We start from the raw sequence: 72,089 nt of genomic DNA, 5'->3' as shown, positions 1-72,089 counted from the left end.
GCGCACGTAACTTTCCACATCTCCTTCCTAAGATGATTTATGAGAAACCCTCCTTATTTCATCACTGGCACAGTTGGAAGAAAATAATTTATAGTGATCCTAGTTAGACTCACAGCACTATGTCTACATAATATATTTCCCCAAGGAGTTCAAATAATCCAGAAATCATGGCAGATGACTGGCCTTGAGCAGTAACCACAGTGGCTGGCCTCCTCTACTGAGGAGAATATCATGGGGCGTGTCCTGGGGCCCAGCTCCTCTTCCTTGGTACCTTCATAGAAATTCTCCCACAGTCCAGCCGAATCAGAAACTGGCTGGTGTGAGGGAACTCTCTTAAGCCAGGGAGAACACAATTTCTCTCTGCCTGGAGTGTGTAAAACATGAACAACATAGCATACAGCAGCTCTTAAATCACTTATATTTCCCCTTTTTATGATGCCACTGCAAATTAGCTATTCCTTGCATCTGTAATTGGAGACTAGAACAGATGGGGAGGCCGCAGTTCAGGGAGAAAAATCTGCAGGCGCGCAATGGCTGTGCAGGACCTCCTCCCTGCAATTCACCCAGCGCTGCCTCCAGCGAATCCCTTGCAGCCTCACCCCTCCCAGTCGGGGAGAGTCCTGCCTGCCAATGAGAGCACCTTCCCAGCTGCCCAGGGGGAGCCTCCAAAGCAGAAGCTGCATTTCTCACAAAGCCCTTCCCCTCTCAACCTGATTTGGAGCAAGTCCGAAGAACTCTATCCATCACACATCAACCCAAAACTAAGCATTTTCGAACAAGAGCTGATCATAAGTCAAGAAGCACTGGGGAAGGAATAACTGCTCATGTCTCCCAACGTCTGGTTTTGCCTGGAAAACGAATTCCAAGGAAATAATGCAAACAGCTCCCGAGTGTCTTGTGTGGCTTGGTGTCTGCCACACAGGGGTGTCCTTAATAAATACTCGTGAAAGGATGCTTGGCTGGGGAGATAAAATATATAGGAGCTGAAAGGTCCTTTTGTTGTGCAAGGCTCTTCCTGGAGAATCCAATCAGCCCAGGGATTCCTCCCCCATCTTGGGCTGAGACCTGGGCCCCGTGACCTACCCCAGAGCTGGGAGCCAGGCAGGGGCACACTATCCCGGGAAGGCTCCCACTCCCACTGTCCCCAGCTGGACTGGCCACCCCTTTTCTTTCCCAGGCTATCTCCTCTGCCCGGAGAGCTCGTCCAGCTGCGACCAAGAAATTGGAAAGCCTCAGAAAATGAAAGGTAAACTTTCCAAAAGCCTCAGCCCCTTTTTCAACCCCGCAGGAAGCGGTTTACGTCTGGGATATTGGATAGCAGTTTGGGCCCAGTTAACACATCTCTCCCACCACAAATCACCCGGCCGCATTCTCAGATGACACTGGCCAAATAAACTCTGGGATCATAAGGCACTGCTGCCTTTTGTTGAAATGTAAAACGAGGGAGGGGAAACTGGATATAGGACATTGGCTTGAGAATCAGGAACTGATCCGAAATCCACTTGGAATCCCTTTCCTGTTCTCTCTGCCGTGAAAATGCAATTTTGGTTACACAGCATATGGGTGATACCACTCAGCCCTCCATTACAATCGGTCCTGTCCAACTTAAACCAGCCTGCGAAGAGTTGCTGACAGCCAACAGCTGAAGCAAGACGTTTTAACTGGTAGCGGTGAGCAAATGTTTGCATGCTGAAGTCTTGGATGGGTTATGGCATTTTAGGCTTGCTTTGCAAACTAAAACCCTCCATGTGTTACCATTTGGAGAGAGGGAGTTCTAAGGAAGAATAAACTATGCTCAGGAATTGGTTTAAACTTTTTTTTTCTTTTAGTTTTTAAATTGAAATATAGTTGACGTGTAGCTTAAACTTTTTTTTTTTTTTTTTTTTTTTTGGCCGCCCTCGCGCCTTGTGGAATCTCAGTTCCCTGACCAGGGATCGAAACCTAAGCCCTCAGCAGTGAAAGCATGGACCCTAACCACTGGACTTCCAGGGAATTCCCTGACTTAAAGTTCTCAAGAGCACTCTCCACAATACCCAGAGTAGCAAGAAGAAAACTTAAGATTTGCCACTGTGGTTTGATATTTCTTTGAGGGTGATTCAGCATCTTTAGGATCATCTTTTGGCATCTTTCAGGCTCAAGGTGGCAAATTTCTCCCCTGCATTGCCTCCCACCCCATTTCTCCCCAAGATGGCATCTGGGTGGTCACAGGTCTGCAGAGCCACTGGACCCTCTGAGGGGACCACTGTTGGGGAGTTGCTGGCATCTAGCTTTATGTTAAGGAGGGAGGGAATATTAGCACCATGGTCCTAGCTATTTGACTCTGGTCACAAATTCCACATGTTCTCTGGTTTCTCTGTTCTAACCTGTCTTCCATCAGTCCACTGACCTCTTCAGCCCCTTGCTGGGGCATGCAGTTAAGTTCCAGATTCCTGTCAAACACTTATGAAGACTGGGAGAGCCAGGATCACCACATGCCATGGCCACTGGCCCAGACACCTCCCTCTGCCAAAGCTGGATGATGGCTCCCTGGTGTCCTGTATGACAGACTCCTTCATGCTATACCCAGGAAAATTGGCCACTGAGTCCTGATGTTCTCAGGTTTTCCAAAATCCACAGGATGTTCCTTGCCTTTCCAAACCCTGATACTCAAGAACAAGGAGAAAATAAGAAGCTTGACACTGACCTCCCCATCTTACTTCTCTGACTCCCCACATTCAACCAATGGAGGGAACAGGCTTTTCTCTTATTGTCATACCTGCCTGCTTCCTTACTCCAGCCTCATGACGGCTGAGTGTATCAGTTAGCTATTGCTGTGTAACAAACAACTGTGTATCTTAGGGGCATCTAACTTGTGAGCATTTATTTACCTCACATGTTTGTGGGCATGCTGGGTGTCGGCTGATCTATGTGTCTCTCACTCTCCTTCTCAAAGCAGGGGGCCTGCCTGAGCCATGTTCTCATGGAAATGGTCGAATCACAAGAGAGCAAGTGAAAACACACAAGTCTTCTTAAGACCTAGGTACAGAACTTGCACCCTTTTACTTGCACCTTATTCTTTTGCCCAAGGCAAGTCATGTGGCTAAACACAAGGTCATAGGTTTGGGAAATACACTCTGCCCCTGTGGTGGGAGAAACTGCAAAGCCACAAGGCAAAAGGAGTGAATAGAGAGAGGAGAAAAGGTCTGGGGTCAATGATAGACTCTACCACGGTTCAGTAAGGGGGAGAAACTGGCTTGCTAACAATGGAATGTAATTTGGGAATTCTTTCAAAAATATTAGATCCATTACATTCATCTGTACACTGGTACCAAAAATACATGGCTACTTGACCTACTAGGTAGATTAATTTATCCTTGGGAAACATTTTTGCTTCTTCCCATCTTGCTGGCAGGTTACAAGTGGGAATCTTCACCAGCCTGCCAAGGCATACAATTGTTTATGAAAAGTGGTCCACTCCCCCAGCATTGTCCATTACAAAGAGAAGACCGCTTCTCCACAGTGGTGTCCTCCTGGCCTCTGCCTCTTGTTGCCCACCCTTAGAGGATTTCCAGCCTCCAGACTGTGAAGGAGGCTGCTCATAAAGCTAGATTGGGGCTTCCCTGGTGGCGCAGTGGTTGAGAATCTGCCTGCCAATGCAGGGGACACGGGTTCGAGCCCTGGTCTGGGAGGATCCCACATGCCGCGGAGTAACTAGGCCCGTGAGCCACAACTACTGAGCCTGCGCGTCTGGAGCTTGTGCTCCGCAACAAGAGAGGCCGCAACAGTGAGAGGCCCGCGCACCGCGATGAAGAGTGGTCCCCACTTGCCACAACTAGAGAAAGCCCTCGCACAGAAGCGAAGACCCAACACAGCAAAAATAAAATAAATTAATTTTTAGAAAAAGCTAGATTGTGCACCATTAACTTGTCCATTTAACGGACATGCAGTAATAAGTGCCCACTCCTTCCTCACACAGAGATCATGTATTCTAACCTCACCTCTATATAATAGATTACTTACAGGAGAAATACAGATCTTTTTCTGCCTAACCTGAGGATCCACAACATCTATGTCTTTATCAGAGACTCTGGTACGGATAGAAAACTGCAAATGATAATACTTAGAATAGACATCATGATCTTCTGGAATTACATATTATACCAGGATGGGCGTTATCTCTGTCTCCAGAATTGCCTTATTATTTAAGATTAAACATACCAACATACAACAAATATTAAAGCCAAAATGAGCATACGATTTAATAGGGAATATATAGGGTGCCAGGAATCATTTAACATGGTGATAATATTAACATTTTGAATACTTACATTCCAGATACTATTGTAGGCATTTGTATACATTCCTCATTTAATCATCACTATAATTCTTTGAAGGTACTATTATTATCTCCCCTGTAGAAATGAAACCTGAGGCTGGAAATTTAGGTAACCTGCCCAATTCCAGGGTCACTTGGATAGTCAATGGTGGGGCTATGATTCCAATCTGTATATATAGAAATATGAGGTCAAAGGTCACTCACTGGGCTTCCCTGGTGGCGCAGTGGTTGAGAGTCCGCCTGCCGATTCAGGGGACACAGGTTCGTGCCCCGGTCCGGGAAGATCCCACATGCCGTGGAGCGGCTGGGCCCGTGAGCCATGGCCGCTGAGCCTGCGCGTCTGGAGCCTGTGCTCCGCAACGGGAGAGGCCGCAACAGTGAGAGGCCCGCGTACCGCAAAAAAAAAAAAAGTCACTCACTTTCCCCTCTAGGTCTTAGCTCAGCCTTGAGATATCCTACTCTGATTTTTTATAAATTCTTTAACTGTTGCAATTTAAGTTTACTATTTTTAGTGTCTGGAAGACACAATGTCTGGAATTCATAGTCTTTCCAGGAGGTTAGAACAACATACAAAAAATATTCACAGTGGTTCTCTTTTAGGTGGTGGGATTTCCAGGGATTTTTGTTTTTTTCTTTTCTCTGTGCTTTTCTGTATTAAGTTTTCTATATCAAATAATATTACATTTACACTGAGTAGAAAATTGAAATTTTCTTCTCACGAATTTTTTAATATAAATATAACTGGCATGGAACTTTATATTAGTTTTAGGTGTACAACACAATGACTTGAGATATCTATATATCTATATCTATATATATCAAAATGCTCACCACAATAAGTTTAGTTAACATCCATCACCTCACATAGTTACAAATTTTTTATTATTATTTAAAATTATTTCTAATTTTTAAGTTACTTTGGAAACTAGTTATTTTTGGTAAAAGTGTGTTATTATACACATGAATGGGTTTATTACTGTTATTTTTAATAAACCAATAAATAATTGAATTTCTCATTTGTAATTTCTAGTACAGTAAATGGTGATTAATATAACCTACAGAAACAATTACTCTTTAAAATCTTCAGTAATTAGAGTGTAAAGGGGTTCTGAAGCCAAAACATTTGAGGAATGGTGATGGATACAGTACAAGAAGATTTGAAGATGAAGGTTCTAAATTCAAATTCCAGTTCCATCACTGAACTGACTTTGATTTTCAATAAGTTATTTAAGGGTAGGCTCCAAAATCAGACTGTCTGGGGTCATAATTTTGGCTCTACTGCCTGCTGGTAGTGTGACTGTGAGTGAGTCATTTTACCTTTGTAAATAGGAATGACTATACTACTCCTTCATCTGGTTGCTGCGAGGATTAAATGGCATTATCCTTCTTAAATGCTAACAACTGTTCTTACCACAGAGTAAGAGCAATTATTATGAGTCTCAAACATTTTCAAATAGAAAATATTTCCTTCTTTTTTCTTCATCTTGTGGCTCAAAATTGTCCATCATAACTACGTGTGATTCTCAAGGGCTGGAAGCTATAAAAAGAGTGACCTTCTCCATCTTCACCTCCGTCGGGCAGGTACGGAAGCCAAAACGGGTCGTTGTTATTTTCCAGAAGGAGGACATAAGCAAGGCAAGTTGTGACTCTAAAGCAACAGAAAAATGATGGAGGTTGCAGGTTGACACAGGGGCTTGGAAGGACCCTGGGGAGACCCAGACAGCCAGGCCCCCAGGATGTCTGAGACCTCCTGTACCTGGGAGACATCCTGGTCCCCTAATTCGGCCCAAAGCTGGTTCTTTCCCTGTTCCCCCGCCACACCATATGGTCCACAAAAACACCATATCCCAATGTCTCTGGAGTTCCCCAGTCCTACAAACAGCGTCCTTCCCACCCCCCCTCCCTTCCCTTCTCCCTGAGCCCCCTCCACACCCTCCCACCTGGGAGCTGGCAGCCCTCTTCTCTGTCAAATCCATTAACAGACAGATGAAGGCCTTCCCAGAACAGTTCCAGAGCCTCTGGAGTTAGAAGCCTCCCAGCACCAGGGCTGGCAGCCCGCCTTCTCTTTGCACAGAGGTGAACTATTCTGAGGCTCTCAGCGCCCCCTAGCGGGCCCTTCCTTTTACCAAATCCCACAGACACAGCAACCTCTTTATCCACAGGGGAGGATGCCTTTCGTTAGGAGCAAGAAGGTTACAAAATAATGATTCTATTCTAATAATACAACAAAACCCTAGAAACCTTCTCTGCTCCCTCACTCTCCAAATTATTCTTCTAAGAAAGGAGACAGAGGAGAAAGAAAGTTGTTAAGCCAAGAGACACCTCATTCTACAACAATGTTCAATTTGTCTAGAGGTCCTAGTAAGATTCCCTAACACAAAAACAGAGTAAAACAGACTATGGAGTAAACAGGGATGCAGAGATGGGACCGAAAAAAACAAAGACAGGAGAGATGTGGATTCAGCAACAGCTGAGGCTTGACCCAGCTCTGATACTTTGAGCTGCTGGTTTATATTTGAATGTAAGTTCAAGTGTCTGTAAGTTCAAGACCAATGAATGGAAGTTCAAGAGCATTAAGAATGCCCTTTGGGGCTTCCCTGGTGGCGCAGTGGTTGAGAGTCCGCCTGCCGATGCAGGGGACACGGGTTCGTGCCCCGATCTGGGAGGATCCCACATGCCGCAGAGAGGCTGGGCCCGTGAGCCATGGCCGCTGAGCCTGCGCGTCCGGAGCCTGTGCTCCGCAACGGGAGAGGCCACAACAGTGAGAGGCCCGCATACCGCAAAAAAAAAAAAAAAAAAAGAATGCCCTTTGGGGAGACTCACAAGCAGGACAGTCAGTGTCTGCTTTTCTGCAGTTGCCCTACCCAGGCAGTAAAGCTATGAACCCCAGATTAGGAGAGAAAATTTCTCTGAGTATAACACCCTGTCTCTGAAAAGCCACACTTTTCCAGGCTACAGCTGCCTCAGGAGGCCCCGAAGGAGTCCCAGCCAGAGAGTCTGACCCCTTCCACTGTCAGAGGCCCCACCCTCTTTTTTTTTTTTTTTTTTTTGCGATACGCGGGCCTCTCACTGTTGTGGCCTCTCCCGTTGCGGAGCACAGGCTCCGGATGCACAGGCTCAGCGGCCATGGCTCACGGGCCCAGCCGCTCCGCGGCATGTGGGATCTTCCCGGACCGGGGCACGAACCCGTGTCCCCTGCATCGGCAGGCGGACTCTCAACCACTGCGCCACCAGGGAAGCCCCCCACCCTCTTTAAATGGCAGATTGTTCCAATGGAAAACCTCTTCTGTACATTCAGCTCAGGATGAGAGCAGATTGCCTTCACTTGTAACTTCAGGTTGTTGTTACCTAGGGTCAGGTTGTTATAACCTAGAACTCTGGGAAGCAGCGTCATGAAATCATAAGAGCTGTGTTTAGCCAAAGTGGTATGTTCTTATATCAATCATTCACGCAACCCTGTACAAATGCAATTTTAACAGATGTTAGTACGTACATGAGCTGGGAGAGTATCTCCATTAATAACTGTCTGCTTGTTCTGGGAGACTGGGGAGACCTCTTCTCAGCTACAGGCTCAAGTTCGGGGTAGGCTGGGAATAGTATCTCCATTTAGACATTTTTAAAGTAACATTAGTAGAGGCTTGAAAGTCCCTGACAAACGGCAGGGCATAAATATGTGACCAGTGTGACTGTTTTTTAACCCGTTCACGCAGGGAGTAATTTACTCCTTGGTCTTATTTGATGCATGCTAATTGCTACCTTTTTCAAATTGATTTGATTTGAGGTCCCTGGTCTCTTAGTGACAATAGGGAAATTAAGAGGAAAGGTGACATTTCCTGAGAAAGAACAGCAATTCCCACATGAAGAGGCTGCCATTGGGGCCGGGTGGTGGCAGCTGTGCCCCCAGCACAGGGAGAAACCAAGGGCAGGTGGGCAGGGGCTGAATATCCTGGAGCCAACCTTTTCCTTGGCAATTGCCCATCTCACTAATAGAAGAAAGCTCATGGAGGGGGAAAGACTATTTTCTGGTCAGGCTGGGTATAAACACTCTTCTGACTCTTCCTAAAGTGAAGGCCCAGGAAGACCTGTTAAGTAGCCGATGCCAGCACTTATCTTTTTGATGCAAAGTTCTTGTCATAATGTTATAGGAACCACTGTAAAATGCCGGCATGGACATATGTTTAAAGCCAGAGCCAGGGAGGCTGTGTCAGAAAAATATAGAAGGGACAGAGATTGGGTGATTCAAGAGCTAAACTACTTCTATCTGCAGTATCGAGTTTACTGCAGTTCAAGAAATAATTTGTGGGACTTCCCTGGTGGCAGAGCAGTTAAGAATCCGCCTGCCAACGCAAGGGACACGGGTTTGAGCTCTGGTCCAGGAAGATCCCACGTGCTGCAGAGCAACTAAGCCCGTGTGCCACAACTACTGAGGCTGCACTCTAGAGCCCGTGAGCCACAACTTCTGAGCTCGTGTGCCACAACTACTGAAGCCCACACGCCTAGAGCCCGTGCTCTGCAACAGGAGAACACACCGTGATGAGAAACCTGTGCTCAGTAATGAACAGTAGCCCCTGCTCGCTGCAACTAGAGAAAGCCTGCGCGCAGCAACAAAGACTGAACGCAGCCATAAATAAATAAATAAATAAACAAATAAATAAATTGCAAGAAAAAAATATATTATTAAACTTTAAAAAAAAAGAAAGAGGGACTTCCCTGGTGGCGCAGTGGTTAAGACTCTGCGCTCCCAATGCAGGGGGCCTGGGTTCAATCCCTGGTCCGGGAACTAGACCCCACACGCATGCGGCAACTAAGAGTTCGCATGCCATAACTAAGGAGCTGGCGAGCTGCAACTAAGGAGCCCATGTGCCGCAACTAAGGAGCTGGCAAGCCACAACTAAGACCTGAAGCAACCAAATAAATAAATAAATAAATATTTTTTTAGGGGCTTCCCTGGTGGTGCAGTGGTTGGGAGTCCGCCTGCCGATGCAGGGGACACGGGTTCGTGCCCCGGTCCGGGAAGATCCCACATGCCGCAGAGCGGCTGGGCCCGTGAGCCATGGCCACTGAGCCTGCGCGTCTGGAGCTTGTGCTCCGCAACGGGAGAGGCCACAACGGTGAGAGGCCCGCATACTGCAAAAAAAAAAAACAAAAAAAATATTTTTTTAAAAAAAAGAAAGAAAGAATTTGCCCGACAAGATCTGGTTGTTTGTCACCTGTCAGAATGGCTATCATCAAAAAGAACAGAAATAACAAGTGTTGGTGAGGAGGTGGAGAAAAGGGAACCCTCACACACTGTTAGTGGGAATGTAAATTGGTGCAACTACTGTGGAAAACAGTATGGAGGTTTCTCAAAAACCTAAGACTAGAACTACGATATGACTCAGCAATTACACTTCTGAAAAAAACAAAAACACGATTTCAAAAAGATACATGCACCCCAGTGTTGTAGCAGCATTATTTACAGTAGCCAAGGTATGGAAGCAACCTAAGTGTACGCCAACAGAACACATGAATGGATAAAAAAAGATGTGAGATAGATAGATAGATAGATACACACAATAGAATACTACTCAGTCATAAAAAAATGAAATGTTGCCATTTGCAGCAACATGGGTGGACTTAGAGGGCATTATGCTAAGTGGAGTAAGTCGGACAGAGAAAGACAAATACTGTATGGTATCACTTATATGTGGAATCTAAAAAATACAACAAAGTAGTGAATCTAACAAAACAGAAGCAGACTCACAGATATAAAGAACAAACTAGTGGTTACCAGTGGGGAGGGGGGAGGGGCAGTAGAGGGGGAGGGGATGAGGAGGCACAAACTATCAGGTATAAAATAAGCGACACGGATATATTGTACAACACGGGGAATATAGCCAATATTTTATAATAACTATAAATGGAATATAACCTTTAAAAATTGCAAATCACTACATAGTACACCTGTAACTGACAAAATATTGTACAGCAACCATACTTCAATTAAAAAAAAAAGATTTTGTTCTTTATCGCTGAGGTGCCCTTGGTCATGGTTGGGGAATTAGCTGTGGGATGTGCCCACATTTAGGCATCTCTCCAGAATACTGGCTACTAACCAGTCAATTTGTTGACATCATTGTCTAACTGTAAACAGTTAAGTGATTACTGACACCATTAACTTAGGCCAAGGAGTTGTGCCCCCCACCCAAACCACAAACCACTTTAAAAGAAAGGTAATCCTTTATGTTCCATTCATTAACTACTACTTTGCATTGGCGAAACCTGGACATACTCCAGTACAAGAAGGGAAAGTGAGTTCACTGCTCTCATGGCAGGATTCGATCACAAGCACTTGTTCTCACTCTAGACTCAGAGCAATGGTCTCAAACTTCAGTGGCATCAGAATCACCTGTGTTCTGGCGATTACTGGGCCTCACTCTCAAAGTTCCTCATTCAGTAGTTTTTGGGTAAAACCTGAGCATCTGCATTTGCAACAGGCTCCAGGTTGTACTGATTCTGCTGGTCTGGGGCCACCCTTTGGAAACCACTGACCTAGAACTGGAAGAAATCTCCCACTTAGGCTAGGCTGACTCTCTCCCAACATATGGAAACACAGCAGATGCTACTCACTCTGAAAAGTTAACTACCATTTTGACTTACAAATGAAGGAGACAGGCAGTTTTGAGAATTTCTAAATTAAAGCCTTTTCATTAATAACCCATGGGGATTTCAATTTTAATATTCTTCATGCCCTGGAAAGATTGTCATTAGAAACAAGGAAAACACTACATTCAGAAATGGGTCACAGCTACCACCACACTGAGGGCATTTGAGCCAAATAAAGGCACACAACTATTTTTTCCCCTATTCTTTACACCAAATATATTCTAAGTCAGCAGAATCTCTAAGATGTCTAGGACTAAGAATGAAGAGTAGAGTAAGGTCTAAATACAACAATTCAAAAGCAAGGAAAGAGATTCAGAAGCACCCAATAGCTTTATCATTTTTTAAACTGCCCATTTTAGCACAGGATTTTTAAATTGGAAAAGAGATAGCAAATTCTACCTATAACTGCATCACAATGACTCTTCATTCACTCCTTGGCCCTCAGCTTTGCAGATTTGTAGACTGATAACACAAATGGGCTATTGTTTAATTATATGCATAACTAATGAGTAACTGTATGCTCAGGGTGCAGCTTTAGCCGAGTCCTTTGTGTCAGGAAGATGCCCTCAACCATGAACTCTGCAGTCAGGGTTCTGAAGGTTTGACAATCTCAGCAAAGAGCTTAGCCCCAATCCATGTTCATTCATTGATAATTTCCATTGGCATAGTTAATGATGGTGACAATATACCAAAGACCACCTCTATAACTGCCTAGATGGGACTTGGTGATTGGATTGCTTAAAAAAAAATGACAGAATGAACACATCCAAATTCAGCTGGAGGCGTAAGTTCCAGTGTCTGTTAAAAACTCTGTCAAACTATTCAATACTTCACAGTGAAACGTTATATTGTTCCACATATTTAATTACATCGTTGCTATATTCACATGGTGAGACTGGGTTTTCAGGGAGGAATGGCCATGTTTTCCTTGAGTTTCAAGACTGTGTATATCATGGGCTAGTGAGATTATGAAGTCTGGGGTCCTGCTCTTCGGAACTGAGAGGAGGAAGAGGAAAGAAGAAATCGTAAGATTGCAGGAAGAGCATGGCGCTCCGAGCTGGGCGTTTTCACGGGTGTAGGCAGGAACTGGGAGCAGAAGATGGAAGGGCATGGAAATCCACAGATGAAACAACTCTGGGTGTTCCTTCCCCACGTAAGGTGGTTATTTGGAAAGGCCAGACTTACACCTCTTCCCAGCAGGAATTTTCTCAGTATTGAAGGGAACGAGGCTTCCTGTCTGAACCCAAAGAACATGAGCCCATCTCTAGGCACCCCCAGCAGTTTATACAGCACTCAATAAAAAGCAGTTGTTATAATGAAACTTTTGACAGGAACTGATGTTCCAGTGCTTTGCAACATAGCTAAATATAGCTGGATATTCATCCAAGTGCAGGTGAAACAATAGATGGGGTAGATGTTGTTTTCCAGGACTCAGAATGATGGCTCTGGGGCTTCCCTGGTGGCACAGTGGTTAAGAATCCACCTGCCAATGCAGGGGACACGGGTTCGAGCCCTGGTCCGGGAAGATCCCACATGCCACGGAGCAACTAAGCCTGTGAGCCAGCCACAACTACTGAGCCTGTGCTCTAGAGCTTGTGAGCCACAACTACTGAGCCCATGTGCCACAACTACTGAGCCCGTACTCTAGAACCCATGCTCCACAACAAGAGAAGCCACCACAATGAGAAGCCCACGCACCGCAACGAAAAGTAGCCCCCACTCACCACAATTAGAGAAAGGCCGCGCACAGCAACGAAGACCCAATGCAGCCAAAAATAAATAAATTAATCAAATAAATTTTTTAAAAAAAGAAAAGAACGACGGCTCTGCCTCCAGAAACCTAAAGCCGTCAAATGCCACAAATTTGCTTTCTGTTGGTGGTGATATATTTATATCCAACCTTGTTCCACAAATAATCTGAAGAGGCTTATAATATGCATGCCACCTTAAAATACGAAAGTGTGAATAAAAAAGGTGAGGAATAATATAGATAGAATGGAAAGACATGATCAGAAGGCCTCATGCAATCTCCAAAATTGAAGACTAGGCCAGAAATTGGGCTCTGAACTTTTCAGCAGCCAAAATAATTATAATTATAATAATAATAGAAATGAAAAATTCATATTGTCTATCAAAAGGAAACATAACAATTCATCCGAAGAAAGGCTTTTTCCCAATTCTTGGGTTGAAAGTACATTCCTATGGGAGATGGCCTGGCCATGGTGCATTAACCTCACCCTTCCAGTCAAGCCCATCAGGGAAAGGACACTGGAATTGATGTCAGAAAACCTGCGTCTGAGTGGCTGTTCCAGTTGATCTTGGGTTAGTCACTTGCCTCTTATAAAGCAGCAAAACATACTCCACAGCTGGCATGAGAATTAAGATCTTGAGATAAACGAAAATCACGAAGTGCTATTCAAGGAGAAAACATTTTGAAATCATGTTTTCTTTATTACTCTTTTAGTTTCCCTTGCCATACAGTCAAGCATGCCCCACACACATCCTCTTGGGTCTCTGAGGTCCACAGGTGGATTCAAAACCAGCCTACATCCTGGAGAGCTGATTTACTTCGGGGGCTTGCTCTCCATAATCAGTAACTGTGAACAGTCCCTGATTTATTACAGCCCTTCTCAAATTCAATCTCTTGACCAGCAAGTCAGAGATTAATCTGAAAAAACCATTCTGTGTTCATTTGTCACAATTTCTACTTTTTGTCCAGCTCACTCCTTCATCCTTTCTCACCATCCTTTCTCACCATCCTTTCTTCACGGTGAAGAACTAACACACATCCCAGGAAGCCTCTGCACTTACATAAAATCTAAGGCAGAACACTGGCAATGACTACCATTTTATTTTGTACATTCATTTCCTTAACAGTCATTACCCTTTGTTCCTAAAGTCACATAAGAGATGACATCGATTGCTTAATTTGAAAGGTTCCATATAATGAAAGATTGTTTTGAATCCCAAATTCTCAAATACCAAAGATAAAATACAAACTATAGAAAAAGTGTTACAAAGCCAAGATGAAAATTTTACCAAATGACCATTAAAACAGAGGCTCAGACTTGTAACTAGTATGCTAACATTATGGGAATTTGTCTATTTTTACTTTGGTATTGGTGGTGGTGACTGGACCTCTTAAGATGATAAAATCTCTTTACTCAAAGCAAAGGAACTTATACAAAAGGAGAATGGTTATCCATTTCTTGTTATGTAATTTTTTAACAGTTCTGCTTCCTCTTTCTCATGACATATGGGGACAGGTCCTCCAGGTGAGAGAGATTCAATGGCTCAAGTTTGTAAGATGCATGAGTGCATTTTATCTGTGAGGTCACCATGTGGAAAACTGCTGTTTCAAGGCACTAATCACAGGCGAATGAATGAAAGTGGTACTTTCTTCATACTTAAAGAGATAAGATGTCTTCTAATTAAGGAATTTATTTCATTTATGACAATATCCATCCCAGAGTCCAGTAATTTCCCTGCATTTTATTTTTTAAGACAAGGGATGAAATAAGAAGTATATTAATACTTTATCCGAAAAAAATGTTGGTAACTCATAAATTAATTTTCTAGATAGAGTAACCTTGCTTCTTTAAAATCCCAAACTTAGAAAATAATCCGCCACCTTGGATGGCTATCTTTCTAAAATGAATTATATATGTAAATGATTTACCAAGGAATTTCAATTCTTTGAGAATGTAAAGGCAGCATTTTCCCCTCAGTCATGACTTTCAGTGGTGCTATGTCAAATGAGTTTTTCCATTCTCCTAATGATGTCTTAGGCAGAATCTATAATTTCTGGTTACTTTCAGTTATTAGAACCTAGCTAAATTAAAAGCTCCCTCTGTACCTGACACAGGCTAGGTTTGGGGGCCAAGAGCCAGGAGTGGGGTCTGGGCCATGGTTTGCTTATTCATTCTTTCCCCCACCCTGGCATGTTGATTTGGTAGATGATGACGGGGGATGCTGGCCCCACTGCTGGGTCCAGCTGCTCTCCGGTGGGAAGGCAGAGGAAGGATAAGAGGAGTACCATTGAAACACTGTGCTCACAGCACTTAATAAGCAGCCGTGGTTATGATAATAAAATGTTTTTCAGGAACTGATGTTTGAAAGTATATAGCTGGATATTTATCCAAGTGCAAGTGAACAGATGGGTTTGACATGCTGTTTTATAGAACTCAGAATGGCGGCCCTCTGGCTTGCCTTTGGTTTGGTCTAATAGTTGGTGACTTAGACTGATGGGGTAGACTCCTCATAGGTGGCTTCTCCCCTTTAGTTGGGTGGTGTTCAGCTCCATCTCAGCCCCCTCTGTCACTGAAGACCACTCAGAGCAATAGTCTAAGCTCCCTCTCTGCCTCTCTAGTAGTCCTCATGTCCAACCCTTTCTCAGGATGGACCACCCCATCATTTGACTTGGGGGTCTCCTGGGAAGCCCCACAGCTCTTACCCTTTCTCTGGGTTCCATACTTCTTCATGTGGAGCCATGGGTATGACTAGTATACTTTTTCCTTTCCTCAGGGGGCAGAGAGAGTTTGGTTGGGGTGGAGCTGTACCCTACTTCTTCCAGGCCACTACCACGGTTCAAGACTTGCTGGTACAGAGTACTCCACTGGGCACTCCTGACCAGAAACTGACGACAGCTCCCTTGTGCTTGTATGCCCCCAATTCCAGAGAATTCACATCAAGTACTCTTAAGAATTCTCTCACCACCCTCTGCTCTAACTTGTTAAGCCTCCAGCCAGGGGATCAGAAGCAAGTCTCTTGCAAGTACTGCAATTTCTATAAGTAATTATCCTGGGGAAAAGGAGAGAATTGAGTTACAGAAAAGATAAAGGAGTCAGAGTTTGCTTAAGTCCTCTTCTGGAATATATCTGACTGGATCAAGAAGTGGAATAGAACCACAGTCCTCAGGGAAAGAACTAGAATGTTGTTTCACTTCTCTGAGAAAGAGTAACTCCTAAAAAGTTCACTATACAGAAGAAAAAGAGACACTTGTGATCTTCAGACTTCCACTATTTATCATAAGGTACATGCTGTGGTTTTCTCTTTCATTGTCTCTTAGCCCTAGAGAAATAAGTTCTTTATGCATCATGACACATCATGACACAGGAAAATATTGCCTCATGGCCCAAAGAGAACCTTCAACTGCCTTGACTTGTCAGGCATTAGTATGTCAGGATTGATGGAGTGTTCCTCAGGGGGAAATTAATGAATATGCATTTGTGACTAAAGCTTTTCATTAGTGCGCTCTCTCTCTCTCTCTCTCTCTCTCTCTCTGTGTGTGTGTATGTGTGTGTGTCTGTGTATGGTGGTGGTTTAAAAACTCTGACTTATACAGTTTGGTCAATGACTCAAGTCTAGTTAGAAAGCTAAATAACAGAACTTTCCATTGGAGAGATGGCCTAACAAACCAAAGTTAATGCAAGCATTTTATATCAACTACTAAATATATATACCTCTCTCAGTATAGGATGGCACCCCAAAAATGTTGCTGACATTATTAGTCCACATGGATACTCTTATCTTATACTTTCTTAAAGAAAAAGGCTTTTTACTCTTGTATGTATGTACTAGGAAAATTTTACTTCCATGAGTAAATATCCACAATTTTGGTGGATTAAAGTATTAACCAATGTATTGCCTTTTGGAGATTAATTAAATACTTGTTAGTATGTTGATATTATTTGCTGGCAATCTCATTAACCTCAGATATCCCATCTGAAAGCTTAATGTTCTTTGTTTATATGTAATGTGACACATCTGCAGAATACAGGTAGAAATTCAGATGTGATCACATCTCAGGTTTTATTCTTTATCATAACAGAGTAAATCAGGGAAGTAGAATTCTGCTGAAGCCAAACTTTGGCTGCAAAGGACTTCTGACCACCTAATCAGAAGATATGATTTCCAACACATATTAACCTAGATGTAAATTTGTACAATAAACTAGAAATTTAATGCCAGCAAAAGGATTTTTCGTGCAGCGGGTCCAACCAATGGTTTTTCTTTTTTATCGAAGTACAGGTGATTTACAATATTATAATAGTTTCAGGTATACAACATAGTAATTCAATATTTTTACAACCAGTGGGGTTTGATGAGGGTTTTCCTTCATGCCTGTAATGCTCATTCCTCCTTCAACTTGACTCCTTCAAGACCTGTTTCAAGTCTCACCTCTTCTACGAAATGGAAATTAGAAATTCAAACTTGGAAGCTGTAATAATCATGGTTATGATAAAACTTTATCCACAACTAAATAGTAATCTTAAAATAATGCAGGGCAGAGGGCAGAGCTAAGGCTGGAAACTAGAATGAGGCTGAATTTAAGGCACTTCCCATTGAGTGGAAACTGAAATATACTATTAAATGGGTGTAAATCTTCGCAACCTTCTGGTTTGCAAGGCAGGTGAAAGCATACAGGGTTAGTGTTATTTGCAAAACCCTAAATCAGAATCAGTCCCATAGTCTCACACAGTTAATAAGAATAGATACTTGACTGCTATTATATCCAATCCCCCTTGTGGAAGCAGTATGAGAGCACAATGGTTAAGAAGAGCACAGGAAGTAGAGCCAGGCATTCGGACCATCAAATTCCCACACCCCTCCCCCACCACCACTGGCTGTGGAGCCTGCAGCACATCACTTCTGTGAACTTCAATTTCTTCCTCTATGAAAGAGGGGCAGGAATGATATCCATCTCCTACAGAAGTCAGTTAACGACTAATGCCTCATCCTTGGGGAAGTTAAACGAGATAGCATGTACAGGGATGGGTAGAGTGCTTGGCTCTGTGTCTGTTTGCTGTGCTACTCTTGCTTTGAATGTTCTCCTTCCAGCTTCCAAATTCTCTCTCCATACCTACTTCAATCTCACTGCTATAAAACTATCCCTGACTTTCCCAGCTTCTCCACAAGGATGTTTCCATTCATGTGGGTGTGCTTCTTGACTGCCCAATTTGGTTAGAGGCATCATGAAGACAGAACTACTATCAAGTCCTTTATTTTATGACTTTTCACAAGCACTTACTAAAGACTTGTTGACTTAAGTCCTTAAACGAGGTAGCAGTTATACTGTTGAGCGTCTACACATGATGCCTCTTAGATCATAACGTGAACACATAAAGTTCTAGAAAATTATAAATACTAAGGAATCAAGAAGCAAATGATTTTTATTCAAGGGAAGATTATTTATTTACAAAGGCATAAAAACAGATGACTCCCTGTGTGGATGATTATGAGATTGGTGTGAACTTGGCTTTCAGAGAAATGGCGAGTGATGTTCTGCTTTTTAATTTGCAATTCAGTTATCCGAAAGCCCAGACAGATCTGGGTAAGCAGAGAGAAGCAAGGTAAAATGTAGTGAAAATAGCCTGCAATGGCCTGCTTATTCAGCTGTGAAGATATGCAGTAAAATGGATACTTTAAATAAAATGTATGCATTCATTATAACAAAAATGAGTATGTTCAATTAAAACATGGGCCTTTAAAGCACTACACCAAGAATTAAGAAGGTTAAAAAGCATCAAGATAGTCAAGACAAAATAGATATGATCATCTGAGTCATTTCTATTTCATCATGGCTGTCTACAGAGTTCTCCAGTGAATAGAACTTATTGAAAGTCAGATCTACTTCTGATAAGACAAGGGAACCAGAATAGGTGAATCTTTCATTTGCATAGTGAAACATAAAGAGTCTGCACTATAAGTCAGAAAATACAAGCTGTCAATCTGCTTTTGATCCCAGAGAAGAAGAGGAAAGAAGGAGACTGAGGCAGAAAAAAACATTAGAAGACATAATGGCTGAAAAATGTGGAAAATTTTCAACCCAATGGTTCAAGAATCTCAACAAACGTCAGGTAGAATAAACATAGCGATAACTACATCTAGGCACATCACTGTCAAAATGCTGAACGCCAAACCTTAACATCAGCTGGTGGGGATGGCAGGAGGATTACATTAGAGGTAGGAGAATAAAAATTACCGCTGACTTCTCATAAGACCCAATGAAGCCAGAAGTAAATGGGATGACATTTTTACTGTGCTGGTGTTTAGTGAGGGGGGCTGGAGAGACTGTCAACCTAAAATTCTCTAACTAGCAGAAATATCTTTCAAAAATGAAGGGGGGAGGGATAAATTAGGAGTCTGGGATTAGCAGATACAACTACTATATATAAAATATTTAGATAAACAACAAGGTCCTCCTGTATAGCATAGGGAACTATATTCAATATCTTGTAATAAACTATAATGGAAAAGAATATGAAAATATATATATATATAACCAGATCACTTTGCTTTATACTAGAAGCTAACACAACATTGTAAATTATACTTCAATTTTTTTTAATTCTTAAAAAAGAAATCTAATTCTTCAAAAAAAATGAAGGTGAAAAAAGAGATTTTTTTTAAAAAGTGATTTTGCTGCCAGCAGGTCTGTACTACAATAAATATTAAAGAATGTTCTTCAGGCTGAGGGAACTAATATCAGTTGGAAACTCAAATCTACACAAAGGAATGAAGAACACCAGAAATGATACATTTAGAAACTTTTTTTGGTTGTTTTTAAAATTTTTACTTACAGGTTAATTGACTATTTAGAGCAAAAATAAAACAATGTGCTGTGGAGTTCATAGTGTATGCTGAAGATGTATAACAACAATAGCACAAAGTGAGAGGTTAGTAAGTGGATGCATATGGTTTAAGATTTTATCTGGGAGGGACTTCCCTGGTGGTGCAGTGGTTAAGAATCTGCCTGCCAACACCGAGGACACAGGTTCAAGCCCTAGTCTGGGAAGATCCCACATGCCGCGAAGCAACTAAGCCTGTGCGCCACAACTACTGAGCCTGCGCTCTAGAGCCCACAGGCCACAGCAACGAAGACCCAACGCAGCCAAAAATTAAATAAATTTATTTTTTTTAAAAAAGATTTTATCTGGGAATTGGTATGTGATAAGTTAAGGGTGTATATGGTAATCCCTAGGGCAACTATTAAAAAAATAAATAAAACAAAGAGGTATAACTTAAAAAGCCAACAGAAAGGGGAAAATGGAATACCAAAAAACTCAATCCAAAAAAATTCAAGGACTGAGATTAAAAAAGAAACAAAAACAGATGGAGGAATTAGAAAACAAAAGCAAATAATGCCCCAGGCCAAGGGTAATGGTTCTTGGGGGTAGCTCAGTTCCTGTGGGAAAAGACCTTACAAATCTGTTATATTCACTAAATCACATAAGCATAGCTGCACACAAAATCAATAGTGATATCTATGATAGCTTATACATATTAAATTAGTATGAATGGGTCCTTAATAATTCCCACTGACTATACTGCACTCAAGAGAAATTTTTAGGACCTTGTTTCCTAGCAGTTTCAACAAGAAGCTTGGAAATCTGCCTTGTGTCAGATAATACATCTTAGAACTAAGAACAATTTCCCCAATCATCGAGGTATTTCTGATTCTATGACTGGGAATTCCAGTGGTTGCTTGAGACAAAAAGCTTTGGGTATCACCTTTTATTTAAGCTGCCAGGCTTAGTGATTCTGATGTTCCAGCTTCCTGAAGGGCGCAGAGGAAGATATTAAACTTGGGAGCCAAACAGACCTGCAGCTAGGGTGTCGAACAGTCCCCTGCATGAACTCAGGTCACCCAGCAGTGGGGCTGGAAAGACAGACAAATGTCCTCAGTGAATGTGGGAGAGTGACCTGAAGGTTGACAGATGGCAGGACTGAGGACCAGGTCACAGGTGTTGTAGACATAAGTAACGTGAGCCTCACAGCAGGGGCTTGTTTATGGTAGAAAGAGTTCCAGAGGGCACACTGGAAGAGCTTATGTGGAAGGGGAGCCAGGGGAGGGAGGGGGGCTCTGGGTACAGTGAAATCAGATTGTGGGAGATGACGGGTGAATGGAGGAAGCATTCTGTTCCAATGACTGTTCCTTCTGATATTTTTCTGCATTTCTCACGTTCTTTAGAAACTGCCCTTCTGCCTGAGCTGTGCTAAGGGGAGCCCAACACGTTCTTTTGTTGTTGTTGTTTACAGCAGAGCAAGACAAAGGGGGCAGGCCACATCCAACGGGACAAAACTGAGACCCATGTGTGGGCTCGCTCCAGGTTGGGAGATATCATTTCTACAGCTCTTCTCTGTCAAAACACTTAGAGGGCTTCTGGCTTCATATAACGAGGCAAATTCTTCCGTTACAGATAATGTCTCGGATTTAATCCCGTCACTGCTATCGTAATATGAACACGAACTACTTAACATCCACATGCTTTTATAAACCATGGAATAGGAGAATGACAATGTTCCCAACTGGTGGGGAGTCTCATGACACAAAGTCTTTACAAACACTTTTGTGTCACATGTGATAAAACAGAATTCGAAATCCATTTCTCCAGCTTTTAAAAACAATGTAATGAAGTCAATGCACCATTTTACAATGACTAATAAAATCTAATTTAAATACAAACTTTAGTAATTTATAAAATTGAGAGAAATGCCAAGGACTTACTAAGCTTTTTTTTACTTTAGTCCAAACACACGAACACTGTTTTCTTGTTCTCTCATGACCTGTTGATAGTCATAAAAGCCAAGCTATTACCTACATCAAAAATGTTGTACAATTCTTATAGTGTCCGGAGGTGATTTTTCACTCCATCATCTTGGTAGTGTATCTAAAGAGGCATTAAATACAAGGATTATTCTCTCCTTCATCTGCTTTGTAACTCTGAATTCCTTGTTCTTCCGGTGAAATTTAGGAAGCTTCACTTTTTTAACCTTGCAATAGCCATCAGGTTAAAGAAAAGCATACATTCAACACCTAATTTTTTTTTTAGTAGAACTTTCTTTTTGGTACTGGAGTATAAATTGGACTTTTATGACTTGCTGAAGGTGCTCTCAGTTTCCATTGCAGAGTTGTCCCTATAACAAGCTCTGGAAACATCTTGTTTCAGATTGCCTCAGACCAGAAGCCAATCAAGCAGGAAAAGGCGAGTCCAGTTATGTGATTACTTCCCATATCCAATGTTTTGATGCTTTCATTTTGCTTTAAGTGTGGCCAATTCCAAATGCCTCTGGACTCATGAGCAAAATCAAAATAAATACACACACTGACGTAGAACAGTGGGCAACCTCTCTCACACTCAGATATAACACAACTCAATCAGACTCAGATGTCTTCATGGCAAAGGTCCTCAAAGGGCTCTGCACAATGCTTTTGAGGTTGAGAAATCCAGAGCTATGTGGAATAATTTGCTCTTACTTTTTTTTCCATGGTTCTGATTTTTAAGTGTAGGGGATTATTCATTGCCTGTAGTTCATCAATCATGGTAGCTTTTTTTTTTTTTTTTTTTTTTGGCTGTGTTGGGTCTTTGTTGCTGTGCGTGGGCTTTCTCTAGTTGTGGTGAGCGGGGGCTACTCTTCGTTGCGGGCTTCTCATTGCGGTAGCTTCTCTTGTTGCAGAGCACGGGCTCTAGGCTCGCAGGCTACAGTAGTTGTGGCATGCAGGCTCAGTAGTTGTGGCTCGTGGGCTCTAGAGTGCAGGCTCAGTAGTTGTGGTGCACGGGCTTAGTTGCTCCATGGCATGTGGGATCTCCCCGGACCAGGGCTTGAACCCGTGTCCTCTGCATTGGCAGGCAGATTCTTAACCACTGCGCCACCAGGTAAGCCCCTCATGGTACCTTTTGATTACGAAAAGTGTAATCCAAAAGATAGTACTCTGAGGACTTGGCAGAGAAGTTCTATGCCTATCCCTGAAACGTGCCAGAACACCCTGCACTCTGCCAACTGTGATTACACTTGGCATTAATTGAAGATGCTGAGAGCTATAAGCCTTCCTGAGTTTAGCCACCTGGAGTAGATTAAAATCTGGGTCCTGCCAGTGAGGAGCTTTGAGGGATTGGGAATACAAGGCTGTTTTAATCTTTTCCAAGTCAGGCTGTTTAGAAATATCCATACATCAAATGTTCATGGATCTCATACAATTTCCTTCTCGCAGGAGAATTCAATCACCAGTGACACTAAGTGGGATTAACTTGTGGTGGAGAGCCATTTGGAGGCAGAGAATTCACCTTCCCCTGGAATTATGTTCAGAGATTTACCACCATGGTTTTGAAAAAGTTGCTGAAGGTGCTCAAAGCTACAAATGATGTTTCCTCTGAAAGCCTTGTTCAGCTGACCCAGTGAAATTAAAACGCAACTGAAGGAAAATCTAGTCCTTCCTTTGTGCTTTATTCCTCTGCCGCAGGAGGGTGATACCAGGATTTCAAGGACTGGCTTGAGGTCTTGCAAAGATACGACGAAAAGCCAGTGGAAACTGTGCTGAAACTGTATTGCCTAGATAAAGAGAAAGGCTCGTGAAAAGGAAAGTGAGCAGAGGGAGGGACTAACAGGGAAATTACTATGAGTCAGAATTCAGCTCTCTGGATCATGCTAGCGATAAGGGCTGCTCCCTTGAAGAACCCAGAAACAAATATAGATTAGTCTTAGAAAGTAGAGGACCCAGAGAAGCACAGAAGGCAGAGAAAGCCTTCTTCTTCCCGTTGCGGAGCACAGGCTCCGGATGTGCAGGCTCTCAGCGGCCATGGCTCACGGGCCCAGCTGCTCCGTGGCATGTGGGATCTTCCCGGACCAGGGCACGAACCCGTGTTCCCTGCATCGGCAGGCGGACTCTCAACCACTGTGCCACCAGGGAAGCCCAGCCTTCATATTTTAATGGGACAAAATGAATTACCATGGTCTGAGGATAGAGAGAAGATGGCTCAGGAGGTCAAAGGCCAACATCAAGTTCCCTGGGCCAACCCAGGTCATCTGAAATGATGCCAGTCTTCAGAGCCGTAAGAATGTCAGTCCTCTGGAAGAGGAGCTGAACCTCAGTGAAAAAAGTAAGTGCCAGCCATACCAATCTGACCTCAAAACCTCTGTGATATGGGGGCAAAATCAGATCAGGAAAATAACAGATTATTTAAAAATTGGTTTTATTATTCGGGCCTCCCTGGTGGCGCAGTGGTTGAGAGTCCGCCTGCCGATGCAGGGGATACGAGTTCATGCCCCGGTTTGGGAGGATCCCATATGCCGCGGAGCGGCTGGGCCCGTGAGCCATGGCTGCTGAGCCTGCGCATCCGGAGCCTGTACTCCGCAACGGGAGAGGCCACAACAGTGAGAGGCCCGCGTACCACAAAAAAAAAAAAAAAAAAATTGGTTTTATTAAATATTTACTATCTTCACTATTAAAATTACTGACAAACTAGATACATAGCATTTTCTTCAATTTTTAAGTCTATTATGATACAAACAATAGTGAAGCCATTAAAATTATGATACATTGATTGATTTTGAACAATATCCATAAGCCTCTAGACTCATTTGGTGAGGCTAGCATAAGTTTGATATTTAAACCAGGCAATGGCACCATGAGAAAGGAAAATTATAAAGTCAACTCAGTTTTGAATATAAATGTGAAAATCATAAATTAAATATTGGCAAACTGTCTAAAAATGTGTAAAACAAAATACATAATGACTAAGTTGGGTTGATCTCAAGATTTCAGTGATGGCTTAACATTAGTAGAAAGTCTATTAATGTAATGCTCTACATTAACATAGTAAAAGAGAAAGGACATACCATCATCTCACTAGATACTGGAAACCCAACAAATAAATTTCAACACTCATTCATGACAAAAACTCTTAGTAAACTAGGAATAGAAGGGAACATCTACATCCTAGTAAAGATTACCAAAAATCTACAATAAATATCATGCGTACTGGAGAAATGTTAGAAGCATTTCCTTTAGAGTCAGGAACAAAAAAAGGATGCCTGCTTTCACTACATCTATTCTAAGTTTATTGGAAGTCCAAGCCAGCACAATAAGAAATAAAAGATATAAGGACTGGAAAGAAAGAAAGATGACCTAATGATAAGATTGTTTTCATAAAAAATTCAAGAAACTCTTCAAGTAAAACTGTGGAATATAAGAGGAGAATTTGTCAAGATTACTGGATAAAATATCAATGTACTAAAATAGCACTCAAATACACAAGCAACAAATAATTAGAAATTAGAACATGAAATGAAACACACACAATAGCAACAAAAGTTACAAGTTTTCTACGAATAAATCTAACAAAAGATGGGCAACTCCTTTCTCAATAATAACATAAAACTGAAGAAAAATATAAAATAAAACCTAAATAAATGAAAAGCTACATTACTTTAATAAATATTATCAAAAATAGAAATTGCTCTTTAACTTGTAAATTCAATAATTCAGCACAATTTCAACCAACACTGCAATAGAGGCTTTTTTCTTCTTTTTTGGCCGCGCTGCGTGGCATGGGGGATCTTAGTTCCCTGAACAGGGATTGAACCCATGCCCCCTGCAGTGGAAGCACGGAGTCTCAACCACTGTACCGCCAGGGAAGTCCCATCAATAGAGTTGTTTTTATGCAACTAAATTTCACATGTAAGGTGAAATTTATTTCATTTGGATGAATGAAGAGCCAAGAAAAGCCAATACATTTTTGAAGAAGGGAGAATTATATTTGCCAGATAGTAAGGTTTAATATAAAATTATAGTATTAAAACAGTGTGGTTTTGGTACAGGGATAGACAAAGAGGCTAATGGAACAGAGCAGACTTTTAAATAAATAGTTTAATATATGGACATTTAATAAATGGTTCTGACAACTGTCTCTCCATGTAGAAAAAGACAAAATTAGACCCTCACCTCAAACTATACACAAAAATTAATTTCAGGTGGACTAAAAACTTAGAAGTGAAAATAAAAACTGTAAGCTTTAGAAGATAACACAAGAGAATATCATTATTATGTAAAATCCATTGAAAGAAATAAAATACATTTTAAAAATCCATACAGGTAAAATGTTAAAACAGGGCTTCCCTGGTGGAACAGTGGTTAAGAATCCACCTGCCAGTGCAGGGGACACGGGTTCGAGCCCTGGTCCAGGAAGATCCCACATGCCGCGGAGCAACTAAGCCCGTGCACCACAACTACTGAGCCTGCACTCTAGAGCTCATGAGCCACAACCACTGAAGTTCGTGCACCTAGAGCCCATGCTCCGCAACAAGAGAAGCCACCGCAATGAGAAGCCCATGCACCGCAACGAAGAGTAGCCCCCGCTTGCTGCAACTAGAAAAAGCCTGCACACAGCGATGAAGACAGAACACAGCCAAAAATAAATAAAAACCAAAAAATTTTTAAATGAATAAAATCTATCTTTATAAAATTAAATGAAATAAAATAAAATGTTAAAACAAAATATTGAGTAAGAAAAGCAAGTTGGAAAGAATGCATATATTTTGATGACAATAGCATGTACTGTTTGTACAGAATTATAAACACACACATATGGGAACAAACACAGTAAAAGAACATAAGCAAACTGTAAAGTTAGATAAATCTGACTACTTAAAAATTAAAACTTCTGTACAAAAGATATCATGAGCAAAGTAAAAATCAAATTCACATAATGGGAGAAAATAATTAAAACCCATACAATCATCAAATAATTGGTATGCATAATAATAAAGAATTCCAACACAGCTGTAACAAAAAGAGAAACAATCTAAAAGAAAAAGAGACAAGAATGCATACAATTCACAAAAATTGTGAATTGGTGGCTATTAAGCATCTGAAAAGATTCTCAACCCCATTAACAATCAGGGAAATGAAAATCAGAAATCAATGAAACCTTATTTTGCATCCATCATATTGGCAAGAATTAGTAAATCTCATAACAGCAAATATTGGTGAAGGTGTGGGGAAATGGACTCATGCACATTGTAGGTACCACCACTTTGAAGAGCAATTGATGAAGTCCGAGGAAAGCTGAAGATGCATTATTCTTTGATCCAGTAGTTCCACTTCTACATGTCTATTCTAAAGTAAACTTGGGTGAACAAGGAGGTTTGTACAAAGTCGTTCATTTGTAGCATGGTAACATGGTTTGTAACAGCTGAAGAATGAAAACATCCTACTGTCTCTAAGTAGAATAATGGATATCCTCAGGTTTGTCAATACAATGCACTCTACACAGCAGTTAAAATGAATGAAGTAGATCTAAACCTGTCTATCTATCTACAGCAATAAATCTTTAAAAACCAAAATACTGAATAATAAAATCAAGTTGTAAAAACATACCGACAGATTTTAAAACACACTAAACAACACCTAAACTGTTTTAGGATACAGTCATCTGTATCCTATCAGTGATTCCCCCCAGGGGACATTTGGCAATGTCACAACTGGAGGAGGATGCTACTGGCATCTAGTGGGTAGAAGCCAGAAATGCTGCTAAACACCCTGCAAGGCATTGCCTAACCATCCCCCCACCCTCAATACATATAAAGAATTATTTGACTCCAAATGTCTAAAGGACTGAGTTTGAGAAATCTTGCTCTAGAGCCATCCTATCCAAATTATATAAATGAGAATGGGGGATTGAGGCAGGAGTGTATTCTTCAAAAAAAAGAAAGAAAGAAAGAAAGAGTATAGTTCAGGGAAAAGGGAAGTAATTAAAACATATCAACTACAGTATGTGTGAAAAAGATTGAAAGAATACACATCAAAATATTCTCAGTAATGATTTCTGAGATAGTGTTCAAGAATTGTGTTGTGTGAAAAAAAAAAGAATTGTGTTGTGTACACTTCTATTTTCTAATTTATCTAAAAGGAATACGAAGCATTGGTGAAATTAAAAATCATTTGAAGAGAAAGATACAAAGAAAATCTTTCATCAAAAAAGTTTTCTTCCAAAATTTTATGCTTCAGATCAGTTTCATAGTGCATATTTTTACGTTATTTTTCTTAAGTATTAACTATTTTGTGTTCTACTTTTTCCCATTGGCATTATTTCACATAGATCATTCCATAAGTCCAGATAATCTTTATATTTGAATTTTTAATGGCTATACGATGTTTCATTGTATTACTCTGTCAAGAGTTACTTAGCCATTTCCTAGCTGCTAATGATTTTGGATCCTTCTATTATTATGAAAAGCATAAACATCTTTGCAAAAATCGAGTGTTTCTCTTTATTGAATTCTTTCCCTGGGATTTGCTCCTGGGAGCAGATTTGCCACGTGGAAGGATATAATGAATTCTGTGATGCTTGGTACATGTTGTCAGATTTCTTTCCAGAAAAATTATTCCACTATTTCTACAAGCAATGCATGAGTATACTTGAGTCTCCAAAGCACTTTGGATTTAAAAAACTATTATTAATTTAATATGTAGGAGGTAGTATACTGGACTCTTTTAATTTGCAATTCTTTAATTATTAGGGAAGCTAAACATTTTCCCAAGTGATTGTACACTATTTGTAGCTTCCCTTGTGCAAACCATCTCCTCATATCCTTTAACCATCTGTCCAGTCAGACTTGAGTGTTGTCCAAATAGATAATATTAATTTTCCTTAAATTCATAATAGTAAATGTTTGTAGGTTATTAGTGTTCCCCCTGTTGTTTTCCTATTTATTTATCCAATTTGGGACTGTGATGGTTAATTTTATGGGTCAACTTGACTGGGCCACCAGATACTCAGATAACTGGTTAAACATTATTTGGATGTATCTGTGAGGGTGTTTCTGGAAGAGAGGAGCATTGGTGGATTCTGTAAAGCTGGTGATCCTCCCCAGAATGGACGGGGAAACAACCACTTTGGAAAACATTTTGGTAGTTTTAAAAAGTTACACTTACCTTATGACCTAGCCAGTCCATTTCCAGTTATTTACCCAAGAGAAAGCAAAGCACATGTCCATGTAAATGAGGAAGGCTGGGACCTGGGACCCTTTACTGTAGTGCTTGCACCTAGACAAACTTTCTCTTCCAGAAACAAAATACAAAGAAACTATAAGGGAGTAAAATTAACTGTGAGTCGGGGCAAATTATGAACAACACATACAAAAAGACCAAAAACACAACTGCCACTTCTGAGGAGCTGGAAGCAAAAGTAGGGTCCTGCACAGGCACCCTGCACACAGCACCACCAAAGGGGTGGCCAAACCACCCAAGCCACCCCTCCAGCACAGCCCCTGGACCCGCCACCTACCCTCACCCCACGTAAGGAAACAACTTGCCCTGCCTCAGGAAGCGAGCAAGGGCACCTGTTACTTGTTTTCGCTCCCTCATGTTGCAGTATGAGTGCCAATAAAGCCTTGCCTGAATTTCTTGTCTGGCCTCTTATCAATTTCTATTGATTAAGGAGTCCAAGAACTCTGGTCAGTGACACACAGATTTGCACAGAAATGTTCCCAGCAGGTTTACTTCTAATAAGGAAAAATTGGGAATGATAATGTCTATCAACAGGTGACTAGGTAAACACACTGTTGTATATCTATAAATGGAATAGTACTCAGCACCAACAAGGAATGAACAGTTGTTACATGCAAGAACAGGAAGGGCTGTCAAAATAGTTATCCTGAGTGAAAGAAGCAAGACAAAATAAAAAATGGTTCCACTTATGTGCAACTCAAGAAAAAGCAAACTAATCTATAGTTCCATTTATAAACAATTCTAGAAAATGCAAACAAACTAAAACAGATCAGTGGGGTGGGGGGAGAGGGCGTCGGGAGTAGAGTGGGAATGGGTGCTGTGAGGTGGGACCAGGGGAAGAGCCTGCAAGGGGAGAGGCAGGTTTGGGGGAGCAGCGCAGGGAGGTAGGCGGTACATGGGCCGAGGGGGCCAAAGGCGGCCAAGGGGAGACGGTAGGGGCAGGAGCAAGAAGCGGTTAGGAGGAAAGCGGGAAGGGCAGGAGTGGGGTAAGGAGCACCGCGCGGTGTGGTGCTTGGAGACCGGACAGGAGGGGAGGTGGGAGGCGGCGGAGAGGAGCATCGAAGACGTGGGCGGGTCCTGCGGGCGTGGGCGGGTCCTGCGGCGTGGGCGGGTCCTGCGGCGTGGGCGGGTCCTGCGGCGTGGGCGGGTCCTGCGGCGCGGGCCCCTCCGGGTCGCGTACAGCGTCATGGCGCGCTTCCTCTGTGCGCTTAGGAGCCTTCCCTTCCGAGAAGTGCCCGGGTGGGCGGCGCGGGGCCGAGCGGACCGGGGCGGCCTCGGTGCGAGTACCGGACCTGAGGACGCAGGTAGGACGCGGGCCTCGCAGGCCCCGCCGCCACTTCCCGGCTTTCGGTTTCCCTTCACTTGCCAGGACTTGGGAGCCCGCCTGGTTCTGGACCTGCCGCGTACTTTCTCGGGAAGCTCCTTCGGGACGCCCCTGCCCGCCCACCTCCTGCCTTCTGCGACAGCTGGTTGTAAATTGTTAGGGGCGGGGGGGTCACTGCCCCCTGTGAGGATTTGTGTAAAGGTATAGGTCCTCTCTCCAAACATGCACACACTTCTTTTTTTTTTTTTTTGCATAAAATGTTATGCTCTAGAGCCGGGCCTCAAGGTGTTGGGTCAGCAGACCACCCCGCGCGCTCTCTGCTGCAGTGGCCCCTGCTCTGTTACATTGTCCCCCTTCTCCAGTTATGTCTGCTGCTTTTCGCGTCTGAGAAGCAGGCGGTTCAGACTTTGCATGCCTGTGGATCTGCTCCCTGACCTGCTCTATTTCTGTTTCCAGGACCCAGGGAAACGTGTGGACTAATAATCCATACCTCCTCTCACCTGAGGTTAGTTAGTCAATGGCTGTGATACAGACTAGGGAAAAGTGTGTGTATTTCCTACTGTGTATTTTCTACAAAATGCTGCTCTGTGGGACTGGGGCACGTTTACATTTCATCCTTTAGTACGGAGTCACTTGGGGAGATGTGCGTTAGCTGGCACTGTATTTCAGGCCTATTTCAGGGGAATCTAGTGCCTCGTGTCCACTGGCTTTCTGGGCAGATGCCTAGCCATCCAATCTCTGAATCCATTTGTTATGTGTCCATTGAAGGCATTTAAAGCTACATATCTGTGCTGAAAATGTACCCAGTCACTTGGAATTCTTTTTATCCCTTGAAGTTTTCAGAATGCTGTGTTAAATAAATAAAAGCCCTGGCAGTGTGCAGGGGGAGCTGATCTAACATGACTTGGGGCCATGGCCTTCAGAACTTCTTGGTGTCTCTAGTCAGCCAATCTGATTATTTGTTCTGTGCCTACTGTATGCCAAGCATTGGTTTCCTGAGAACCATAGGTGATGGAAACATCACAGCTGTGGGCTGGAGCTCTTCTCATTCCCGTTTATAGGGTGGTGGTTTCAGCAGAAATTTGTCCTTCATGTTTGTACTTGGTGCTGTCGGAAACAGCCTAATGACTCGCCCTAGAATCTGAGGTTCTTCAGCAACGTTAAAATTTGGCCAGATACCAATACAGGAACTGCTAACTTATCAGACACCCCCTCCTGGGAATTCTTTCTAAGGAAACAATTCTAAAGAAGAACAAAGTTATATGTGCAGAGATATCTTTAACAGAACTACTCTTAAGAACTAGAAACTGGCTCTAACCCAAACATCCATCAGTTAAGGAATGCTTAAGTAAACCATGAAAGTTCAATTCAACAAACTAGTAGGCAACCACTGAGAATGATGGGCAGGTAATAATTTTGTGGTTAAGGGGGTTTCAGAGTCGACAGTGTCAATCACTGACCCTGTGTCTTTGGGCACGTCTTGAACTTGGTACGCTGAAGCCTGTTTTTTTCTTCTATAAAATAAGGATAGCGATAATGGTAGGGTTGTTTTACAGAATAAATGAAAAAAACCTAAAAATGTTTTATCACAATATTGGTGCTTAGTAGGCATACAATAAGCATTAGTTATAATTAAATAAGAAATGGAAAGGTTAAAAGTGCAGCTGCATTTAACCCTGTGTTGTGGACTTGGGGCCTTGTTTATATATTGGCCTAGTTATCCACGTTGTGGGGAGGACTAGTGAGACATAAACAAGTACCACTGCGCCACCAGGGAAGCCCGCAATCTAACCTTAATCACTTCTTCAATGTACAGAATTCTTTTCTCAAAATTCCCTTTTTCACAAACCTTTTATCACTTTTTGTATCCATATGATTTGTCCCTTTTTTTGCCCATCCAAAAACAACCAACTGTAGGACAAATTATTATCCTCATTTTTCCTCAACAAATATATCTGCATTCTTTATACTTTCTCTTGCCAACAACACATATCCTACTTGCTTTCCACACTGAAATGCTTCCCTTATCATTTTTAGTAGTTTTAATTACATATTACAATTTTTAACCCTTAAAAGCCTTAACAGGGCTTCCCTGGTGGCGCAGTGGTTGAGAGTCCGTCCGCCTGCTGATGCAGGGGACATGGGTTCGTGCCCCGGTCCGGGAAGATCCCACATGCCGTGGAGCGGCTGGGCCCGTGAGCCATGGCCACTGAGCCTGCGCGTCCGGAGCCTGTGCTCCGCAATGGGAGAGGCCACAACAGTGAGAGGCCCGCGTAACGCAAAAAAAAAAAAAAAAAAAAAAAAAAAGCCTTAACAAAACCAAGAAACAAGTAATTGAACTGTTATACCAGCATTTACTGATTGGCAAACTTAAGAACATATTCCATGACCTCTAAAAACTTACATTTTTCTCATAGCATAATTTCTCTTTAATGTGGTACAAGATGTGTGTTTAATAAACCCAAACATCTTTTGAAGTTTTACTATCTAACCCAAGGCTTAAGTCTCAGGCAAAGTGGGCTGTGTTTGTATTTCAAGGACATGATAAGAGTTAACTTCAAGCTTTCTCCTATGCATATTTTTGTTCTCTCAGGGTCATAATTCTGAAAACAGTATTTTATCAAGCCAGCTTTCTCTAACTGCATATGCAAAAAGAACCGGTTTTGGAACTTCAAAAGAGTTTAATCTTATCCATTCTTTTCCGGAGTATAAAGAATACTGTTGCCATATATTGTTAAAAAAATTATCTTCCTTTTTCTTTAGTCGTAATCTCATAGCTAAAATTTTTCTAATGAATTGAACCTGACCTTCCCATTTTACAAAAGACAGCAAAGATACCAATCACACAAATGAAATACACACTCACATACCAGAAGACAGAACTGTCACAATACTCCAAGACAGTGACCCACGTGGAGTCCCAAACACTTCCCCAACACAAAGGGTCCTCGACAGTAGACACACGTCAGAACCAATTGGCAAAATGCCCAAATGACACACTCAGTGCTCACAAACAGCCCTCAATGTCAGACACGTCAGAACCAATTGGCAAAATACGCAGATGGCACTTCGTGCTCAAAAGAGAAGTTTGCCCGGCTGCACACCGGTGGACTTACTCGGTCATGGAGCTCGTCAGCATGTCCAGATGCATGTTTCCGTTCCACCAAGGAAAAGCGTACGGTGACAGCCAGTGCCGAGTAGGGGAGAAACAGGGAGGATCCCCCAAACACATGGTTTCGGCAGCTGCTAGGAGCGTCCCCCCAAACCCCCCTCCCGGGGCCAGCGAGCCTCGAGCAGCGGCTCCTCACAGCCACGCGGGCGCGTCGTCATGGCGGCTCAGCTCGGGAAAATCCCAGGAGCAGATGTCGCGAGAGTGCAGCAGCCCCAGGTTGGGAGCCAGAAACTGTAACCGGAAGTGGGGTCGGGCTGCTCGCTGCTACAAAGCCAGTAAAGAGGCCAGGTTGGTGGGAAGGAAAGTTTGCTTTATTTCAGGGGCCGGCAGCCTGGCGGGGGAGGGGGCAGAGGCCTGTCCAAAGGCCGACTCCCCCCACTGACAATCAGTGGGCAAGAGGTGTTTTTTTGTTTGTTTGTTTGTTTTGCGGTACACGGGCCTCTCACTGTTGTGGCCTCTCCCGTTGCGGAGCACAGGCTCCGGACGCGCAGGCTCAGCGGCCATGGCTCACGGGCCCAGCCGATACGCGGCATGTGGGATCTTCCAGGAACCGGGGCACGAACCCGTGTCCCCTGCATCGGCAGGCGGACTCTCAACCACTGCGCCACCAGGGAAGCCCCGCAAGAGCTTTTATAGATGCCGGGAGGGGGCTACACGCAGAAACAGCGCAGTCAGCTCTGACAGTCTCTTGACGTTGGTCATCGGTGGTCCGATCAGCGTCATCTTGATTGTTTTAAGTGCAATTAATCTTCAGTTCCAGGGTCAGTTTGTTCCCATTTCTTTAAGGCCAGCTCTCAGAATTGTGACTGCTTATGTCATGGCTACAGCCTGGTCATCATGTAACTTCTTCCACCTTGCGGGGTTTCAGTATCTGTAAGACAGCTCACAGGGTATGGCTCGGAATATTACCTATAGCCCTTGAGGAGGAACTAAAGGTCCTTGACTTTGCTTAATGACTAACCTATTATTATTTGGTCTTGTTGGACTCTTTTCCTTTGTTTCTGCATTATCTCACTTCTCTGATTAAACTTATTCTTTGGCTAAAGTTTTTCCACAGACAAAAGGCAGCCTGAGGACATAGGGGGCAAGCACCATAGGGTCCTGATCCATTTCACTAGGACACTGCATTCTTGGGTTTCCTTCCCACCTCTCTGCTTGTCCCCATTTCTTCAACCTGTATATTGCGGAGCCTCAGAGTCCAGCCCTCAGGCCTCTCTGTTCTGTCTACACTCACTGACTTGGGGATCTTCCAGTCCCCAAGATAAATAACATCTAAAGGCTGAGGAGTCACAAAGTTATATTTTCATCCTAGACCTCTCTTGGAACTCTAAATCCATATATCCAACTGCCTATTTGACATCTCCACTTGAATATCTGATTGGCTTTTTTAAAGTTAACAAATTCAAAACCAAGTTCCCAAACCTACTCCTCCTGTAGTCTTCCCCCATCTCTCAGAGCCCAGAAGCTGTGGAGTATGACCCTTGGCCCTTTGCTTTCTCTTACCTCCACATCTGACCCATCAGCAGATCCCCCGGTTCCTCCATCAGACTGTGTCCAGCGTCTCGCTCCTCCTTAGCCACTCTCCTGCTGCCACCCGGATCCAGGTTTCCACCTCTCAGCCAGATTAAAGTAGCCTCTGTAATGGTTCCCCTGCTTCAGGCTTTACCCTGCTTCAAATATTTTTTTAGTATATCAACCACTGATCCTTTTAACATATGTTAGATCATGTCATGCCTCTGCTAACCTTCCAATGACTTCCAGACTCACTCAGAACATAAGCCAGTGTCCTTACAATAGCCTTCAGGGCCCTAAATGATCTGGCCCCCATCATCTGTCTGCTGTCACTTCTAGTAACCTTCTCTGCTGACTCCACCTCCGTTGCTCTGGCCTCCTTGCTGTTCATCAGATGCGCCAGCCACACCCAGCCTGGTGCTTCTCTTGCCTGCAGTGGTCTTCTCCTAGGTATTCACGTTGTGTGTTTGTTCATTTCCTTCAACTCTTTGCTGAAATGTCGCCTTCTTAATAAGGCCTTCCCTCATTATTTTAAATTGTGTGTGTATACGCACACATAAATACATACACACACATCCTCACGCTCTCTAACCTCCTTTGTGATTTTTGAAAATATCATCTAAAGTTTTACATTCTTCGTTACTCTACCGCAACTCCATAAGGGCGGCGACTCTTGTCTGTTTTCTTTACGTTTGTATCCCCAGCGTCTAGAATAGTGTCTGGCATATAGTAGGTGCTCTGTGAATATGACCAAATGAATGAAGAAATGAATATTTATCAAACGCCAAGGCACCGATAAATAGGGGTACACTGAACAAAGACACAGTTTTTTCAGACTTTCAGCTTCTAGTTGAATGAGACATCCAGACAAATTAACCTGCGATTGTCGTGTCTATCATGGAAGCACTGAGGGCCGTGAGAACCCAGAGGAGGAGCTTGCACCCCAGACTTAGGGGGTCAGGGAATATTTCTTGGAGAAGATAACATGTAAACTGAGACCAGAGATTGGAGACTTTGGTTTCTGTCCTGGCACGTAAGGATCTTAGAAGTCTTCACTCCATCTTAACAACAAGTAAAAAGCTAAACAAACTATGATGTCTTCTCGGGGAACTCAGAGGACCACAGTTGAGAGGGACTGGAGCATAGTAGAAGGGAGAAGTTGGAAGTGGTAAGCAGGGCCAACCATGAAGAGCCTTGGAAGTCACATCAAGGAGTTTGGAATTTATCTTGAGGGTATTATGTCACATTGAACAGTTTTGGGCAGTGAGGAAAAAGAAGCGGTTGGAATAGGGGAGGGCATACAAATTAGAAAAAAATCTGTAATCATCTGTGCTGGAGGTAATGGTGGCCTGATCCAAGGTAGTTGCAGAGGGGTGAGAATGAGCAGATCCTAGAGTTATTTAGGAAGTAGAACCAACAGGCTTGGTGCAAGGGCAAGGGAAGAGTCATGGATGATGGCCTGGCTTTCTGGGTTGAAACATGAAATTGATGAGCTGGAGCACATGAGAGGAGGACCAGATTTGGGTTGGGGTGGAGGAGATACATGAAATTCTTTTGTTTGGGACGGGCTTAGTGGAGATATCCAGGTGTGGATTGTGTATGGATCCAGTACTCAGCAGAGAGATCTAGGATGGAGGGAAAAAACAGGTTGGGAGTCTCATCATGTAGATGGTACTTTAAGGATAAACTCTCCCAGGGCGGGGGAGGGGGCGTGAAGGGATGAGAGAAGAAAGCCTAAGACAGACAGACTCCTCTAAAGAACACCAGTATTCAAGGATGGCTTGAGGAAGGGGAGCTGAGAAAGGATGCTGAGAGGAAGGAACTGGAGAGACAGGAGGATTTGGTGTCATGGAAGCTGAGGGAGTCGACTATACCAGAAAGAGAGAGTGTCTAGTGTCGCTTCTATGGAGAAGTAGATGGGATGAGGATGAAGTGTTCCTGGGTGTCCCTAAGAAGTCCTGGTGAGCTCTCTGAGAGCAGACTCAGTGCAGCGCGTCCCACCCAGAGGCACATGATGTCAGCCGGCCCCACTGTCAGTGATGCTAACGTTGCTTACTTGGTTGAGGTGGTGATTTCTAGACTTTTCTGTTGTAAAGGTACATTTTCTTACTTGTAAAATTAATAATTTGAGGGATCATATTTTGAAAATGTGTAACTTTCCATTCTTCAACAGTCTTTTCACCCAAGGGTTTTAGAATTCCCTGATGATTCTTGCTTGAATCCGTCTATTATTTTAGTGATTGCAAAAATGGTGATTTTAGGGGCTTCCCTGGTGGCGCAGTGGTTGAGAGTCCGCCTGCCGATGCAGGGGATGCGGGTTCGTGCCCCGGCCCGGGAGGATCCCGCATGCCACGGAGCGGCTGGGCCAGTGAGCCATGGCCGCTGGGCCTGCGCGTCCGGAGCCTGTGCTCCACAATGGGAGAGGCCACAACAGTGAGAGGCCCACATAACACACACACACACACACAAAAAAAATGGTGATTTTAAAAATTTCATCATTCCTTCTCCCTTTATTACTTGGCATTCTGCATAATAACTCTGAAAGTCACTAAGCAGTAATAATTTATCACATGAATACATTTTGCTTTGCTCCCCAGGAGCTGAGTTCCTGAAAAATTTGTGTGTAACTGAGCAATATTTCCACAGGAGTATTTCAGAGGTATATTTCCATTGGAAAAAAGAAATCCCCGTGGCCTTATAAAAAGTATTTAAGAAAGGACACCTTCTAATATATTTAACAGCTAAAAACCCTTAAATAAAATGTAGACAACCATAAGCAGTCAATAATATATAATACTGAAAATACCATATTGTGCAGTATTATAAACTCGTGATGAAGATATAAGTCTTCTCTTGCTGAGAGATTATTTAGGACTTTCTTTTTTGTAACCAAAAATTAAATTCAGCTACGATTTTCTGACATGTTTGTTATGTGGGTGGTGACATCACAGGTATTTAACATTTCATCTTCAGTGCTGTGGTCAAGTTACTAACCCTTTGGGCCTCATTTTCTCCTTTGTAAGTTGAGGTGTAAGCAGATGATAAGGTCCTTTCATATTCTTAACGTTGGATGATTAAAACGTTCGGATGATTAAAACGTTTATTTATTATAATATACATTAGGCTTCCTACTTCTCTTTGGCTAAAGTTATTATGTTTACACTCACTGGAAAAAAAGTTGTAAAATAGAAGCTGAAGGGAGCAGAAGAAAGGAAGACAAAAGTGGAAAAAAACCATGAAGCATGATAATAGATTATGGTAGGTCTCAGTTTCCTGTTCAGGAGTATGTGCTATAGGAGTCTCTTATTTTTTCCACACAAAAAGAATTTTTATTTATTTTTATTTTTATTTTTATTTTATTTTTACGGTACGCGGGCCTCTCACTGTTGTGGCCTCTCCCGTTGCGGGGCATGGGCTCCGGACGCACAGGTTCAGCAGCCATGGCCCACGGGCCCAGCCGCTCCGCGGCATGTGGGATCTTCCCGGACCAGGGCACGAACCCGTGTCCCCTGCATCGGCAGGCGGACTCCCAGCCACTGCGCCACCAGGGAAGCCCCAAAAAGAATTTTTAATAAAAGACCTCCCTTGACAAACAAAATCAGAGATATCTTTATAGACCAGCAAGGAAGAGGGGTTTAATAACCCACTGGCTCCACAATCTTTTCTCTCCAATCACTCAGCTACTCCCAGCTGAATCCTGACAGGAAACACTCCTTTGAACGTAGTAATAGAAGAAAGATGAACTTCTACCCTTAGTAACCCAAGGAGAATTTATTCTACCTTATTTCGTATTTCAGCTGCCTCTTATCTTCTGTGCCCCAGCAGGACTGGAAAACTGGCTCTCTACTTATTACTCATTTCTTATTAAACTAATGAGTCAATTACATTATTTTGTACCTGAGCTTTCTGGTCTCTGTGAAGAAGAAAGGGGTGGAAGGGGGAGGGGAAGAGATGGCGTGTTTTGCTGGGAGATGGTGCCCTTTAGGAGAGAGGCTAGAGGAGAAGAGGTCATTGTGCCTTACTGGTTTTTTTTCCAAGCAAAATATATTTTAATAATATAGAAAATATAAAAGTCCTTAACTTGATCACAGACATCATTTGAAAGTCAGTACGGGGCTTCCCTGGTGGCGCAGTGGTTGCGCGTCCGCCTGCCGATGCAGGGGACGCAGGATCGTGCCCCGGTCCGGGAAGATCCCACGTGCCGCGGAGCGGCTGGGCCTGTGAGCCATGGCCGCTGAGCCTGCGCATCCGGAGCCTGTGCTCCGCAACGGGAGAGGCCACAGCAGTGAGAAGCCCGCTCCGCAACGGGAGAGGCCACAGCAGTGAGAAGCCCGCGTACTGCAAAAAAAAAAAAAAAAAAAAGAAAGTCAGTAGCACCCATCTTATAATTTGCAATTTGTCGACCGTTGCTATTAAAGTAAATAAATTCTTATACAGTAGTTATTTTGAGATCCCTAACAATGTAATGAAATACGAAAAACAATTAAACATATAAATATTTGTAGTAAAGGCATGACTCTAATTCTTTGGGTAAATAACTAAATTTTCTTAGACAAATCCAAGGAAGTCAACCTCAGCACTCTGGGCCTTGCTGTTTTAATTTTTTTTTAATTCCTATTGAACAACACAGGGTCCCTTACAAAGCGGAAGCCGGTTCTCTCCGAGAGTGAGTTGCAGAAGAAGCTGACTCCAGAGCAGTTCCATGTCACAAGAGAAAAAGGGACGGAACCGGTAAGCTACACCGACCGACAGTTTCTAAGTAGATGTGTTGGGGGCAGGGCAGGACAGGTTGGAATCTATCTCGCTACGAAACCTAACTCATCACATATGCTCTGCGAATCTGGTGCCTTTCATTGCTCTCCTTCTTCGGCCATGAATATCCATCCAGTTGTGCAAACCAGAATCCTTCCCTGGACACACTGCCCTCCGTCGCCTCGCCCACCCATTCTGCCTCCGAAAGGACCTTCCCATACTCGGCGTCTCCGCTGCTCTCACCTGCAGGCTGGTCCAGGCTCCCACCAGCCCTGGCTCGCGTGCGTTTGCCTCCAGCTGCTCTTGCTCCTCACCTTGCCGTTCTCCGTATGGCTGCCAAAGAGATCTTTTGGAAACAGATCTGACCACATCACCCCCTGCTCGAAATTCTTCAGTGGCTTCCCACTGCTTTCAAAGTAAAGAGAAAAGTTGAAAAGTGGCTAATAAGGCCCTAAAGGCTCTGGCCCCTACCTCCATCCCCTGTCCTCAGATCTGGCCACTTTTCCCCCTGGTCACTGCACTCCGGCCACACTGTCCTCTTTCAGCTCTCAGACCTTGGGCTTCCCCTCCCTTCAGGCCCTTTCACCCCGTGTCCTCCCCCACCACCAACACCCCGACCCATTCAAACCTACCTTTCAGCTCTCAGTCCCGCTCTCACTCCCACAGGGAAGTCTTTCCTCAGCCCCGATGGGTTTGCTTTTACCAGTACTTTCTCTTCTTAGCACTTGCCATCCTTGGTATACCCCAGCACATAACATGGTGCCTGCAGATAACAGGCGCTCAAAAAATAAACCGTGGTGACTGTCGCATGACTGCACGCCATGAGGAGGACACATTATTGAAGCTGCCTTCAATAATCTCAGCTTTCTTTCATTTCCTGAGAGAACAGCCCTTATAGTATGTACCATGTTTACTGTGCTGCATTTCCCAACAAGTAGTCTGTCTTAGTCCCAAATATGACCACTGGGATATAGTTATTGAACCAGGTTATTAGATATTTTCATTGGTGAAGCAGACCCCACGGAGTGGACCACAGCGCAGTGGTTTTAAAAGCTGTAGAATATTTATATCTTTGAATTTAGCAGTCCCTGCAAAATTCAGGTAAGCTGTCCATATGCTATGACCGTATAACCGTGGTCTCACCCTCAACTTCGCCACTGACGCTAAAGCCGTTAGGCCAGCAGATCCCAATAGATTCTGGTGAAATACTGGTATTTTTGAAAACTTCTTGTGGGTGGGATTTTAATAAAGGCTTCACTGGGAAAGAGACTACATTAGCCATAGTGCAGATAGCACAGGGGAGCCACACGTGACTCCCTGTGCAGTTGTGTGCATTCCCATAGCATTGTAAGCCGGCCCTATTCTGAAGGACAGAGCCACGCAGGGTGTGGAGCTGGAGACGGCGGCCTGGAGATGAGCTGCCAGATGTTTAGGAGAATTAATACGGGGGATTTTCAAACAAATGGTATAATATACTCTGTGCATTTGGCCGTTTGACAAAATGAGCATCATCCATTATTTTAAGTAATGTTATAAATCCCTTTCAGTTGATCCATTTCCACAGTTAACTTTTTAGAACGTTGCAGAACTATAAGCCTTAGTTAGCTCCATGAGGGTAAGGAAAGAGAAGTAAAACACCTCAGCTTTCTGTTTGGTGACTCAAAATTAAAATTCAGTTGCACATGCTTTTTATTGGACAGCAGTAACTTGCTAGCACTCTGCTAAGTACGACAAAGGGGTTTACAGCCTGGTCAAGCGATAACTAAAAGTCAAATATCAGTAGAAGGTAGGTTTTATGCAGGTCATTCTTTGCCTTCCAGATCCGTTATCCACATGCCTCACTCTGCTCTGAGTTCTGGGAAGACTAACTAGCTCCCTTGCCCTCTGAATCCTGATTGGGTTTGGCCCCTGGGAGATGCCAGCAAGATCAGAGGGCACAGTGGAGAAACAGGCATCCAGGGTCCCCCTAGGACTGTGTTCCTCCCATGCAGGTTGCAGCTTCTGCTGGCAGCCCTCCCCTCCAGCTGCAGCCTCACGGGTCCTGCCCGCGCTGTGTCCCACAGGCCAGTAGCGTGTTCTCAGTCACTGGCCCGGGGGTGCTTCACCTTCCCCGTTGGTCTCCATCGGCCCTGTCCCCACCTTTATAAATAGTTCTGTGTGAAATTATCTGCAAATCATTCCTTTTGAGTGTATCATCTGTTTCCAACAGGTATATATTCATAGTATGGAAAAGATAAAAGAAGAGAGAACTCACATTGGTGCAGACAGACTGTGTTAGTACGGGCTGCCGTAGCAGGATGCCACAGACTGGGCTGCTTAAACAACAAACATTCATTTCTCAGGGTTCTGGAGGCTGAGAAATCCCAGATCAAGGTGCCAGCCAATTCAGTTCCTGATAAGGACTCTCTTCCTGGTTTGCAGATGGCCACCTTCTTGCCGTGTCCTCACGTGGTGGAGAAAGAGGTCATCTCTTTCATGCCTCTTCTTATAAGGGCATTAATCCCATTCTTGAGGGCTCCACCCTCATGTCCTCATCACCTCCCAAAGGCCCCAACCCCTAACACCATCACATTGCGGGTCAGGGCTTAAACTTGAATTTGGTGGGGGCAGTACACAAATACTCAGTCCTTAGGACAGACTTTGAAAACCCAGGGGAAGGCGTATCTTGAAAGTCAGAGTCTCTGACTCTGAGAGTCATGCATTTCAGTTCTCTCTTCTAAATAATTCTTGAATCCATTCTAGTCTTTTTATTTCCACTGCTCCTGCCACAGTTAAATCTAGGCTTGAACTGGTTTGACTGTCCTTTGCCTCCAGTGTCTTCCTGCTCCGACTCCAATCCATTCTTCATGTGCTTGTCAAGTGCTCCTTCTGTTAATAAAAACTGGCTCTGATCGTGTGCACACCCACTTTAAAAGTTTCCAACGGCTCTCCATGTCCAGTGGGATGGCATGAAAACTCTTCAGCGTGGTCTGATCAAAGCCACTATGACCTGGCCCTCCCCACCTTTGCAGCAACCTCTTCACCTTGCCCTGCTCTGTCACATGGGCCCAGCCCAGGCTGCTGGTCTGTCTGAAATACTCTTCCATTTCTTCTTCTGATTAACTCGTACTCATCCTTCAGAACTCAGTTTAGTGTCTTGGCATTTCCTGTAATAAACACCAATCAGCCATGCGATGAAAAATAATGATAGAAGATTAAAGAAAAAGAAAACCCTGATCTCAGACACCTCAGACGTTACCTGGTCCAGAAAGCCTTGGTGAAAACTCCCCTAGTAGTAAAGGGCCTAGTGCTATCCTCACTCCCTACTAACCTCTCCATCAGAGCTCCTGTCATGTGGTGTGACAGCTGCCAGCTCACGTGTCTCTTCCCAACTTGGTAGCAGATTCCAAGTGCAGGAACTGTGGGTTGGTTTGGTTTCATTTTGTTTTTCCATCTCTGCAGCCTTAGTACCCAGTCCAGCATTGGATACACTCTAGGTTTTCAAGTAAATACTGGAATGAACAAGCGAGAAGCCCTAAATAAGTGATAGGACTTGTATAAAACTGAGGAGGAAGGGTGAGAGGGCAGACAGGGGAAATCAGGCGAGGAGGCGGAGGAGAAACGTCATTTCATAAAATACGTCGGCTAAGGATTCTTTTATGTTTGATTTTTTTTTTAACTTACTGTGCTACCAGTTCCCTGTCACTTCCTCTGCCCAACTGTCCCTGCAATGACAGAATTATATTTTGAATATTATCAGGCTGTTCAGATCGCATGAGTAGGCTTTTCTAGATCACCTTCAGGTCTGGGTAGCCCTTTGGCATGTGTGTCTCATCAACCCAGGTTGCGGGGGGGGGATGCGAAACTTCCTTTTCATTCCAGATGCCCATTCGTGCCAGCGTTGGGTACAGGCCTTTGAGGGGACGGGCCAGAGAAAGACCAGCTCACCACTGTTTGGATGTCTGCAGCCAAGTTCAGGGTTTTTAAAGAGGGAAAACATCCAGGTGTGCTGAGATGGTTGGCTCAGTAGGTTAATTTGAAATTGTCCATTATGCAGCTTCCTGAAAATGTGCTGTTAATCCTACCACGAGGAATGTGAATGTTTGACCTGTGGACTTGCTGAGGTGGGACGTCTAGAGAGGACCAAGGGGGCTGCTTGTTTCCTGAGTCAGCTCTGGGACTCAGTGACCCACCCTGTGCCTCAGCTTCTCTCCATAAAATGGGACGGCGCCTGCCACTAGCCACTGCTTGTAGATTTTCACACTAGGCTCGTTCAAGTTTTGTTTTTTGTTTTTTGTTTTTTTGCGGTACACGGGCCTCTCACTGTTGTGGCCTCTCCCCTTGCGGAGCACAGGCTCTGGATGCGCAGGCTCAGCGGCCATGGCTCACGGGCGCAGCCGGTCCGCAGCATGTGGGATCTTCCCGGACCGGGGCACGAACCCGTGTCCCCTGCATCGGCAGGCGGACTGTCAACCACGGCGCCACCAGGGAAGCCCAAGAGTTTCTTTTTTTTGACATTCCTTTGACAGAGGAGATGACGAAGGAACTGGGCAAAAATAGTCTTTCTTTTTTTTTTTTTTTCAAACCATGAGATCAGTTTACAAAATAACATTAAAAAAATTAGTCTTGGCTCATTCATTGCCTCAAGTCTCCTTGTTTTCCTCTCGGAACCTGCAAACTCCTTAAGCCACAATTAACATGGTAATTTCATCTAAGTAGTAACTTAGGCCCTACAAGAATCTAGCTCATTATTTAGCATGTATTAAGTATGCAGTGTTCTAAACACCACGTGAAGCATATTAAAGGCACAAGCTAATCTCACTGAGCTTTGCTTTCTATGTATCTATATCCTGTCTTTAATTGGAGATTTCAAAGTGTTTTAGACAGTGGACTAGATTCCTGTTGTATTAACTCTTTTGAAATGGTGACTGAGATCTTACACAATCCAGAGGCTCGGTTCTCTTGCTTTTTCACAGGCTTTGATGTTCTTGGGTGAAAGGTGCTATATAAATACAAAGCATTATTAATGTCATAATTTGAATATTTGGCACAATAAAGGCCGGTCGTAAACAAGCCTGTAGGCCTCTTTGCTGGGCTCATTGTAATTTTCTCTCCAGTGATATTTGCACTTTGTCAAATTAGTACAAAAATTCCTTTATTGGGAGACTTAATCTTGGATTTGGATCTGCTGTATTGTGTCCTGCTGGAGTTATGAGAAACCTGAACGTGATGTATCTCATTTACTTTCAGCCTTTCAGTGGGATCTACCTGAATAACAAGGAATCAGGAATGTATCACTGTGTGTGCTGTGACAGCCCGCTCTTCAGGTGAGATAAACATCAAAAGGTACCGAAGGAGAGTAAGCCCCTAAATTCATACAGCTCTTTCTCCTGGGCCCTTGGATAAATACCCACGATGTTTTTAATTGCCCTTCTCATTTGGCCTGGTTGCTATAAGGAGGGCTGTTCATTTAAGATTCTTGCCTATCTTGATTATTTCTAGTGTTTAGAGCATTAACTTCTTAGCCTATATTCTTTCTTTCTGTATCCCCAAGAAACAGCTAAAAACAAAACAAACTTGGTGGGCACCTTAAGATAAAGCTATTAGAGTTTTTTCCCTGGGAAAGTATTTAAATAAATCTAAACCATAATGGTATTTGCTTGGCCATGTGATTAAAACTGTATCTCTCCCAGGGAGAAATGGGTTTATAATTTAATTTAGGAAATGTGGAATTTTATGAGGATAGATTCCCCACAGTGCTTGAAGGTAGTGAATACCATGTCCTCTTCTGTGTAGCTAAAAGTAAATTTAATTGTCCCTTGATTTCAAAGCCTCTTTTAAGTCAATCAGGATCTGAAATCTCTCAACAAAGGCTTTTTTGTTTAGACATGCAGGAAACAGTCTAAAAAAAGTAGATTCGATGAAGAAGAAAGGAAAACATCTTTGAAGTCCTGTTTTTCAGAACTTCAAAGATGTTTTCCTTTCTTTTGCATCAACCCTAAATTGGTTTAGAATAAAATATAAATCAAGCCAGCTCTGTGAATCTTCCATTAGGCAGTGCTTCATTATGTGCTTTGGGCTTTGAGCGGACTGGGCTTTCCTAGGCTGCTAATGTGGGCTGAATTTGGAAAGCCAGACCCCGCCTGCAAGGATGAGGAACGGTTAGGATTGATTTTCCTTCACACTCACGGAAGGGCAGGCCTTTGTCCGGATTCATTCACTCTGTTGGTGGCTGGTGAGGAGATAGCAGAGGTGGCAGTCAGGGGAATTCCCTGGCAGTCCAGTGGTTAGGACTCCTTGCTCTCACTGCCAAGGGCCCGGGTTCAATCCCTGGTCGGGGAGCTAAGATCCCACAAGCCTTGCGGCACGGCCAAAAAATAAATAAATAAATAATAAAATAAATCTTTTAAAAAATAATAAAAAAGATGGCAGTCAGGCTGAGATGGCCTGGGGGAAGCTAGGAACAGTAAAATGGATGCATATTTCTGAACCATTAGTTATTCTTTGACCTTTGGTTCTATTAAAAGGGAGAAATGGGACCTTGAGATGGCCACTCTGCTTTTAGCCAAAGAACCATGTTGTAAAAGTATAAAGCACGGCCTTGTGACTATGCAGTAAACAGCCAGATGTTCTGTTTCCATCTTTCGACTGTGAAGGCAAAAGATATGAGGTCATCTTTGCAAGAGCATGTTCCTTCCCACATTTGAGTCTTTGTTTTTTAACTTCATTGGCGTTCCAGTTTCTGTACCTGTAAAGATGACACTCTCTTCCTACCCAATGCCCAGCCAGGTTCTGTCAGGAAATCACAGAATGTTGGGGGCAGGTAAGGACCAGAGAGACCAGAGCAAAAAACTCTGTCTAGTAGAACTTTCTATGATGGTGGAAATGTTCTATATCTGTTCCATCCACTTCGGTGGCCACCAATCACACATGGCTGTTGAGCACTTGAAATGTGGCTGATGCGGCTGAAAAACTGAATTTTTAATTTTATTTCATTTTAAATAATTTAACCATGAAAGGCCACATGTGACCAGTAGCCACTGTATTAGCACAGTGCTCGTCCAAATTAAGGAAGCTGAGTGACCATCCCCAAAGCAGCCAAGACTAGTGAGAATACCAGCCAGTTCCCCAAAAGCCCTTTCATCAAGTGGCCAGTTTAATGACCTACCAACCTGTGTGTTTCTTTTTAATCATTTAGTTTTAGTTGCAGTTTCCATTTTCATTTCTTAAGGACTTTTGAGTTTGTTCCATTTTTTTTCCTCCCACTGCTGCTGCTGCTGCAGCTGAGACTGAGAAAAATAATATATTCATAAGAATCTTTTATGTTCCAGAATGTACTCTTCTTAAAAAGATGCATTTATTTATAGGAGAGACAGTGTAGTACAGTGGTTAAGTCTGTAGATGTACATCCTGGCTTCATTGCTGTGTGACCTCAGGCAAGTTTCTTAACCTCTCTGTGCCTCAGTTTCCCCACCTGTATCATGAGCATGCTAGTAGTACTGAATTCATAAACTCGTTGGGAGGATTAACCGAGTTATGAGTTAATACATGTGAAAGCACCAGAGCAATGCCTCACACATGCCAAGCACTGGATACATGTTAGCAATGAGACATTCTTAGAGACACATCCTTCTTAGGGCCATATACATGAATGTGTCTTTGATAATGAGGAACTCTTGAGAATTTCTTCTAATTAATGAGAATCTATAAATGAAGACTATATTCCTGACGGTGCTTCCCATTCAGGAGGGTGGATAGCTTTCTTGTTTGACCTCTCATTTTCCCTCTCTCTCTGTCCCCTGTCTCCAGCCTCAGTAATAGAGAGCAGGAGTAGAAAAGAAATAAACATTCCTTCAAATGCTTGTACAGAGTCAAAACCAGGTGAAAAGTCAACCAAAACTAAACAGTTAAGGAATCAAGTGGATGAGGGATCACTGTCTCTTGGCTGCTGGGCTCCTTGCTGCCTGCACACTTCCCTTCGGGCCAAACCAGTATGGTGCACATTCTGGGGGAGACAACTCAGAGACATTTAATCCAGGGTTTCCAAGTCAAGAGCCTCTCGGGATTTTATCACTCCCCTGGGGACTCCAGGCTGTTGCTTCTTAACCTTGGAATTTTGTGACTTTGTCCCTCCCCTGCTTCCTCTATTCCCCTCCCTTCTCCTCCCCCCGCCCCCCCACACTGATTCTGAAAGTGTTTATTAAAATCTATTGTGAGATCACATGTTTCATGGTCATAAATCTTAGAATAGAAGGAAACTGAGGGCCTGATGTTAGTTCCCTCTTTACAGAATATGCTGACATCCTAGGTGTTAATAGGAACTTAGTAAAACATTGTTAACCTTTTGTGAGCTCCCATTCCTTCAAAGGAATGGAAATTCTTCTACCATGAGGGTTGTCAGTTATCACCAAGTGCCTCTGCTGCTGTTTTGGGGGGCTGTGGAATTTCCAGAAACTAAGATAAAAACAAAGCAAATAAACATATAACAAAACCAAACAAAAGAAGCACCTCTAAGAGTACATGACTAAAGGTGGTACAGAATGGTTTTAGTTTCTCCAGGGAGGGCCTTACAATCTGCTAATCATTTAAATATGTATATTGGAATTTCTAATTCACCTTAATATTTAAGTTTTCACTCTTAAATGATAATGATGGGCCTCTCATATTACCTGGTAAAATCTCCAGATTCTGTTAATTGCATCAATAAAACTTTTGTTTCCCATAAAATGTTTTAAATGACTTATTAGTCTTAGATTCATTCATTAAAAAAATTATTATATTCATAATTCTCCATCAAAATTCCTTTAATGATCACTAGTTTATATATAATGTTCAGTGTGGGAAACTATGATTAAAAGATACTTAGGGGCTTCCCTGGTGGCGCAGTGGTTGAGAATCTGCTTGCTAATGCAGGGGACACGGGTTCCAGCCCTGGTCTGGGAGGATCCCACATGCCAGCGGAGCAACTAGGCCCGTGAGCCACAGCCACTGAGCCTGCGCGTCTGGAGCCTGTGCTCCACAACAAGAGAGGCCGCGACAGTGAGAGGCCCGCACAGCGCGATGAAGAGTGGCCCCCGCTTGCCGCAACTGGAGAAAGCCCTCACACAGAAACGAAGACCCAACACACCAAAAATAAATAAATTAATTTAAAAAAAAAGATACTTAAAATGTTTTTCCCTGGACCAGAGTAGCTCGGATGAATATTTTTGAATCCTTGGAAAACAAAAAGGGTTGCAGAGAACCCAATCTGAATGTGCAAACACTTCTAATTGGACCCACAGCTGCTCAAATTTCATGGATACCTGTTACTACTACTAATAATGATATTTAAAAAATAATAGCTACTGACTTAAGTACCACGTGTCTGACACTATGCTAAAAACAGTAAACATAGAAAGCATCTCAGTTAATCCTCTCAGTAACCCCATGAAATAACAATGCCATTACGATTCTGAAGATCAGGACACAGAGGCTTTACAAGATTAAATAACTTGCCAAGGTTGCATAGACATAACAGACAGAGCCTCGCTTCACACCCGAGTCTCTCAGAAGTCAACCTCAGAGCTATACCTGAGTTCCTGGGATCTTTTCAGGGCTCTTCGAGGTGCTCCCTTTTGCAACTGCATATCTGCAAGACCACATCCTCTTCCTACACTTCAGTCGAAACAGCATTGCAGCAGATTGAATGCACGAGCACATATAAAGAGTCAACTGTCATTTTTTTTAAGCTAGACATTAAAGAGATTTACAAAGTTATAAAACAGTGCAACTCTTCACACTAAATGTTTGTTTCAGTTTTGAAAATAGAATTATTGTTGTAAAAACAGGTTATGTTAGCATGTAATGAATTTATTATTTTTAAAAATAATTTAATGCATATATATTTTTGTAATTCTCACTTATAATTTCTAATTTGTTAAGAATTGATAGACAAAACTCATGTAAACAAACGTTCTCAGAGATCCTCAGTAATTTTGTAGTACAGAGGGGTCCCAAGACCAGAACGTTTGAGTCTCTGTCTTGCACTAGACTCTTTCTGCTGGGGTTCGTGCTCTAAACTGAGCTTCCTTCTGTGCTCATAGTCTAGGGGTTTGATTATTTGCCACTTTCCCCCCCTCTTTACTCAGTTTTTGGTGTTTGGGGGGTTTTTGAAGAATTTACAATTCATTTCTTGTCTCTCCTCCTCAGATAGAGAGAGCCATTTCCCTGCCATTTAAAATTTGTTTCCTAGTGTGATTTAAGGGAGTCATCTTTCAAAGCACTTAGAGAGCGAGTCTCTGATGAGTAGATTTGCTTGTTGCCCTCCTCCTCCTCTTGCCGGCTCCTCTGCCACCACCATCCCCCTCCCCCAGCATCATTCGTCCCTGTGGCGCTTCCCCGGGAAGGTCACTGCACTGCGGTGATGACTCTGGGTGCCCAGGCTTATCTATCACCACTTGCCCCACAGCACAGCTCCTTAACCCCTCAGAGCATCTCTATAACGTAGATTGATTATCTGCATGTTACAGATGAGAAAACTGAGGCTTGGAGAGAATAAGCAGCCTGTCCAATTTCACACAGCTAAGAAGTGCCAGAGGCAGCTCTTCAACCTCTGAAGGTAGTCAGGCTTTGAATTTAGATAACCCGAAGTTCTGGTGGCTGAAGACGGCTGTTTCATCAGTTCTCACGCTTCTCTGATACGCTAAACTCACAATGCCCTCCTTCGACCACTATTGTTTCATTTCCATTTCCCCCTTTGCTACGTTTAGAACACAGGGATTTGATCTGTTTCCTAAGGTGCAGCAGTTCACAAAGCTCCTCATGTTTTTAGTCCTTGAGTGGGATGACTTCGACATCAAAGGAACAAGAAATCTTTGACCTGATGAGACGGCGTCTTTAATAGTGGAGATGCAGTGGGCAGATTCCTGTGGAACTAGTGGTTCACGGAACTGGCCTTGGGATCTGGCAGAGGAGAAGGGAATCGAATCGTGCTTGGTAGAAAAATGATTCGGGGCATAAAATGCTCTTCGTATGGTAATAGCAGCCTTCACAGCTGTAGTGTCATGATGTCTAACACAGCTCTGAGAAAAAGTACTGCTCGGGCACTGGATGGCCTTCGTTTTCTGAGGCTCACAGGACGTCTGGCTCTGATGAGAGTAACACAGGGATCTTGCGACGTGTGGACACCTCGTTGGGACTAGCTCGCACAGAGGTCATCTGCAAGCAGGTGGGTGTCTTTGTCTTCTCTGATGTGTTTTCCCCAATGCCGCCCCAAATGCCACAGAGAGCTCGCTTGTCCTTGCCTATCTGGTGTTATGGCCGGGAGCACTTTTGTCACGGAAGCACCTTGGGTTTCTCCCGTGCTGCTGGTACCTATCTCCCATCACTCCGGGCACTGCAGACCCGAGAAGGAGGCTTTCCTGGTTCAAGCCTTGCAGAGATGGAAGCAGAGCAAGGATCTGAAAGAGAGAGCCGGCCCTTTACCTTCTGTTGCACAGGGACAGTCAGCAAGAAGGCCAAGCATAGCTGGCGTCCCTATGCCCCCTTCTCACTCTGCAGCGTGTCAGCAACCGGCGGAGCAGCGCTGCAGGTGACATCAGCGCGTTATTCCTCCTGTGAGCTTGGTAGGAGAAAGTGGCTTAAATCCAGACAGCATATTCACTTTGATATCCTTGGGTGCTCAAATGTTCCGGTTTTGTAAGCAGATAAATATAGCTTAGTCTTGTCTTCAATAAAAAACAATAATCATACACTGGCTACAAGATTACCGAGTATTCACCCAGGAACTGTGTTAGTGCTTTAGATGTGTCGTATCAGTGAATCATCACAACATCTCTATTACATAGGTATAATTATCATCCCCATTTTATAGATGAGTAAATCAAGGCCTAAGTTAAATCACTTGCTCACATTCTCACTGATAAAGGAGAGAGCTATTGACCACTACTGTGCTCTGCATCCTTTCATTTCTTAATCAAATTCTGGTACCGTAGGGCTTCCCTGGTGGCGCAGTGGTTGAGAGTCTGCCTGCCGATGCAGGGGACGCGGGTTCGTGCCCCGGTCTGGGAGGATCCCACATGCCGCGGAGTGGCTGGGCCTGTGAGCCATGGCCACTGAGCCTGCGCGTCCGGAGCCTGTGCTCCGCAATGGGAGAGGCCACAACAGTGAGAGGCCCGTGTACCACAAAAAAAAAAAAAAAAAAAATTCTGGTACAGTAGACTTTTTCCCCACACCAGTGTCTAAAACTCGAGTGGGGTGGCCATGTGGGATTCATGTGTCTGGTTTTACATAAAGAGGCTTGTCCCAGTTGAGGAATGACAGAGGCTTCTCTCCTTGCAGTGCGAAGCTCACCTTGGCCATGTGTTTCCTGATGGACCTGGGCCTACTGGTCAGAGGTTTTGCATCAACAGTCTGGCACTCAAGTTCAAACCAAGCAAACACTGACTACCTCCAAGAGTCCGCTTCCCTCGCCACTCCCTCATTTCCAAACTCAATTTTCATAATTTATGTGAATGGCTAGTTTTATTACCTACTAAACCAGGCTAAGTTTGCTGCTATCACCAAGCAAGTCACACCTTCTCTAACTTACTACCTGTAGTCATCTCATCCCTGGCTCTGGCTTTGATTGGCATTTCACAAAATGACAGAGGGGCAACCATTTCCATTAAATCGACTTCAGTGGGCTTTGCTTGGACCAGAGGGCATGACTCTTTGGGGACATTTGGAGGCTGATGGACAAACCAAAGAATTCCTACAAAACCACCCTGAACGTTCCACTGCAGTTAAGTTCTTCATGGACATATATAGGTGAGAGATCAAGTGAAAAGAGGAAAGAATATATGGAGTTAGACTAATTCACAGTCCCAGCATGGAAGGAAGCAACGAGGAGGAGGGTTGTGGATGAGCTGTGCTTTGGGGGATCCACAGGATGCATGATATTTTTTTCAAAACTTTAGACTGTCTTGAACATTCCAGTTCCAGCTTCTCTACGGGCAACTTAAGTTTCAATGGAAGTTTGCTAGATTTCAGTGATAATGGATACAAGTGGCTACAAAGTTAAACTTTAATTTAGTTCAAATAAAATATTTACTAAAATCTGTTTGCTTTTTGTCTAAGTCTGTGAATTTGTTCTTTTATAAAAATGACTCAATCAAATGCCAAAAAATAATTAGGTCACGTGGTAGTAGGTGTTTGGTTACACCAATGCTGATAGCAACTCAAGTGTTTTTTACAAATTGAGAGTCTTGAATAACTTGTTACTGAAAGTGTTTAAATCATTTTCTTTGAGATTTTATGGACAGAAAGGAGACTTAAGTATTCTATTTTTCTCTTTATTACTGTGTTACGCATTATGAACTCTTCTTCTAGTGCTTACCCTGGAAATCACAATATCCATCCTTAACTTATTACAGTCTTACTAAAATTATTAATTTTTTCTACTTTTCCAAGAATGTTAACCTTAGAACACTTTAACTTCATTAACATTCTCCCATATTTTGTGTTACTATTGTCATGTATTTAATTTTATACACATATAAACCGCACAAATCATGGTTAGTGTATATGTTGATATTCATTTATGTTTACCTACATATTTGCTGTTTCTGTTGCTCTTTATTTCTTCCTGAAATCCCATGTTTCCTTGTGGGATTTTTTTTTCTTCTGCTTGAAGAACTCTTTTTCTTTTAGTTCATGATTTCTCGTGGTGAATCTTCTCAGTTTTTATTCGCCTTTCATTTTTTTAAAGCTTTATTGAGGTACAATTGATATATTTAAAAATTGCACATATTTAATGTATACCTTTGGGTCTCCTTTTATTTTTGAAGAATCCTTTTCCCTGGACATAGAATTCTAATTTGGAGAAATTTTATTTGGACATTTTACAGTTTCATTCAGTTGTCTTACGGCTTCTATAGTTTCTCCTGAGAAACCAGCTGTCAGTGCAATTGTTGCTCCTCTGAAGGTAATGTGTTCCCCTCCCCCCACAACTGTTTTTATGATTTCCTCTTTTTATTTGATTTTCAGCCGTTTGTATTGTGCCCTGGTGTGGTTGTCTTTGTATTTATTGTGCTTGGGGTTCACAGAGCTCTTTGAATCTTAGGTTGATACTTTCATCAGTTTTGATATTATCTCTTTCTTTTTCTCCCTAGACTATCTCCTTTTGAATTACACAAATTTTAGACCATTAATTGCATCCCACATATCTCTAAGGCTCTTTTCTGTATCTTCCCGTTCTTTTAAATATCTGTATTTCTATGTGGATATTTTCTGTCAACCTCTTCTCTAATTTACTAGTCTTATCCTTTTGCTTGTCTAGTCTGCTGTTAAACACATCTTATGCATTCTTAATTTTAAGTGTTGTACTTTTGTAGTCCTAAAATAACCATTTGATTCTTTTTTATGGATTCCAGTTCTCTGTTAAAGTTCTCCGTCTTCAACAGGCAAAAAGAAAATTCTATGAGGCCTTTCCTCCTGAAACAGTTTGAACTTTTAATCTCTGCTCACAAAACTGGTGAAAAACAGTGCCCTGCATTTCAGAGGCTCTCCACTTAGGGTTTTAGCACCGTGACCTACACAGGTCCCATACTCATCAAATGTGCTAAGATGAAAACTAGCCATTTACTTAGGGTCCCCAAGTCTCTGTTATAAATGCTCTGCTCATTTCTGTGTCCCCTGGTAGATGCCCTTTGTGGGTACAAAGCCTAAATTCTCAGGCTCTTGGCAGAGTTTAGAATTGGCAAATGATCCCAGGATAAAAGGGGCTCTGTGGGGTTCTTCCCTCTCTGGAGTTGTGGCAGACAGAATAATGGCTCCCCAGAGATGTCCATATCCTAATCCCCAGACCTGTAAATACATTACTTTCATGGTAAAAGGGTCTTTGCAGATGTGAATGAATTAAAGACCTTGATACAGGGAGATAGATTATCCTGGATTCTCTGGATGGGTCCATTCTAATCACGTGAGTCTTTAGAAGTAAACCTTTCCTGGCTGGGGTCAGAGAGAGATGTGATGATGGAAGAAGGGTTGGAGAGATGCTGCATTGCTGGCTTTGAAGATGGAAGAAGAGGACCATGAGCCCAAGAATGTGAATAGCTTCTAGGAGCTGGAAAAGGCAAGAAAATGGATTCTCCCCTAGAGCCTCAGAAAGGAACACAGCCCTGCCGACATCTGCTTTATCCCAGTGAGACTCTTTTCAGACTTCCATGTAACCGCAAGGTAATAAATGTGTTGTCTTAAGCCACCCAGTTTGTGGTTGGTTGTTAACAGCAGCAATAGAAAACTAGTATAGGAATCTTAGCCCCTTTATTTCTTCTTACCTCAGAATCTTTCTGTTATCTGCAGAGATAATAATTTGTAATTACTTAGTAATTTATAAATTAATAAATGTAATACATATTTATAAATTAATAAATAATTTCTGTATTTTGCCTAGCTCTAGTTGTCCCGGATGGGAGTGCTGGTATGCTGCTAGCTACTCATTGCTCCTGGATAATTGCTCACAGTTTTAGTATCCAAAGCCTTTTAACTTTGCCCTCACAAATGTCCCTGTGAGGAAGACAAAGACAGTATGTTTTTTTGCTATTTTGTATTTGGAGTGGAAGCTCAGGAAGGTTAAGTGAATTATTCCAAATTAGATAATGCTTAAGAAGCCAAGTCAAGCCTACAACACAGGTCTCTAGACAACACGGCCAGTCCTCTTTCCATTATTATAATGTCTGTGACCCACAATCAGAATCAATCACTCCTGTATTTTAAATTATTTACATACAGTTACTTTAAGTGAAAAATTTGCTGAATGTTAATAATTTCAAACAATCATGTAACCTCTACCACAATCAAGATACAGAACAATTCCCTTACCCTAAAATTAATTAATCCCTCCCCCACCCTGACCCCAGCCAACTACTGATATTTCTGTCACTAGAGCATTGCCTTGTCTAGCATTCTATATAAATGGAAATATATAGTATGCAGCCATTTGTATTTGAAGCGTTTCACTTGGCCTAACAGTTTTAAGGTTCATCCATGTTATATTGTGATTTGTTCCTTTTTGTTGCTGAGCAGTATACCATAGTCTATCCATGGGTAAACAGTTTATCTATTCACCAATTAACAGACATTTAGGTTGCTTCCACTTTTGGCTGTTACAAATAGTGCTGCTATGAACATTTACATACACACTGGTGTGTAGACTTAACGTTTTCATTTCTCTGGGAGTGAAATACATATTTAACTTCATAAGGTACTGTGTATGTTTTTCCAAAGTGGCTGTTCTATTTTGTATTCCCAAGAGCAACAAGTGAACATCCAGTTGCTCCACATCCTTGTCAACACTTCCTCTCTTTTTCCCCTACAGATGGCCAGTTGCCCCAGCACCATTTGTTGAAGACTTTCTTGAACATCCTTGACATTTTTACAAAAATTAATTTACCATATAAGTGTGGGTCTATTTCTGGACCTTCTGTTCCATTGATATGTCTATCCTTATGGCATTATGTTGATTAATAATTGCTTTATAGCAAGTCGTAAAATCAGATCAATATGGGTTTCCAGCTTTGTTCTTCTTCAAAATTGTTTTGGCTATGCTGCGTACCGAAAATAAATAAATAAATAAATAAAATAAAAACAGGAATGAAGACTGTCTCCACTGCCAGCATGAAATGACCTCCAGGCTATATAACAGTGGGGAGGACTGTGTGTAGTACGCTACTTCCATCTACCAAAGATGGCAACTTCTCCAAATAAACTTTCCTTTGTAGATTTGTGTCAGAAACCATGAAAATATTTTCCATAATTATGAAACAAAATTAAATTTAAAAAATCAGTCCCCAAATAAGAATAAAGTGAAACAATGAACCTAACTCTCTATCATGTTAGTGGCATTGCCATAGGGAGAGGAACAATTGCAAGTAATTTTAAAACATGGTAATCTGACTGTCTCTCCATAATGGGCTATTACCTAGGACAAAAAGAACTGCCAAAGAAAAAATTAAGCTATTCTCATATCATAGTGTTGGCAGATGAGCAATTATGTTGGTGTCATTAGGAACTGGGATTTTCGGTGTGGAAGAAAGGAGAAACCAATGGATGATAGATAAGGTGACATAAAAAGCCTATAGTTTTCAATGTGAGTTAGAAATTCAAGTATGTAATCATATAAAACTCATTTTATCTTAAAAAAATAATTTCCTAACCCTGTCCATGAAGAGGCCTAAAAACAAGGAGCATTCCAATGATAGGAGGCAAGCAAGGCCCCAGCGTCCCTGGTCAGTTATGTATCCTGGATCAAACATCCCAGATTGATCTTGCAGTGAAGATCTTGGCAGTGAAACTACTGCCGCAGCAGAAATGGCAGAGCCAGCCTGGCAGAGGCAAGAAGGCTGTTTTTATCAGCACCAGGTTTGCCCCCGTCTCAGTGATCATCCCGGCTGGGCCCCATCGCTGTGATCCCAGCCAGATGCTGGATTCCTGGGCCACTTGAAAGATAAGACCCTAACACAGGAAGCAGCAACAGGGAGTTGGGGACATCAAAACCAGTCAGCTCGTAAAAAGTCGCAGAGGGGCCCTGACAGGACACAGCTGCTGGCCCACGGCCGGTGCGGGGACTTCAGCAGCACAAGTCACAGGACGCCCGGCCTCAGGGGCTGGAGCAGAGGTCGTTCTTCCCCCGGCCTCAGCGTCAGGAAGGGCTTCTCCCCCGCTCCCTGGCTGCCTTCGAACTCCCGGGCCAGTCCCAGGAAACCAGAGTCTGCAGACTGCTTTACTCAAAACCGCCAGAAAGCCTTTTCTTTTATTTTCTATTGATATATATTTGACTTACAATATTGTGTTAGTTTCAGCTGTACAGCATAGTGATTCAGTACTTTTGCAGGTTGTATTCCATTACAGGGTTATTACAAGACGTCAGGTATAATACCCTGTGCTGACAGTTTACCCTTGTTGCCTTTTATGGCTGAGTCAAATGCTCACAAGGAAATGCAGCGTTCAAAAGCAGGATGGGACTTTTTCTAATACTATAGGAAAATAAAGAAAGAAACCAAGCACACGAACTTCCCGTTTGGATGCACAGACGTGCCATGAGAAGGGCCTCTTCCCTCTCACCAGCCTCACTCCTGTCTCTCTCTTAGGTCTCAGCTCCCTGTCACTTCCTTGGGAAAACCTGTAAGCACCTGGGTCAGGTCGGAGCCTCCCGTTCATACACCCCAGACTCTCTGAAATCACGTATTACACTTGCCATTCACAGATTATGTAATTACTTGTTTAACATTCTTCCCCTCTTGACGATGGGCTGTCCCCGTGTGGTTTCCCAGATTCCACTCAGCCTCAGTCTCTCCGCACCCTGCTCTCCAGGGAGGCATCAAACGCAGGTTTAAACAGCAAGTCTCAGGTATAGCATGAAAAGCCCCAGTCTGACATCACCCTGCCTCAGAGCAGCAGGCCCTGGAGATGTCCCCAGAGGCAGGGCAGGTCCTCTCCGTGGAGGTGATGGCTCAGAGGGGGCACCAAGGATGTCAAGGTCACTGCTGTTTTTCCGGGACCTGCATGATGCCTGGTTCACTGTAGGAGCCCAGTAAGTACTCCCTCGGATGACAGTGAACGCTGGGTGGCTGGCCATCCAGGTCACGGCTGCACAAAGTACTTCCAACAGTGATCATCAGGATGACCTTATGTCCCATGTGCCGGGCTGTCCTGATCTGTCAGTTGTCTCTCCTAAGAATGTCCTAGTTTGGATGACAATGTATTTGGACGCCCTGCGGAAGTATGAGTCAAGCCAACCTCTTCCTATTAAATAAAAACGGAGGGCAGGGGTGAAAACACCTCACTCGGGGCTCAAAACTCCCTTCTCACTTTGATCCTAGGTTCAACAAGAATTTATTCGTAAACCACCTTTATTTCCTTATTACCAAAGTAATAAATATTCAATTTGGAAAATTTAGGAAATACAGATATGCGAAAAAGAGAACATCTCAATTACTGTAATCCCAACACCCAGAGATACCCACCCTAATATTCTGAGATCATTCTTCTCCCATGAAAATACATACTTTTTATCAAAATGACAGCACACTTGTAGGGGGCAGGGGTTGACAAAATTCTAATACATAGAGTGTAGAGTAATCAGCCAGCACACCCCCCGTTCCATTCACAGCGTCATGGGTTACTGTGAGCATTTGGGAATAGTGTGTGTGTCTGTGTGTGTATGAAATGTTTCAGATAGAGTTGGCATCCCCTTGTTATTCAATAACATGAATTGATATAACTTCTTCCAGGATATATGTATGTATGTACGTACATATGTATATGTGTGTACGTGTGTGTCTAGTGTATGTGTTTATATTACTTACATGAATTGATATATCTCTTCCAGGATATACGTATGTATGTAGGTATGTACATATATATATGTGTATGTGTGTGTCTAGTGTACGTATTTATATTACTTGTATGAATTGATAGATCTTCTTTTAGGATATATGTATGTATGTATATGTGTATGTACGTGTGTGTCTAATGTATGTGTCTGTATTACTTACACAAATGGTAATTACTGTGCATATTGATCTGAAACCTATAACTTCCACACTCCAGTTTTTAAATCTCCCCATGTTGATATTTGTAGCACTGATTAAGCAGCTGTGTCGTACTGTGTTGTATGAATATAGCACGTTATTTATTCCTCTATTTTTAAAATTTAGGTTGTTCCCAACATTTTACCATTACAACCAATGCTGCAGGAAACTCCACGTACAATTTCCTTGTGCACTTCTTCAAGGGTTTCTTTTTCATTCAGTCCTGAGGGCTGAGGAGGGAGTTCAGGGGACCCACAGGTGGAAGGAAATACCCAGGTAGTGAGCGGTGTCTTACGTGACCTGCTTTTGTCCTCCAGGGGTCAGGCTCTCTGGACCCCTGTGATCTATATTCCACTGACCGGCTGAAGTTCAGAAACCACACATGCACACACACACGATGAACAGAATGCAAATTGTGCATGAACTTCATTGATTTTTATCATTAAATATCTTTTATCAACCAATTTATAAAGGTACAACTAATATGGAGGGGGGGGTTCCCCTGGAACTCTAAAAGGCTCAGAAACAGCTCTGTGTAGAAGCAGATTCTGATTTTTCCAAATGAAAAAAAAAAAAAAATCTCACATGTAGGACTTATCTGAGCCAATAGAGGGCGTCTCTCACCTTTACAAGTCCCTTGAACACTTTTTTGGGGGGGAGGGGGTTGAGGGTGGCAAGACCCTGAGATGTACTGAATCTGAATGGGCTTTTTGCTGTAGACTAAGGCGGTAGGATGTGGGTGGGATTGGTAACTGGAAAACTGACACACGAATATTGCTAAAACGCCCTCTTTTGCATGGAATAGAGTTGAATCAATTTTCTCTCTTCCATTAAGCTCTTCCTCTTGCTAGATTGACCTAAGGACATTAGCCAGTTCTCCCACCCTTGGCATATAGCTGAGAGTTTCGGCTGGTAGGCTGTTGCACTGCATCTTTCCATTGTCCAAACGAGTGTGACTGTTGTGTGTAACCGGGTTATACGTGGGGGAATGAGTAATTCTGGAAAGGTCCACTAGAGGGAGCCAAATGACTGCTTTAGAACCATTCACTGCCCGTTGGGATTCCTCTTTGGGAAGCTGCTTCCTAATACCTCATGGCCACCGTCCTCCTTCCCCTTTAAAAATCAGAAGTAATCATAGCAGCAGAACTGTATATTCTGTATTTTCTTACTTAACTACCCACAGACTTTAAACAAACAAGTAATGCCGCTGTGGTGACATATTCAACAATGTGAAGATTCTCTGCCTTTTTAATAGGGAATAGAATAATTAGAGAAATCTTGCCTTAGAAAGACCATTAACTGGATGCACAGTGAGAAGTAAATCCCCAAGTATATTGGAGGGCTAGGGGATGGGAGCATGGTTTATAAGTATAAACAATTACCAGGTTAAGCTGATCACTTTTCATATATTTTCAACTAACATTTTAAGCATCTGTTTTAAAGGGGATTTGACAGTGATTTTTTTTTTCTTCTTATGCTGTGATAGGGGTTGGCTCTGCATTAAGAATCACCTAGACAAATACATCCTTCCTGCTTCTGTTCTGCTTGAGACCTAGAAGACTGTTTATCGAGGTCCACAGCATCCTCCCGTTGGCATTGGCCGTGACTAGGCATTCTGTAGCCAGGAACTCCTGGGAAAATGGTGCCTCTGAATTTCAACCAGCTTCTTAAAATACTTCCCCCCCTTCCACTTCCCTGGTGGCGCAGTGGTTAAGAATTCGTCTGCCAATGCAGGGGACACAGGTTCGAGCCCTGGTCCAGGAGGATCCCACATGCTGCGGAGCAACTAAGCCACGGCAGTGAGAAGCCAGTGCACCGCCACAAAGAGCAGCCCCCGCTGGCCGAAACTAGAGAAAGCCTGCAAGCAGCAACGAAGACCCAATGCAGCCGAAATTCTTGGTACCCACCCTTAAACCTTTTTAAGGCACAGCCAGGGGCTAGTGGGTCCTTCTGAGATCCCACACACTTTGTAACAAAGTATAGCTCCAATTCCATTATATAATTATTTTAAATCTGAATTCCTTATTAAACGGTCAAAGCTTTGAGGAAAGAAATTTGCCTGGATTTTCTCGAGAAAATTTTAGCCCCAGAACCCAGCAGAGTGCAAGGCACACAGGAGTTCATCAATTTTTATGGAATAAATAATATCCTCATGAACACGGTGTAAAATAATAAAAGCTAGGAGCAAGCAATGACTTTCCCTGTGCCAGCCTCTCTCTAAGCACTAGGTATGTGTGAACTCATTTCATCCTCAGAAATGCCCCCATGAAACAGGTACCAGGTACTACTACTAACTACATTTTAAAGTTGAGAAAAGTGACCTCAGATTGACGAGGAGGATTAAGTAACTTGCCCAAGGTCATGAGTGGTATAAGCCGAGACTGGGGTTTGAACCCCAGGATGGTGATGCCACCACCTGGACTCTCAGCCACATTACCATAAAGAACTATGCCCGGGAATTAGAGGTGGTTATGCAGATGTGTACCTGCATACTGACTATACCCTACGGGTGCCAATTAATTCACAATTAAGGAAAACTTGAATGGAGTAACATGCAACTTACTTCATGTCTTAGGTAGGTCTAAGTTGCTGTAACAAGAAGACTCCCCCCGACCCCACAATTCAATGACTTAAAGATCAAAATATTTATTTCTACCTCATATAATAGCCTGGAGTGAGTGTTCTGGGCCAGCGGGCAGCTATCTTCATGTGGTCATCCAGGGACCCAGGGTCTTCCATCCCGGGGCCCAGCCATTCCCAAGGGCCTTGTGGTCCTCTGTGCAGTTGGGACTGGCCCTGTCTTTGGAGAGAACTTGGTCACAGAGACACATGTAACTGCTGGGAAATGAGGTCTCACTGGGCAGCCATGTACACGGTGACAAGTTCACTACCATGGAAAAAAGCAAACTTGATAGGAAATCAGCTGTGCCCACCACACTCAGTACTCAGGCCTGTGCCAGTCAGCATTTTATTACTCACTTTCATAAGGACAGACGTTATCTGCTCGTGAAATTAGAGGATGACACCGGTACAGAAAAGAGAAAAAATATATTGGATGATAGATGAGGATTTTTTTTTAAACTCATAACCTTAGGGAATGACTTCTTAGATATGACACCAGAAGCACAAGCTACAAAAGAAAGAATAGATAAACTGGACGTCATCAAAATTTTAAACTTTTGTGTTTCCAAGGACACCATCAAGAAAGTGAAAATGCACAGGAGAAAAATTTTGCAAATTATATATCTGATAAGGGACTTGTGTCTAGAATATATAAAGAACTATTAGAGCTTGGTTATAAAAAGACAATTAACCCAATTTTTTAAATTGACAAACTATCTAAATCGTTTCTCCAAAGAAGATATACGAATGTCCAACAAGCACATGAAAAGTGCTCAACACCATTAGCCAGCAGGAAAATGCAAATCAAAGCCATGAGACAGCACTCCACACCCACTAGGGTGGCCCCACTAGGGTGGCTATAATCAAAAAGACAAATAATAACAAGCGTTGGCGAGGGTGTGGAGAAACTGAAACCCTCACACACTGCTGGTGGGAACGGAAAATGGTGCAGGTGCTTTGGAAAACAGTCTGGCAGTTCCTCAAAAGTTTAAAGTTACTTTATTCTGCTCCTAGGTGTACACCCAAGAGAAACAGAAACATACGTCCACACAAAAACTTGTACACAAATGTTCACAGCAGTATCATTCATAATAGCCAAAATGTGAAAACAACCCAAATGTCCATCAACTGATGTGATATATTTGTATAATGGAGTATTATTTGAAAAAAAAGGAATAATAATATTTTATAATAATTTTATATGGAGTATAATCTATGAAAATAGCAAATCATTACGTTGTAGAGCTGAAACTAATGTAATATTGTAAGTCAACTACAATTCAATTTTTAAAAGTTAAAAATAAATTATATAACGTACTTCCGAATTTTTAAAAAAGGAGTGAAGTACTGATACATCTACAATATGGATGAACCTCGCAAACATTAAGCTAAAGGAGGAAACCAGTCACACAGACCGCATACTGCATGATTCCAATTGTACGGAATATCCAGAATAGGCAGATCTCTAGAGACAGAAAGCAGATTAGTGGTTGCCTAGAGCTGGGAGAGGTGTGACAGTTAAGGGGTGTTGAGTTGCTTTGGAAGATAATGAAAATGTTAAAAATTGATTGTGGCGATGGATATAGTGTAGAGTGAATGTATTAAATAAACGAAAAGCCATTGAATTGTACACTTTAAATGGGCTTGTATGATATGTTCATTATTCCTCAGAAAAGCTGTTAAAAAATCATGGGAATTCCCTGGCGGTCCAGTGGTTAGGACTCTGTGCTTCCACTGCAGGGGGCACAGGTTCGATCCCTGGTCGGGGAACTAAGATCCCGCCTGCCTCGTGGGGAGGCAAAAAAAAATCATAAGCGGCAAGAACAGTGGGCTCCACTAACAAATGAAATGCACCATTGTGCCATGTAACATCCAGCTCACAGACTCGGAAAACCCTCTGCACAAGTACGGGATGGGGAGAGAGGTGTTGACAGTGACACCAGGGAAAGGGGTAGGGGGTTCGGGATTGCATTATGAGCAAACAGCATGACGGAGCTGCCAGAACAGTTAAATACGCTGAGGTGAAGGCTATCCTCTCCCAGCAGAACTTCCAGGGGCTGTTTCGAGCTTTAAAGCCTGGGGTGCTCTGGAAAACAGAGCCCACTCACAGCTCTAAACTCACTACTAGGGAAAACAAGCGAGAAGATGGGAATACTAATGGCGGTTATTGCCAAGGCTTCGATGTCAGAGGAGTCTTCTGTTCTGGCCTCAGGTGGACTGACTCACTGGTGTCAGGCCTGCCTGTGACTCGCATCACCAGGTTCGGTGGGCAGAGGCTGCAAAGATCTGAGTGGAGGAGTCCCCTGCATTCAGGGCTGTTGGCTGGGGGTCTGGAGCAACAGCCTTATTACCAGGCACCCCGTGGACGCCAGTGAAAAAGGAAGTTGGGGATGGGGTCAGGAATCAAATGGGTTTGAAAAGAAGACAATTATAACAGGTATACTATTTAAAAAATATCTCCCGGTGATGCTTCTTTAACAGTAAGCCTGTCTCTCTATACTTCCTAAAACGTCCACCTTCCTTTTCTTCATTTACGCTCCACTTCTCACCAAAAATAATCTGAGGACAGAATGGAAACTTTGAGCCCCAGGAAGGACTTAGTATCATTGCTCTAAGTTTTAGGGTGTCCTATGAGCTCACTGGCAGAAAGAAAACAGAAGTGCCTGAATTGTTCTCATTTTCAGGAATGAGAAAGCATACCACATTTCCAAACTATAAAAGAGTTACTGACACAACAGCTAAAAGAATTTTCTGACATGACTCTTTGTTTTAGTGGATAAATGTAGGTGATGGAAAATCATTTTTCAGTAAGGCAGAAAAAGCATTTTGTATATTTATGCGTGTTGCTCAGAGTTGCAGATCTATTATTTCTACCAGAAGCCCACACATGTCAGAAATGCATTTAAACAGCTTAATTTCTGCTAGAATTCACCCTAAAATAAACAAACAAATGAGCAATTATTTATCTGCCTCTTCTGTTTCAGCACTGGGGTGAGTGAAGAGATGCCAGAGAGTGAGAATAGTATTTGCATTCTAGAAAATTCCTTGAGCCGTAACAGTAACACACAGGAAATAATTTGAACCGTGGAACAGCACAGACTTAGATGCTGGGGTGGGCGGCAGTTAGGCACCTTACCTTGGACGTATGGGGGTTCCAGCAGGAGAGATCAGTGAGAACCACAGTGGTAAATAAAGCTGCGTCAGAATGAAGGTCTGGAAAGCCAGGCTCCAGGGTTCTGACCTGCCTCCTCCATAAAGAGGGCACCAGGCTCACACCCATCCTGGAAAGGCTGGTCCCATGCCAACGAGGCCAGGGAACAGAAACAGCAACACCGCAAGCCTCATTACAGGACAGCCATCCCCCAGAACAGATGCAGCCCCACCCAAACAAGGCAGTTTGGGGACAAAGGAGACCTAAATCCCTTGGCCACCCCCGACCCCCGCCCCTCTCAGCCGCGCTGTGGCCTCAATGGGCCAGGTGGCACCTAGGGCCAGTCTGGCATCCGCTGCTGGGAACTGGCATGTTTAATCCGCTCAATTAGAAATGTAACGAGGGCTTCCCTGGTGGCGCAGTGGTTGAGAGTCCGCCTGCCAATGCAGGGGACATGGGTTCGAGCCCTGGTCCGGGAAGATCCCACATGCCGCGAGGCAACTGGGTCTGTGCTCCACAACTACTGTGCCTGCCCTCTAGAGCCTGTGCACCGCAACAAGAGAAGCCACCGCAGTGAGAAGCCCGCGCACCACAACGAATAGTAACCCCCGCTCACCACAACTAGAGAGAGCCCGCATGCAGCAACGAAGACCCAATGCAGCCAAAAATAAATAAATAAAAATAAATTTTAAAAAAATGTAACGATTTCTCGCTTCCATTTGCCAGGCTGCCAGGGAGAACGTACAGACAGCCAAGTGCGGTCCACGATGCTTAGCAAAAGCTCAGAAAGCGCAAGCCCAAAGCTTCCTTCAGAGTGACAAGCATTCTCCAGAAAAGACCCGGATGTGTCCAGCTCTTCCTCCCGCCCCGCGTGGTCCTGGCTGCGGGGGCGTGATGGCCAAGGTCACGGCCTACAACCCTCTTTTCGTCATCTCTAAATCGGTGTAATAATAGATGATGTCTACTTTTGCAAAGATTAAGACAGAGCCTATAAAGGGCTGATGCCTGATGCCTGGCACTTAGCAGTTTCACAGGAGCTGTTATGACCCCGTTAATTTCTAGTATTTTTGGTCCCTCCGTCTGCTATTTCTGGTCCCTCCACCACCGGGAAAAAATCCAGACAAAATGTCTCCTGAGATGCAGGCGAAGAGGGCTCAACCATACGACTCCCCAGCACATCAGTGTCTCAGCAACAAGTCAGGGAGTGGCCTGAAAACACCGGGGGAGTTGATAGATATTTCAGTAAACCCAGGGATGTCCCTTCCAGGATCACAATGCACAGTCACGTCATTTCCGGGTCTTGCTCACCTTCCTGCACCTCTGCCTCACCTGGGGGAAGCAGAGAGGCAGCTGTTTTTACACTTTCCCAATCAGCCTCCTATACTTTCCCACCTCCACCCAGGGCCTCCTCCCCCTTGGAGTCCCAGGGCATGGCAATCAAGCATGTGTGAGGAAGGGTCTGCAGTAGGCAGAACAGCAGTCCTTTGAGAACACCCACACCCTAGTCCCTGCGAAGGGCACCCCCTGTTCCACAGTGGAGGGCGGCTAAGGTAGCAGATGGAATTAGGGCTGATAATCAGCTGACCTTAAGACAGAGAGATGAAACAACAAATGCTGGAGAGGGTGTGGAGAAAAGGGAACCCTCTTACACTGCTGGTGGGAATGTAAATTGATACAGCCACTATGGAGAACAGTATGGAGGTTCCTTAAAAAACTAACAATAGAATTACCATATGACCCAGCAATCCCACTACTGGGCATATACCCAGAGAAAACCATAATTCAAAAAGACACATGCACCCCAATGTTCATTGCAGCACTATTTACAATAGCCAGGACATGGAAGCAACCTAAATGTCCATCAACAGAGGAATGGAAAAGAAGATGTGGTACATATATACAATGGAATATTACCCAGCCATAAAAAGGAATGAAATTGGGTCATCTGCAGAGATGTGGATGGACCTAGAGACTGTCATACAGAGTGAAGTAAATCAGAAAGAGAAAAACAAATATCGTATATGTGGAATCTAGAAAACTGGTATAGATTATCTTATTTGCAAAGCAGAAATAGACACACAGATGTAGAGAACAAACGTATGGATACCAAGGGGGAAAGGGGTGGTGGTGGGATGAATTGGGAGATTGGGATTGACACATATATACTATTGATAGTATGTATAAAATAGATAACTAATGAGAACATACTGTATAGCACAGGGACCTCTACTCAGTGCTCTGTGGTGACCTAAATGGGAAGGAAATCCAAAAAAGAGGGGATATATGTATACGTATAGCTGATTCATTTTGCTGTACAGCAGAAACTAACACAACATTGTAAAGCAACTATACTCCAAAAAAAAATTTTTTTTTAAAGAGATGATACTGAAGGGCCCCACGTGACCACAGGGTTCTTAAACATGGAAAAAGGAGGCAGAAGGAGGTGTGACAACAGAAAAAATGGCCAGAGAGCTGCCATATCACTGGCTTTGAAGATGGAGGAAGGAGGGCAACAAGCCAAGGAATGTGGGAGCCCTCCAGAAGCCGGAAAAGGTAAGGAAACGGATTCCCCCGTAGAGCCTCCAGAAGGAATGCAGCCCTGCTGACACCTTGATTTAGTCCAGTGAGACCTGTGTCAGACTTTCAACCTACAGATTGTAAGACAGTAAATTTGTATAGTTTTGAGCCACCAAGTTTGTGGTGATTTGAATGACAGCCACAGAGAATGAATACAGTCTTCCCGCTCATCATCTGGCGACATCCATTCTCCCTCCCAAGATGTATTTCTAAGAGAGGTGGTGCGTGCTATCTCCGTGATTTTTCTTGTACTCTGATGGAACATGCCAGCCAAATGCTAAGACCCTATGCCCTGCAAGTATAGGTAAAAATTGTCGTCACGCGTGCGAACCTCCATGTGAGCCTGCTCCAGGAAGTAAGGATGGCCAAGGAGTTACTGGAGCCAGCAGTTGTGGCGTGTTCAGGGGTTGCCAAGGGCACCCATGTTCTGCCTGATCAACCCTTCCACGCTTCCCAACCTCTTCATCACCACAGACCTCAGGGCCCCAGGGTTTAAGAGATTATGCGTGAATTAGTTTTTCTCTATTTTTATTCATCAGAGAAACATATGACTTCCAACCAAAGCTTGTAATGAGCATGAAGTAGCCAGAGCTCTCACTATGATTTCAGTGAATTCCAGGTGAAAGCAAAGCCAGGAAGGTTTAGAAAGCCTGCCCAGTCCAATCCTCAGTAAATGGTTGGTTTCTCTACGTTTTTATTTAATATTTAAAATATTTGGTGAAGCCCCATTATCACCTCTATGGCTTCCTAAAGGCCCCAGATTGAGAACTACTGAAAAAGATTTCATTTGTGTGATCCATTTAGATCCTGAACTTTACACCTCAGTATCTAACTCCTTTCACCCCAGTGTTATTTCTGAGTGCCTTTCAGCTCTATGAGTTGAAGATTTTTTTCATTGTATTGGTAGGTTACTTCGAGGTCAGCTTAGATTCTGGTCTGCCGAGTGTATAGCAAAGGAGGCATCCATGGTGGGCCTTGGGGACTCCACAATCTGATACAGAGTCTTTCCCCAGTCTGTCCCTGGGAAGGAAGGGACTGAAAACAAATTCCCTGGAATCTCCTTTTATGGACCATACGCTCCCACTTCAAAAAGAGTTAAAGCATGTGCTTCCTGCTCCTGGGAGTATAAACTGTTAGAACTACTGTGAAAAATAGCTTGGAGTTACCGCCTGAAGTTAAAGATACGCATACCCCATGATCCAGAAGTTCCATCTCTAGGTTTACACTCAAAGAAATGTCCGCACATGTGCACTAAGAGACATGTACAAAAGTGCTCATAGCAGCGTTATTCCTAACAGTCCAAACTGGAACCGTCTATAGGAGAATGCTATAAAGAGCAGTGTATTCATACAATGCAATACTACGGAGCAATGAATGCAGCACAGTGGATGATGCGCACACTCATAGTGTTGAAAACAAGAGAGCAGGTGCAAAGGAATGTTCTCTGATTCCATTTACATAACATTCAAAAAGCAGCTGAGGGCTTCCCTGGTGGTGCAGTGGTTGAGAATCTGCCTGCCAATGCAGGGGACACGGGTTCGAGCCCTGGTCTGGGAGGATCCCACATGCCGTGGAGCAACTGGGCCTGTGAGCCACAACTACTGAGCCTGCGCGTCTGGAGCCTGTGCTCCGCAACAAGAGAGGCCTGCGCACCGCGATGAAGAGTGGCCCCCGCTCGCCGCAACTAGAGAAAGCCCTGGCACAGAAACTAAGACCCAACACAGCCAAAACTAAATAAATTAATTAATTAAATTTTAAAAAAAAGAAACTTGTTTTTTAAAAAAAAGCAGCTGAAATCATAACATTTAAGGATTCAGAGTTAGGAGACAAAATTCTAAAGAAAAGGAAGTAGTTACCACAGAAGTTTAATATTCATTACTCCTGGGGGTCAGCAAGGGGTTGGTGATTGGGAGGGGACATGAGAGGGGCTTCTGGGGGACTGGCCATGCTCTATTTCTTCACCTTGGTGGTGATCACATGGGTGCTTGTTGTGCTAAATCCTTGAGTTGTGTATTTTACACATTTTTCTGTCTGTGTGCTACGTTTCACACTTTTAAGAAGAAAAGTTTGAAATGTAAATTCTGAACGATTTCCCTAAAAACAAATTACTTGCACTTGAAATTTTCTTACTTTATGAATTTCCATTATAAAACATATTCATGAGCATAAAAGAACATTTGAAAAACATCAGATAAGTGGGAAAAAATCACCTCTAAATTCTTTCTCCCAAAGCAAACACTGTTAATACTTTGGCATATTTCTTTCCAATCTTTTCTCCATGACTAGTTTTTGATGTTTTTATTTTTCATGATAGATAGCCAGATTAATTCAAATCTATATTTTAATATCTTTCACTTAACATTACCCTGTAAGCATTTTCAAAGTTCTTACAAACCCTCATGTAATTATTTTAATGACCATGTATTTCACTTAATGGTGCATCATTAAAGGACATATCAACTTGAACAATATTTAGGTAATTTCCTCTTTTTCTACGTAAAGGCAGTATCATGGCAGAGCTTTTTCTGTACATCCTATTTCAAATTATTTCCTTAGAATTGATCTCTAGAAATGGATTTTCAAGAGCCAGAAACAATGCCTTCCTAAGGCTCTTTATACAAAACATGTCCCTTTTCCAGGATCAGAGTTCAAGGAAGTTATCAAATCCAAACAGACTCATCCTAGGTCCATTTAGAATAGCTCCTCCCAGAACTGGGTCAGCTGATCTGTTGATTTCCCCAAATCGCTGCTCCAAGTCCACGGATGCCACTAACCTTGAGTTCACACACTTTTATCTTCCCACTGAGATGCACAGCTCAGCAAGATTCCTTAAAAGAGCAGACCTATAAGCTCACCTGGAAGTTTCTAAATGCTTAGAGCAACAATTCCAACAAAGTTTTAGCATCTTCAATGTAAAATGAGAATATGAATGTCAAATTTGAAGGCATATGTGTGAGCATAAACGAGATGATGCATGGAAAGTATTAAGTACAGTGTGCGCCCCATAACAGACTGTCTACGACGTGAGCGCTCTTTCTTCCCTTTTTCCTGAGACTCATCTTTCTCCTCCAGTGGTGACAGGATCAAGGATGAGAGAGAAAGAAGAAGCAAATATTCAGGAAACATAATCATCATGACTTCCAAGTATATATTATGAGGCAACAACATTTATAGAATGTAAGTAGAGAGGCACTTATCCCAAGTCTTGCATTCACCTGGACTATACCTGGGAGTCTTTACCATTTGAGTCATTCTTATAAGCTAATGAATTGTCACCAGAAGGCTGAATGATTTGCTTCCCCATAGTTTTGTTTAGGGTAGTGTTTCTCCAAATGTGGTAGAAGCAACCTGGTATATTAGGGCAAGTAAAGCTAGAAGCTGTAATAAACAGTGCCCCAAACTCAGTGGCTTAACAGCAGGAAGATGTAGTTATTGCTCATTTCATAGTTCAGTGTGTGTTAGCATGTTGTAAATGATGGTCTTCCCATCCAGCGGCTGTGGTTCCTTCCACCTAATGTCTCTGCTGTCATCCAGGGCCACAGAGTCCTCTGCCAGATCCTCTGGATCCAGCTGGCAGATAACAAGATGGGGGAAAGCCAACATAGAGGATTCAAGAGTGGTTTTAGGGGAATTCCTTGGCGGTCCAGTGGTTAGGACTCCACTCTTTCACTGCCGTGGGTCTGGGTTCAATCCCTGGTCAGGGAACTAAGATCCCACAAGCCAAGTGGCACAACCAAAAAAAAAAAAAAAAAGAGTGGTTTTAAGTACCAGTGCTAGAAGTGATCCACGTCATTTTGCTGACATTCTATTGGTCACGACTCAATTACCCAGTCCCACACAGCTGTGGGAGAGGGTGGGAACTGTAGTTTAACTCCATCCCAGAGGAAACGAAAATGATTTTGGTGATCTCACTGCATACCTGGAGTGACTGTAAAGATACACACACACACACACACACACACACACACACACACACACACACGCACACACATATTTAGTAGGTCTGGGTAGCCTCAGATCTTATGCATATCTGAGACTACCCAGACCTACTGAATCAGAATCTCAGGGGCCTAGGAATATGAAGTTTAAACAGATTATTTTTATAGGCACTAAAGCTGGAAGCCAGAGATGGCTTCGAGGGTTCCAGCAGAAACACCTCTTTTCCAAGGGCAGCCCTGCTATTGATCTTACCTTAGATGCCAGGCTGGGTACCCAGAGTATTTTTGCAAATCTTTCGGAAGCTGCAACAACTGTACTGTAAGGACTCCCAGGATGGTTTGCCAACATCCCATTAAAAGTGTGCGTAAGCATGGCATTTGCTGGGTCCCTTTCTCAGCACTTTTATCCTTACTCAGACAAAGGGGACAGTGCAGGGCTACACTGAGCAACATGAAGAGGAGCCAGCCCTCACAGCCCAAATCTACCTGCTTTAGGGACATTGTTGAGGTCACCATTCAAGACGTCATCATTTTACGGGGACACATGGAAGAAATTCTCTCAGGTGTCAATATCTTAAATAGTTGTTTTTCTGTGAATCATGAAATGTATTGCATTTCTTCTTTGTATTGGCTGCTGGGAAGTTTGGAGCCAAAACTTGAGACCACCTATAGCAAGTATACAGAACTTAATCCCAATTACATCTTATTTTTCCTACTTTTACCCCAAATATTCACATTTGCTTATTTTCTTATCTTATTAA

General features: G+C 43.1%; 1 protein-coding gene across 1 annotated transcript; it reads left to right on the top strand.

The window, feature by feature from the left end:
- Window positions 1-29,937: 29,937 nt before the first annotated feature.
- On the top strand, window positions 29,938-52,568 carry MSRB2 (methionine sulfoxide reductase B2; the record flags this gene model as incomplete). The annotated part of the gene is made up of 5 exons (XM_079701038.1): window positions 29,938-30,055; window positions 39,390-39,490; window positions 44,741-44,817; window positions 50,549-50,696; window positions 51,809-52,568. The coding sequence occupies 5 exons, from the start codon at window positions 29,938-29,940 to the stop codon at window positions 51,911-51,913; spliced, it is 549 nt and encodes a 182-aa protein (XP_079557164.1). The 3' UTR covers window positions 51,914-52,568.
- Between the last annotated feature and the right edge of the window lie 19,521 nt (window positions 52,569-72,089).

Source organism: Hyperoodon ampullatus, assembly GCF_949752795.1.
Source record: "Hyperoodon ampullatus genome assembly, chromosome: 3".
In the NCBI taxonomy this organism is placed as follows: Eukaryota; Metazoa; Chordata; class Mammalia; order Artiodactyla; family Ziphiidae; genus Hyperoodon; species Hyperoodon ampullatus.
The sequence above is the reverse complement of the archived record's forward strand: the minus strand, read 5'-3'. Positions and strand labels throughout refer to the sequence as shown.